This window comes from Suricata suricatta, chromosome 5 (genome assembly GCF_006229205.1).
Source record: "Suricata suricatta isolate VVHF042 chromosome 5, meerkat_22Aug2017_6uvM2_HiC, whole genome shotgun sequence".
Classification (NCBI taxonomy): domain Eukaryota; kingdom Metazoa; phylum Chordata; class Mammalia; order Carnivora; family Herpestidae; genus Suricata; species Suricata suricatta.
This window is the reverse complement of record NC_043704.1, coordinates 60,521,502-60,593,590: the sequence shown is the minus strand read 5'-3', so window position 1 is coordinate 60,593,590 and position 72,089 is coordinate 60,521,502. Positions and strand designations below refer to the sequence as shown.

The window sequence follows — 72,089 nt, the reverse complement described above, 5'->3', positions numbered from 1 at the left end:
AATTTCAGTATTCATTTGTAAGGAAGACCCCAAATTGATCTATGGAGTACATGTAATTCTAATCAGAATCCTTGCAGATATTTTTGGTAAAAAGCAAAAGTCGATTTTAAACTTTGTATGAAAACACAAAGTACTTAGACAAGCCAAACAACTCTGAAAAATAAAAACAGAGAGGTCTGATACTACCTGATCTCAAGCCATTACATGGCTACAGTAATCAAGACAGTGGGGTCCTGGTGTCAAGATAAACAAATAGATTAATGGAATGAAAGAGTATCCAGAAACACACCTACACGTATAATGACGCTCATTTTTGACAAAGGGGCAAGAACAATACAGTGCAGGGGGAGAAAACGCTTTTTCAACAACTGGTAGAAAAAAAATGGATAACCTTATGCAAAACTATGAACTCCAATCCATGTCTTGTAACATAAACAAAAATTAACTCTAAACATACATGGACTTAACTGTACATACTAATATCATAAAACTCATAGGAAAAAAATCCACAAAATCTTTGTATCTGGCTTGGGCAAAAATTTCTTACATAAGACACCAAAACACAAGCCACTGAAGAGAAAATATTGATAAACTGGACTCCATCAAAATTTTAAACTTTGGTCTTCAAAAGACACTACTTAAAAAAATGAAAGATAAACCAGACTGGAAAAATATATTATCAAAGCAAGAATCAGATAAAATACTTATATTCAGAATGTATAACAAACCTTAAAAACTCAATAATAAGAAAATAAATGCCCGATATGAAATGAAGAAAAGATCTGATAGACATTTCACTGACATGAAGATATATAGATAGTAAGTAAGTGAAAATATACTCAACATCATTATTTATTAGGGAAACACAAGTTAAAAACCACAATGAGTTATCACCTCACATTTATCAGTATGACTGAAATAAAAAGACTGGCCACACAAGTATCGGTAAGGATGTGGGGGAGCTAGAAGTTCCTACCCCGCCAATGGGGATGTAAAATAGTACCACTACTTTGGAAAACAGTGTGGTATTCTTTTACACCTATCACACGATCCAGCCATTCTATTCTTCCTAGGTATTTACCCATGAGAAATAGAGCACATATCCACACTAAGACAAATGAATAAACAATGAGATACTACTTGGTGTTAAAAAGAAATGACTTCTTGATATATACTCACCATATGAAAGAATACAAAATAGGGAGCACCTGGGTGGCTCAGTCAGTTAAGCATCCAACTTCAGCTCAGGTCATGATCTCCTGGTTCGTGGGTTTGAGGCTCCCCCCATGAGGTTCAGCTCTGACAGTGCAGACGGAGCCTATTTGGGATTCTCTCTCTCTCTCTCTCTCTCTCTCTCTCTCTCTCTCTCTCTCTCCGCCCCTCTTCTATGTGCCTGCACTCTCTCTCTCTCTCAAAATAAATAAATAAACTTTAAAAGATATGAAGAATATAAAATATACCAAGTGAAAGGTGAAAAAAAGTGCATGCTGCATGATTCTATTTAAAGAAAATTCTTAGCAATGTAAACAATTTGTAGTGACCGAAAGAAGTGGTTGCCTGGGAATAGGGGTTGGATACAGGAAGAGACAGTTGGGAGTGATTACAGATGGGCACGAGCAAACTCGTGTGGGTGATGAATTTGTTCACTATCAGGATCCTAGTGATGTTTCCAGGGGTGCCTCACTTATGTTAAAACTTATCGAGTTGCATACTTCAAATATGGGCAGTTTATCAATTATATTCCAATTGAAAAATTCTAGGGGTGATTATGAAGCACAGTGTGAGAGACACTGCATGAATCAATGCTTCCTCATGAAGACCATCTTCCTGCATCTCTCCACCAATAGGACCATCCTGCTCAAAATGTGCTCTGGCTGCCCAGCAACATCCCAATGGTTACCTGGGCAGTTTGGAGCACAAAGAGAACATTCTCTCCCTGGTTTTGTAAACTTCTGCTTCTACAGCCTAAGGTGGCATCCTTCTGAAGTTTTGTGGACATTTCCTTTAATCAGACTGTTAAATCCTTTTTTTTTTTAACTTTTAAATTTCATTTCAATCCAAGTTAGTTAACATTAGTGTAATAATGATTTCAGGAGTCGAATTTAGAGCTCCATCACTTACATCTAGCACCCAGTGCTCATCCTAACAAGTGCCCTCCTTAATGTCCATCACCCATTTAGCCCATTCCTCCCACCTAACATCCCTCCAGCAACCTTCTTAAAAGTCTCTTTTGGTTTGCCTCCCTGTTTTCAGACTGTTAAATCTTTTTAAATTTAAAATCTAATCAACCACTCCCCACAAAGTGTTAGTCCCCTAAGTATTGTCGTCAGATCCTCTACTTAGATAAATTGATATTTTATATGGAACTAAGATATTTTATTATTTTAAACTGTTTTATGGTATAAGTAGAAATGCTTTCTACTTTAGCTCTTTGAATCCTAACTGCAATAACCACATTGCATTATACTAGCTATCCCTCCCGACTTTGAATTAACTTCAAACTGGAAAGCAAAACTGTCGAGATGTCGATCACAAGGCCAACAACTTTTAAGAGTCACATTATGTCTTATTGTCTCTCTTTGCCAGTTTCTGCTACTAGGTGAGTAATAAAGACAGCTACGGAACTTACTTTGCTTAGCCAACTTGTGAATAATTGAAATCTGTCCATAATGTTATACATTTGTTGACTATGTGATTGCAAACATTTAACATTGCTTCATTTTGGTGTTCATGCTTTTGCTAGGGTGCATGATCATCCTTGGACATGTCAGCTTGGCATCCCTGAACTAAACTACAGCTGTACATACTTGGCCTTCGTTTTACAGAGATTTCTGAAACTATCTTCTAGTTACTGAAAATAAGACAAAAATAAAACAAAAGTAACTTACATGAAATAACAGTCTCCCTCTTAGAATACGGTTTTACTGGTATTTAGTAGCAGATTCATAAACCCTCTCATCTCCCCCCCCTTCTTCACCCACCCTCTTTGCCTTCCTGCATGCTCCCCAAAAGACCTAAAGCACTTGACAAGCCTCTGGCTCAGCCTCAAGTGGTTCCTTTTGAAGGAAAATCACTGATGAGTAGATTAGAGCTGATTGGAGATAGCTGCCTGGGGGAATTTCCTAAGAATTAAGAACAGACATGCTTTCCCAAGTCTTAAGAAAGTTGTTCCTCCTTCACTGTGGTTGATACAAGAAGCAGATTTTGCTCTGAACATTAGTCACAAATGACTTGAAAGCAAGAGAAGACTTTGTTTTACTTGAGTGATTTCAAAAGAAAAAAAAAATCTTTACAGTATGACCCAAGACTTATGTCAGTCTTTTCTGTGGGAGGAGACAAGGTACAAAGTGACTTTTGTGAAACAAGACAACACGCTTTCCTTCAAGGAAACACAGATAAGCAAGTGGTCACTCCAAGGTCATCCCAGGGAAAACTGATGACAACACACACCATCGTTTTGTAAGAACAGAAAGGCTGGCATTCCTGGCACATCTTTAGAGGTGGGGAGGACAGAAAATACAATGGATTTAGCACTCGGGGACCTGCCAGGGTATGCCTTCTGAAACACAACTAGACAGGAAAACCATCAGCTGGATGCAAATAGAATGAGGAAAGTGACTCTAAAACATTGACTTGGAGAAGGACAAAAATGACACTTTTCATTTGGGGATATCATGTAGGGCATGCTACTTTGGTCACGGAGGTGGACACAAATGGAATCTGTTTGACACCTTGACCATATTCTATAAATCAAAAATCAGAATACGTGATCCAACAGATAGGAATTTACTTATAGGATAGAATATTTTAAGTTAGAACTGAGAGAGACCCAAGAATGTATGGTGAAAGAGGAATAGGGCAACAAGACAACCTAAGTTGTATCTACTCAGTGAACTCAACAAAAACGCTAACTGAACTTGGTTCACCCACCCAAACTGTGCATGTGTGTTCATTTACCCAGAGAAAAACTGGACAAATGAAATTCAAGATCCTTATTTTAAGATTTTTCTCTAGACTTTGATATTGTATCCCTCGGTGTCTTTAATGTGTAAAGGACTCCAAGGATTAAATACATACATCCCCCAGGAAGAGGAGGTGGGGGGTGTTTGAGAGAGACTCCAATTAGGATACAAGGAACAAGTGAGTGTTCCTCCTCTCCCTGCTCCCTTACCCCACTTCTGCCCACCAAGCCAGAGCAGGCTTCCATACCCAGTAGGGATGTTCTGTGTTGGCAGTGCTTAAGAAACCGAAGACCAGTGTAGGCCTGGTTGGCTCAGGAGCCCTTCTGAGAGGTAGGGAGAGGGAGCCTTCCAGGCTGAAGAGGTAGCCCTTCCTCCTTCAGTTCAGCCACTGTCTCCAATTCATTCATCTTCTCCTTCCAGTTATTCAAGTATTGAGCCCTCAGAGGAATCTAGCACTGTGCTTCTCAAACTCATGTTATGAAAGTCTGAGTTTTTTTTTTTTAATGTCCAATCCATACACTGGATTGATGAAATGGGGGGAAAAAGGTTATAAGCCTAAAATTTAAATATTAAGTTCAACAGATACAAATTTATCTTGTCAAACTGTTACGAATGTTTCTGAAGGCTTATCTCAATTTCTGTATTAATACTGTTTCAGACCAGTAACAAAGTTTACTTACCAGCACTACTTGGAAAACCACTCTTTGAACCCTAGAGAATGTTCTTTTGATTATTAAAATAGGTGGACATAAAATATCATTGGACAACCCGGGGTCTTATATTGGAAGCTCAACTAATACTTGTTATAAAATAGCTATCTGGGAGAGGTGAGAGCTCTATGAGTCATTGAAGGAACGTCTCCTCTCCAGTGGAAAACTGAGGTTGGAGCAGAAATAGAAACATGGAACAAGAGAGAGGTAAAGGAAATATATTTGCAAAAGCTTGGAGGGAAAAAAGATATGGAGAAATTTATGACATGCTTTGAAAATGAAAGCAAGTATTTTCATGACAATGAGAGACAGACTATGGCCAGACCATATATAAAATAGAACTTGGCCCTACAACCCTTAGCAACCTGCTGGGGAAAACAACCCCTTATCTAGAATAAACAACCCAGGAAGCCATTTTTCTGTAAGTCAGACTTACAGGAAGCCAGATTTCTATCTCTAGTGACAACCCAGGAGCTAAATAATAATTTATTTAGCAATCAGCTAGAAATGATGAGGTTCTCATTAGTAACTGACAAGTTCCCAGATGATTTACCCTACTTCTAACCTAGGGCCAACCACAGAAAGCTAAGTATACACCTTTAACCAATCACATAGGACACCCTGCTCTTAGCCCCATGGAGCTCCTGCAAGGCCAACAGCCTCCAAGCCTCCAATCAAGGCACACCTAAAGCCTTCCTTTTATTATTTTTTTGTTTTTACTATAAAGCTGCCTGCGTTTGAGTCTCTGCCATAACACGAGTGACAGTGGCTGACTCTCTTACTACTAAGAGCTCTGAATAAATAACCCTTGGTTTTCTCATTTGGTTGGTCTTTGTTTATTTCCACAATACGCTAACTGTTGTTTGGAGAGCTCAATGCTGTGACAGAGCTTCCATAAGCATTTCAGAGAAATCAGCACATTCTTCATCAGTGAGTCCAATTCTGCCACTATCTTGGCAACTCCATTTTCCTCATGGCCACATTTTAAAAAAAATTTTTAATATTTATTTATTTTTGAGAGATACCAAGAGACACATCATGAGCAGGGGAGGGGCAGAGAGAGAGGGACACACAGAATTGGAAGCAGGCTCCAGGCTCTGGGCTGTCAGCACAGAGCCTGATGTGGGGCTCGAACACACGTACTGAGATCATGACCTGAGCTGAAGTCAAACACTCAACTGACTGACCCACCCAGGCACGCCACCTCATGGCCACATTCAACCTACTTTTAAGTCCTGTCAACTCTATATCCCAAATGTAACCCAAATGCAACTCACTTCTCCCCCATCTCCAGTTCCATCACTGGAGTCTAAGGAACCTCCAGTGCACTTCTGAATCACCACACTAGCTCCTTCCTGGCCACTGCTTCCTCTCTTCCTCGTATTGTGACCCATTTTCATATACAGCAGCAAGAGATTTCTGCATAGCAAATATATCATTCCTCTACTTACTCCTTCAAATGCCTTCCATCCCACTTAGAATAAAATCCAAACTCCTATACCATCTGGTACCCACCTTGTTCCACCCCTCCTGTCATCCCCTACACTCCAGTGACACTGGCCTCCTCAAATGTGCAAAACATGTTCCCGTCTCAGGGTCTCTACACCAGCTGTTCCCTCTGCCAGGAATGCTCTTCCCCCTGACCTTTGCACGGCTGGCTGCTTTCTGTCGTTCAGATCTTCACTAAGCCATCATCTCTCTAGAGCAGCAAAGAAAGCACCTATTCTGTTGTAGTCACCCAATCACTGTCACATCACCCAATTCTACCTCTCTGCATAATGCTAATCAGTACCTGAAACTTTCCTTTGTTTGCTGTTTTTATTCTCTGTCTCCCTTATCAGAGCAGGGGTTTGTCTGTCATGATTATTCACTGTATCCCTCATCCTAAAACAGGCCTGGCACTGCACTGATGCTCAATAAGTATTTGTGGAACAAATGAATGAATGCATACATGCATGAACGAGTGAGTGAAAAATTGAACTGCCTGAGACTTTGGACTCTGGTATGTGACACTGTTCTCCCTTGCCACACCCGAGCTCGAACCTAACTCCTATGCACTGGAACACGCAAATCAACTCCCATCTTCTCTGGAAAGTCTTTCTCCACTCAGATGATGTGCCTTTCCCTCTTCATACAGCCCTGTCTGTAGGATTCCTTTGGACTTAATCATATCCTGCCTTGATGCCTCTCTTTTATAGCCTGCTGCCTAGTCCTGTTAAACTTGTCCTCTGCTTCTTAGCTCAGCACTTGTGCATATATTCTTCCTGCCTAAACACACTTCTTTGTACCTTCCATAAAACAGTACAGTGAACACAGTGGAGACCCCACTAGTTTGTTGAATACATTTTTTAATGCATATCAGGTATAATTAGGATAACATACTGGTAAGCTGTGTAGGACAGAGCCAATAATAAATGAGGTTAAAACAGTGACCTCAGGGCACTGCCTCATGTCCACATATACTCCCTATTGATGTAAATAGCCCATGTTTCCCATTTCCCGTTCGTTGGTTTGCTCTGTGCAAAGTCAATTTCATCTCGCTCTCTCTCTCTCTCTTTTTTTTCTAAGATGCATTTTTGCTCCAAAGGCAATGCTGTGTGGTCTGGGATAACATTCACTGAGGACAGACTTGTCTGCCCTGTGGGCAGCTAGCCAGGAATTGCAGCTTGAATGACATTTTTGGGGGGCTTGGCAAAGAAAGAGTTGCCTCACCACCCCAGAGCTCAAACACCAGTTCACCTGGTTGTTGAAGGCTTCTTGCTATTTTATTGAAATTATGCTCCTGAAAACTCATAGAGTAGTCACTCCCCTAGCTCGTGATACTGGCTCTTTCTAAAGTATGCATAAGAACTAAAATAATGTTTTGAGGAGTGAATTTTCAAAAAGAATCAGCAATTCCACAGGTTACTCCGGCTTTTTTCCCCATCTGCTGTGACAGCAGGTGTGATTTCACAAGCCCACTCCCATCAATCATCCTCTCCAACCTGTCTCTGGTGCCTGACAAGGTGTTTATGTGCATAACATGGAAACCATCACTGGATCTTGCGAACAAATAAGGCTGCTTCTCAATAACACTCCAAAAGAAGACTTCCATGGAAAGCTAGGTGCTGAGTTCAGGTGGGTGAATCATTTAACCACAAGTCTCACCCTCTTCCAGGGGTTGCAAACTCCAAGCCCTTCAGGGACAAGACAAGTACTTTGAGAATACCAGGCATCCTTCTATAAAACAACAGCGGAGAAAACTTCAGTCTAAATGGATCGTGCATGCACTAACTAAAAAGTACTTGCATTCACTTTACATAAAAATGAGCTGGCTAAATCCAAGTTTTCTGAAGCTACAATGTGGCCACCAGTTTTCCTTCTTGATGCCTCTACTAAGTCAATATTCTAGCCTGAGGCTGAAGCACTTATGCTTTTCAAAGGATCTTAGAATTCATAAAATTATGGATGATGAGAGCTGGAAATGATCTCAGACCTTATTTATTCCAAATTCATTTTTTCCAAGAAAGGAAACTGAGGCACAAAATATTAATAAGCCAGTCAAAGGAAACACAGCAAACATATAGCAGGATTAAGACAAAATTCTTATCTCAGACTCCAAGTCTGATGATCTTTCAGCTACTTGCCCTTGCTTTTCTTGATGTGGTGGTAATAACCTCACGCTTCATATTTGCTTAATACAAATATCTCCTTCTAGGTTTTTTGCAATGGTATTGATGACAGTAAAAGGTTCAAATGATAGAGGCTGGATTAAAATCAACTTAATAATAGAGATTTTAGTCATCAAAGGTGAATATAATAATGTAAAATGTGTACAAATATTATCCACAATAATTTGCATGGTAAATATAGACTACAAAATCAAGGTTTTAACTATGTAAAAGTATACACACATGTGGACAAAGACTAGAATGAAATTTGCATAATGAAATTACAGTGGCATGATTGTTCTTTTTATAAACATTTTAATGCTGCTATGTTCCATTTTTGTTTTGTGTGTGTGTGTGTGTGTGATTTAAATAGACTCAACACTCAACATGGGACTTGAACTCACAACCCTCAGCTAAGAACAAGAGTCAAATGTTCAACCAAGTGAGCCACCCAGGCTCCATTTTAGGTGATTCTAAAAACATTGCTAGGGGATTATTTTAATTTCAAGAGTGGCCATTCACTGCTTCCTACCCTCTTCCTTGTTAGCAAAACTTCATATTTTGTTCAGGTATCCAAGTCTTTTCCCCTGTGACTCAGGAATGTCCTGATAAATCTGTCGATTGCAGTGTTCTCACTCTCTTTGTTAGTGGTTGGTTCAAGCATGGGCATATGATGTAAATGTGGCAAATGAAACAAAGAGAATTTGCTGAGGAACTTTTAGGAAAGGGCTTCTTCCATATAATAAGCAGATCTCTTTTGCCACCTCTGGATTATGTGTGAATAGGAAGACCTAGAGCTGATGCAACCATCTTATGACCATGAGGCAAGATAGCCTGAGGGCAAGACCTATATGCTAAGATAGGCAGAACAGAAAGAAATGATTCCTGATGAATGAGTGTGAAGTCACATACGTCTGATCTTCCTCTGTGAGATAACCAACTTCTTATCATTTAGTTCAGTTGAGAAAGGGGATTTTGTTGTTTGCCAGTGCCCCAGCCAAAATAATGCATTTCATTCTTCCCTTTGTATATTGGAAAACACACCTAGATACCTTTATGGAGAGGAGAATATACTCACATCTTTTCCTCTCCTTTTCTATTCCTAAGGCATAGGCATCATGATTACATTGAAATTCTCTAGTGTCTCATTTCAGAGGTGTGGTCAGGATGGATATAAGCACAATTCACTTCCCTGAGCTACCTACCAGTTATGGTCTACTAAGTATCCTACCGAGATCAAAGCCTGATGACCATCAGCACTTTTATAGGGCATATTTAAGACAAAAATAATTGAAACCAGTTTGAGAGAGAAATCCTCTCTTAAGATAAAATAAGATAGGAAAGAGGAAGAAATGTCATGTCTAGGAATAAGGACACCATCCCAATAAATATGAGTTGTTAACTCCTCAAAATCTCTAATGACACCAAATGCCCTTGTTTTGATGGTTGTATTTGTTCTTTTTCAAACCAGCCCATTTTTAATTGTCTGTCATTTCTCTTTACTCTGAAGTAACCATATTTCAATCATAGCAGTGCAGTAAGATATTTGGACATCAATGACAAGTTTGCCAAAGGGCTGTGGAGGGAACAAAAGCTACCACTGAATGCAAGATTATTGTCATTAACATACAAAGTTCAACAAGTCCTGTCCACTTGTATGAACTAAATTGTGAGGATTAGACAATGTAACCTGTAGAGAATGGACTATAGATATACTTTATACATGCTGAGTATCTTGAAAAATAAGATATGAAGATAAAGGAGCTCCTTTGTACTCGAGGGCAGGGATCAAGCCATTATAAAGTCACTTACCCAAGAGAGACATGGTGCGTGAACACTCAAACCACAACTTATGGCAACAATAATAATAGTCTATTTCCAATCTCAGAGAACATTTCCTCCTGGGAAATCCTAAAGGGCTTTAAAACTATTTTTACAAAATATATATTATTATTTTCAAGAAAAGCACAATCTATTCTATAATAGAATGTTGTCAATTATGAAAAAAGTAAAGTACTTCTACCATCCCTCCATCTTATTCCTCATAATGTCCCAAACCTCCAAGAGTAAAACAATTGAAACTTACTCCATGTAGTCTAGAGTCTCAAGGCCCCCTCTGGGCTCCTAGGTCCTCACTTTCCCAGCCATTTCTACTTCTGTTGTAACACCTGTTCTCTATTTCCTTCCTCCCCCACCTCCCACACATACAGCCTCCTCCTTTATAGGGTGGCAAGAAAAGCAAATGGAAAACAAATAATAAATTGCCTAATGTCTATATCTGCACCTGTTTTATGAGCTTATTCTTTATACCAGAGCTCCTCAAACTTTAATGAATATCCTGGGCATCTTGTTAAGATGCAGATTCTGGATTCAGTAAGTCTGGCATTAGGCCCAAGATTCTCCATTTCTAACAGCTTCCTAAGTGAAACTGAAGCTGCTAGACCTGGTCCGTGTCCCATACTTTGAGTAACAAGGTTTTTATAGAGTGTCTAAGCTAAACAGCATCTGAGATTCAAACAAAACACACTAAATAACAAAATGGCAATTGTTTCAAAATCTGATGGGCTTTGATAAAATTTGAGATGTGCTTTTCTGAATACTAAATACAACAAGTTCTGGAAAGACTGAGTCTCCATGTATCTATTATCTATTGGTACACAATAAAATTATTAGCTTAGAACAGTATCAGACATTTATTTTGCTCATGAATCTGAAATTTGGGCAGAGATTTGCCACAAAAGCTCTTCTCTGTGCCATATGCCATTAACTGGAACAGGTCAATTAGAGACTGGAAAAGGCACTTTCAAAATGAATCACTCTTATGGGTGGCAAGTTGGTGCAGGCTTTCAGCTGGAAGCTCAGCCAGGTCTGTGGGACAACCATGCTGGTTCCTCTCCATGTGGGCCTCTTTGTGGGCTGCTTAGGCTTTCTTATAGCATGGTGACAGAGTTCCAAAAGCAAATGTCTCAAAAGCAACAAATGGAAGTACACAGCATCTTCATGGCCTGGCCTCAGAAATAGCATAGCAACCTTTTTGTCATACTTTTTATTTAAGGCAGTTACAAAGGTCTGCCAGGTTTGAGAAGACTGACATATGAGACTCGACCTCTTGATGGTAACAGGACAAAATTCCAGAAGAGCACAAGGGATGGGAGACACAATTGTGGTCATCTTTGGGAAATAGAATATGCCATACTTATCAATTCCAAATCCTTTTTGAACATATGATAAGTTAATCATGATATAAATTTTCTAATTCTAGCCTAATTCCATTCCCATTTATATATTATTTGGGGGGAAAAGAAAAGGAATATAGAATACACTGGAGAAATTGAAGAAAAGGTACACAAATTGAAGATGATCTGATATAGAGTAGAAAAAAACAGGAAAAAAATACTTGGAAAGGTGAAGGAAGTAAGATGCAAGCACACAGAAAACAGCAGGTCTGAATATGAAGGCAAATATCATTTCCTTCCCTAATCTCACTCTGCTACCTGTAAAAGAGTGATTGGGCACCAATCTGACTGATTGGGAGGCCTAATATGTTATTTACTGCCATTCTCTGGTAGAAAGGAATCAAGATTGGAGTCTAGTACTGGCCAATAATAAACAAATTCAGCTATTTTTCTCTTTCAAAAAATTTATGACAGCAGCAGAGTGAATTCAAACATAAGACCTAAGGCTGTCTCAGACAGTTCTCATCTATGGTAAGACCAGAGTATCATTGGAGAGGAATAGGGCTGGGATAGGAAGAAGCAACCATACTGTCTGGACCACTTACTGCATTTGCCAGCTTATATTTGCACACTATAACATGAGGTCCAATTCCAGGGAAAAACACAGAGGGGCTAGAGAGGTACTCATGCAATCTAAGATCATCAAATCTTCCAGTTCACAGTAAGAAATGCTAGTTATGCTGAGACAGGGAAACAAAATGCTCCTCTGTTCATACAGGGCCCCGTAAATTGGCACCCCACACCTCCACATTTGGTCTCCACACGATCCTGCTGAGTGTGAGCTCTGTGGAAGTTTAAAGTGGCGGGAAAGAGCCATGTTGCACTCAGTCTTTGGTGGTGAAAAGCAAGGTTTCAGTGATGAAACCAAAGAATTGATGAGGAATATTTCTACCACACATTTCGCATTGAATCCCTTTGAAACAAAACACTGAGCATGCCTATGTATCAGAAACCCACTGCCTCGTAACTTTTGCTCTAAACCTCTCATTGCAGGTTCAAAAGATAAAGACTTCCCTCATGAAGCACTGTTAGCTGATACATGGGAATGTTCCAGTCATGCTACTGAGATGGGTTCCTGGAAGGAAGACGAGAAAAATGATCTGCATTTTTCTTGATTTCTGCCCAAGCATGTCTGTTCTGTAGGCGTCCTGGAGTTCTTCCCAGAAGACAGATCTCAAAATCTTCAATGCCAATCATGAATAAGAGTTCCACTTACTTAAAATAATGAAATTTGTTCAGTGTTGTGAGTATGAATGAAAAGTGCCAGATTAAAAGGAGCAATTGCTGATCCTCACCTACACTGATATTCTGAGAGAAAAGACCACCTCATTCACCACCCCCTTTCATTTCGTACACCAATCCCCTGCTATTCACCAAGTCAGGAAGTCTACCAGAGAGATGGCTGTTGGAGACTGAGGTAACATCTCATATCTGTTAACTCCTCTATTCATTGCTCCTATATAGAATTAGAATAAGAATCTTTATCCCTCATCATCTTCCTTTGAACTTTGCCCCCAAAAAGGCATTCCAAAAATGCTGAAGAAAATTTTGCTAACAACATTTATAGCTGTCCTGTGAGGATACACCATGGGATCGCAAGACAGAAAGTTGAGGAATGCGGCCTTCCCTGCTACATTTACGCGTTAGCAGAGCAGCATTATCATCAGACACAGTATCTTCCAACATTAAAGAAATAAACATAGGACACTCAAAGGTGGAACCATGATATTGAAAATGAGCAGTTAAGACCTGAATTTTAATACATCTCTGCTTCATCCCACTCACACATTCTCTCTGATTTTACATCAGACATACAAATCCTTGACAGTGCATATTCTCTTAATCCCCTAGCCCACAGGAGAAGAAACTAAGGGTTAATATTCAAGCTGGGAGTTCCAGCTTTAGGGCACATTTGATATAGTTATACCGCGAAACAATATATTTATGCCCTATACATCATAAGCAATCTTGGATATGGGACCTAACCTCTCTAGCCTCTGTATTAGTTTCCTACAGCTGACATAACAAAATACCACAGATTGGGGGCTTAACCAATGTTAACTAATTAATTAATTAATTATAAATTAATTTTTCCACAGCTCTGGAAGCTAGAAGTCCAAGTTCTAACGTCAGCAGGTTTGGTTTCTCCTAAGTCCTCTTTCCTTGACTCGCAGAAGGCTGCCTTTTCATTGTGTCCTCTCACATGGCCTTCTCTCTCTGTATGTCTCCCAGGTAACTCTTTGTCTTCTTATAAGGATACCAGTCATATTGGATTAAGGATACCATTTAAAAGTAGTCACCTCTTTAAAGATTTTTGTCTCTAAATATAGTCATGTTCTGAGGTTAAGGCTTTTAATATATGGATTTGGGGTGGGAGAAGGAGATAGAGGGATACAATTCAGTCCATAAAAGCCTCTATAAAAATGGGTATCATATGGATTTATGTAAGATGCAGACAAGAACATGAATTTAAAATTATAAGTCACCATACAAATATTGTATCATTGATATCATCATTTTTGTCATTATAATTATTATTCTCTATGACATATTGTCAGTCTTCAGGAAAATCTGAATTTTTCACCTTTGAAGAATTACAGCACAGTGGATAAGAGAACATGCTCCAGAATTAAGATGTCTAGATCCAAATCCTAACTCCATTATTTGTTAGTTGTGTGACCTTCAGAAATTATTTTAACCTCTCTAAGCCTCAGTTTTCCTATCTATAAATTAGGGATATAAAAATAGTACCTGCCTTTTAGGGCTGTTGAAAGGATTAAAAGAAAAAGTGCATTAAAATGACCAATGTATATGCTCCATAAACATGGTTGTTGTTAGTAATAGCAGTATTTAAATCTTGTTGCTGCTGCTGCTTTCCCAGCCAGCAGAGGTCTCCATCATAGTCAAACTGGGACCAGCTTCCTCATGACAATCTACATTGCAGCTGCCAAGCACATCCACTGTTGGCAGAGAAAGGAGTGAAAGAATTGCCACCTTGTCTGAAGGAAGAGTGAAGAGCTCAAAAATGAGAACCGGGAATAGTTAGGATTCCATGGTAAGATGTTATATGGACAGGTGACCATATTAAGATTAAGTTCTAGTGATGCTTCAGAAACTAACTTTTGCTGACATTGCCCTTAATTGTACCCTACTTTAGCCCGTTCTAAACTTAGAAAATTTACTCACATAGGAGCATCTGGGTGGCTCAGTCAGTTAAGCATCTGACTCTTGATTTTGGCACAGGTCACGACTTCATGGTTTGTGAATTTGAGCCCCATCATTATTTGGCTTGAGGGTGCAGAGCCTGTTTGGGATTCTCTCTCCCCCTCTCTCTCAGAATAAAGCAAACTTGAAGAAAAAAAACAAGAAAAGAAAAAGAAAACTTACATATACCTCAGAAGAACAGTGAGAATGAATTGGCAAATGCTTTTGTAAAGTTCTCTGAATGTGAAGAGTGCTGTTAAACAAATATTTAGCATTTCTCACAGTGTTAAGCTTATCACATCTTTATCACCAGTTATATTCCATGCCTTGGTTTTGCTTCCACTGTAATATATTTCCTTTAACTTTCTTTTCCCAGACAGGCTTACACCTCCAAGTTCAATTATTCTGTCAATTGTGTTTTAAATTATACTGATTTATATTAACCACTTGTGGTATCGATTTGTTGATCTGTTGCTTCTTCTGTACCAATCATCTTTACACCCACCAAAAGCAGCACTAGCGATTAGGCTGAGGAAGGTTAGAGATATTCAAGAGAAATTAAAGCATTGAAGAAAAGACAGTGGAATAACTGGGATAAAAAGAGCACTGAGGGGAAAACACACATGTACTAAAAAAGCATAGCACGCAGCAGATAGAGGCTCAGAGGGAAATGAGGAGAGCGAGATAGAAAAAGAATCCGGCTTCAGCCTGCCATACCTCGCTTTCAGCACCAAGGACAGAGCCTCTGAAGGGCTGACCCAAGCACCGATCAGTTTAGGGTCCCTCCCAAATCCTCTAGAGAAAACGTATGAATTTGAAAGCAGCTATGAAGCATGCTGTAAGGTCTAATAGGAAAGCTGTAAGAGCAGCCCACAAGTGATTTCACCTTAGAGGCAAAAATGGGTGATTTTCTTTCTGTTCATTTCCACAGTTTCTGTGTCCTAGGAAAGGCAAAGTTTGCTTTGCTTGGGCATGTGCGCTGTCAGTAAATGTCTGCAGGAGCTGAGGTTCTAAACTCCACAGTCTCCAGAAATCAGAAGAAATTTTCAGGGTAAGTAATTTTTCTTTTTGTTTCTAATTTAATGCACAGCATTTCCTGGAAGGTTATTTAACCAGCTTGGGGTTCTGTGGTTCTCTAAGAATATGCATTAAAACTCTGTACCCTCTTTTATTTAAAAACCTAAAACCCCGAGAAAACTGTTTTCATTTATTCCTCATTTCTTGAACAATAGAAACCTGTTCTCTTTCTCTTTTTCCCCCAAAATAGATCCTCATGGGCTCTAGAAACTATATCAAGACAGAATTAAAAGATGGAAAATAAAAAGCTGTTAATATCCCTGGGATTTGTATGGAAGTTGATTGTATTCCCCTTAAGGGTCTTACTTAATTGTAAGGGTCTGTTATTTTAAACTTCCCAGTTTAGCATCCTGGTAATCCAGGGCTGAGGGTTTAGAGAGGCATTGTTTTCAATGGTCTATTTAAAGTCAGGCTGTTTCCAAGTCAGAATTCAATTATTCCCAACAGAGATATGCAGTACTTGAGATGATGATTGTGTATGTTTTCTTTAATGATAGCATATGATTTTGAGGGCATTGTTGTTGTTTAATTGTTGGAATTTCATTACTTATTCTAGCTTATTGAGTCAATGGAAGTCATTGCAATTAGACATGCATGTAGTTTATGCATATCCAGTTCATGCATTTAGTTTAATCGAATACTATCAAAATGCACGCACAATAATAATGCAGCAATAGCAAAGTGGAACTTGGATTCTAAACTCATTCTGCATGCCTATTTGCACTTTATAGGTGAAGCCCTTTGCTTTCTGATACTAAAAGGTCAGTAAGATGTCTGTCCTGGGGTAAAAGTGAAGAATCACTGCTTGACACACCATTGGATCTCTTGTAGACAAAGAGAAGCAAACATGATATGAAAAAGATTTTTACTCAGACACTTGTTTACTTTCAATTGAACATTTTCAAAAGTCTGCATGGCTAGCAGGGATCAGGGGTCTCAAGCAAGTAAAATATTGATGGTATCCAAATGAATGCCTGATATTAAAGCATCTATACAGAAGGTTGCTTATTATATAATATGAATTAAAGCAAATACCAACTGGATCTTACTCAATATTAAATTCAATACCTAATGCACTGAAGTTTGCCATTGATTATTATTTGTGTACTGATTGATCCACCGAGTTCCCATTTTATCTCTGATTAGAATGATAAAATACTTGGTCATGTTAAGTTGTGATGGAAAGTGCGAATTCTCTGCTTTATGAGGCAGGTTTAATTAGAGGAAAAAAATGTATATTACCTTAGCTACTGGATCTCAGAGACTAGCAATGGTTTTGCCCTGTACATTTGCCAAAAGTATAAATATGCCCAAATGTACAAATATGCTATATATTTTAATGCACTTGTGAATCTTCATTAGGAAAATAAACTAGATAGCAATTTTCAAGAATAAAGTGCCATAGAAATGCTAAAGACTACCTCTAATAATAATGACAATGTAACTCCCACTGTTTCAAATGCAGTGTGTGCACCTGCATTGACTTCACTGTTCTTGGTCAGGTGCTATGAACAAGATACTCTGAAAAGGCAAGGTTTTAAAATGAGTCTCTATTTCAAGTTTGACTTCCTCACCTCAATAGTGGAGTAGTTAAGAACATAAGGTCTAGAAACAGACAGATCTTGGGCTGAATCAGTTCCATCTTTTATTATTGTATGACCCCAACAAGACACTTAACCTTTCTATTACTTACTTTCTTCATCAGCAAAATGGGGATAATAATAGCACCTGTCTCCTTTATCAGGTTGTTGTGGGATTTAAATATGAAAACGCTGATACATTTTAGCTATAATTATCAACTTTTTCAGACAATATAGCAAATTTGCATTGAAGCCCAGAACCAGAAAAGCTCTGGAGACTAGAGGTCAGGATATAACTGAATGAAAGGTTAGAAACGGTGAAAGACAGGGATCTATGATACAAATGAAGATTTGACCATGGGACCCTGCTATTAAGGTGGTTTGTTCTGGGTTTAGAAAAAAAAAATCTCTATTTGGAAATGACTCCATACATCAATGTCCACCCCCAGCATAGACACATTAAATAAGTTTGAGTTTGATATTTAAGGAGACTTAAGATCAAAGCTAGGCTCAATACAGCCTCCTATATATTTTATTACATATTATATAGTCCTGAAAAAGCTACTGAACTTTTCTTTGACTTGGTTTTTTAATCTATAAAAAAGGATATCAATATCCACCTTCAGGGGTGCTGTAAATATTAAACTAAGATTACACATGTAAAGTACCAGTGCCTGGCACATGACAGTAACCAGAAGAGATGATGACTACTGTCTTCAGGAGATTGAGAACTCAAGTGTTTTTATTTTATTGTGTTTGTTTTTTGCCTAATTTAATATCCTTAAGGAAAGGGAACAAATAATTAAAATCTTGTAAGGCTTAAGGAGTATCTTCCTAAAAAGCCTGGTATGCAACCAAGTGCCAAGGAGGCACCCCACAAATGCTCCAGGCATAATGTAGCTCAGCACTGAGGGACTGAATATCAGTGAAGCAGGATATACATCATAGTTGATGAGCACTCTCTGTCACTCTGCTTTTTAAAATAGATTCTGTACTCACTTTCAGAGATGCTAGAATAAACTATAAAGACCAAGATAAATCAATACTTTGTAAGAAGATCAAAGGCTCATTAAAATTTGTGAGTAGTGTTATATAGAATGAATCTTAAAAGAGTAAGACCAGCGATAATCTTCTAGTCCTTGTCTTCTCCACTTTTGCACCTCCCATCCATTCTTAACTACTAACACTCTTTATTGAGGTCACTAGTAATCTCCTAATCTCCAGGTCCATTAGCCACACTGCAATGGTAGTTTACTTGACCCCTTCACTTATTCCCACTTCTGTTTTAACAATAAAAGCCACAGTACTTCAAGTACTTGTTCCAGAAATTACACTAGAGTCACAATTATCAATTTGGGAGGATAATTTTGCCACCCAAAGGACATTTGACAATGTCTGGAGGAATTTTTGGTTGTCACAACCTGGGTAAAAAGAAGTACTACTGGTACTAGTATGTACATATCAGGGATGCTGCTAAAGATCCCAAAATGCACAGGACAACATCCTCCCCTAAACAAAGAATTATCCAGCCCAGATTGTCAGTAGTGCCGATACTTTACATATATAATTTTATTGATCTTCACAGCAACTCCATGAAGTGGGTATGATATCCTCATGTTGCTGATGAGGAAAACAGACTATAAATATGAATTACTTAGAGAGTGATTATTAAGTTAACACATTCTTCAGGCTCTCCTGAAACCAGTTTGCTATCTGGTAATATATTTATCAAAGAGAGAAGGAAATGAAGAAGCCCAGCCCAGCTATGCGTTATATAAGCAATGCTGGTGAAGAAGAAGAAGAAGAAGACGAAGACGAAGACGAAGAAGAAGAAGAAGAAGAAGCAGCAGCAGCAGGAGGGGAAGAGAAAGAAAGAAAGAAAAGAAAGAAAGAAAGATCGATCGATCTAAGGAGGGAGAAAGTTGATACGATTAGCTGAGAGGCAGGGAGTAATCCAGCATCTCAATCATATTCTGCTTCCATCCCCCACACCCACAACTCATCAGGAACTGTTTGGACAACCCAGGCTCACACCCACCTTCTACAACAAAGAATCTAAAGCCAGATATGGTACAATGCAAAAATAATAATAAATCATAAATCCATACAGTTGTGATTCCAACATCAGGCTCAGAATTAATTTTCAGATTTGATGGTTTCCTTTTGTATAATTAGTCATTGACACCCGGCTGTACTTTCTTTACGTAGCTATCAAACCTCAGCAGAGTAAGAAGTCCAAGATCGTAACATATATCCCAAGGTTTTGTGGTTTTATCTTACCTATCAGGCAAGATGAGGCTAAGACATCATTAGTCAGCTACAGACCCATAAAAGACTGATTTCTAGCCACTACTTTCCAAAGTGGTCCAGTCACAGAAGGAAAGGTATTCTGTGTCCAAGCCAGCCTCAAAGGTGGAAATATCCTTGAACAATCAAAAAGCATTATATTTTTCAAAAAGCTTTTGGTAGCAACATTAATATCTACAGGGTAGCAGCTGCCCTTCCTAAATAATGAGAAAACTATAATTATTATCAAAAACTATTATTATGTTTTAAAATATATTGAGTACAAATAGTGTACCAAGATAAAGAGCAATTAAAAATTTTAAAAATTTCTTAATGTTTTATTTTTATTTTTGAGAGAGAGAGAGACAGTGTGATCAGAGGAGGGCCAGAGTGAGAGGGAGACACAGAATCCGAAGACAGGCCCCAGGCTCTGAGCCAGCTGTCAGCACAGAGCCCAATGCAGGGCTTGAATCCATGAACCGGGAGATGATGACCTGAACTGAAGTCGAACGCTTAACTGACTGAGCCACTCAGGTGCCCCAAAGAACAATTTTAAAAAATTTTTTAATGTTTTTATTTATTTTTGAGAGAGAGAGAGATGCAGCGTTAGCAGGGGAGGGTCAGAGAGAGAGGGAGACACAAAATCTGAAGACAGCCTCCAGGCTCTGAGCTAGCTGTCAGCACAGAGCCTGATGCGGGGCTCGAACCCACAAACTGTGAGATCATGACCTGAGCCAAAGCCTGACGATCAAGGGACTGAGCCACCCAGGCGCCCCAAGAACAATTTTTTAAAAAACAATTCTCTGTATTCATTCTAAGTCAACCCCTTACAATCATTTGTTCATTTTAACACTTTTGCATTCCAGGACGAAACATTTCAAAGTGAGGCATAAAATGACAGACATGATTAGGCCAATCCCCCCATTGAAGGAGAGCTGCAGATATAGTATTGACAGCAAATTCTGGCCACCAAGCCAGTCTCTATCTCTGCCAGGGCCTGGAGCAAGTATTTCTGTATATTCCATGTCAAAGTATTTTAGTTATAACCAACAAACCAGTGAATGCGATATTTAATCCTCCTTCCTTGACAAATATACCTTCATAACCACCTGGACGGCTAAGTTTGAATTTAGGATTCCTGGGCCCTTAAAATTTCATTGCAAAATGTGAGAGGGCATTAGAAGCTGCCTTCCATCCCAACTCCTCCCCCAGGGACACCATCCTCATCTCTCCTTACCTCAGGCCACGCACAAGCTACTCATCTGAGCCCCTCCCCCCAAAGAGCTACTGCTTGAGCCCAGGGGCCCCAAATATACAGGGCACAGTCTACCCTCCGGGTGATAGATCCAGAATAGAGCCTGTGCCTTGGAAACAGGGTCCATGCATTTGGGACGGAGAATTCTGTGACTTTAGTGCCCAGAGTGTGGTCCAGAATGGCAGTGTGGACTCCTGGTGGACCTGCTCCTCGGTGCTGTTGGGGGTGGGGGCATAATCTCATCCCATGGAGAGGATACAATAGTGGGGTCCAGAGAGGGACCCTCTAAAGTGAAGACTGCAGGGCAGGAGTCCCTATTACAGCACACAGGCTTTAATGCATTGCTACCCTTGTCACAGAGGCATTTCCATATTTTTCTACAGGAGATGGTGACTTTGTTTCCTTCCCTCCCAACTCCCATCCCTACCTCAGACATGCACAAACCTGGTTCTAAGAGCCCAGAGTTTCTTCTTCAGGGCTGCCCCCAACAGGCTGGTGTCATGGTGTCATGGGGCTCTGAGCATTTCCCGCCCTAAGTCCAAAGTCCCCACAGTTTGAGAATCAGTTCATCCAAGTGGGATCACAACACAACACTTGTTACAGCTTTCAGATGCCAAAGGAGAGTGTTGGAAGAATCAAAAGGCCCGCATGCTAGTTCTGCTACTAATCAGCTTTCGACCTAAGACATGTTACTCATCTCTCCGGGTCTCAATTTCCCTGTTTGAAAAGTGAGGGCTTTGGACTCTGTCAGAATTGCAAACTGATGGTCATGGGTTATTAGCCCATGGATGTGGGATTTTGCAGGTACAGGGAACAGGGACTTCATGGGGCTTAAATACTTTTTTAATTGGTAATCAATCTTTTAAAATTAGGAAGTTTCAAATAAAATTCCACCCATGGATCTTCCCTAAATATAAAAACTACTATACTGCCTCTATACCCCATTACTGTTGAGTTTTTCTCCCACAAGCCAGCATCCCATTCCCACCATGCCCCATGTAAGATACAAGAGAGAGAACAGGAAACTAAAGGAAGAGATAGAGGGAGCAGAGGAAAAGCAAACGGGGGCAATGGAGGAGGGGAGAGAGGAAACACAAGGGGGACAGGAAGCTAAGACAGACAGACAGACCAGCAGGAGAAAAAGAACTCACACTTACACAGCTTGGTACATGTCATAGCTTCCGATGTCTTACATACTTAATAGTTCACTTGCTAGTCACAAAAAGCCTATGGGATTTCCTCCACTTTACAGAGGAGGAAAATGAAGCTCAGAGAGGTGCAGTAACATGCCCAGGGCCAGCGATAAGAAGTGGCAGAGCTGGGATTCTAATCCAGCCACAGCTCTTCGCCTCATTCAGAGCCCAAGCATAGCTCTTTCCGTGGCCCGTCACAACCTCTCGACCTCACCCCCTTCTGCTCTGTCCCTGCCTCACTTTGCTCCAGACACTGGTATCCCTGCTCCTTCCACACCTCAGCCTGCCCTGCCCTTGTTCCTGCTCTCGCTTCTGCTTGAGCCACTCTTCCTGCGAATATCTGCATGGCTAGCTTCTTCAAGTCCTCCAGGTCTTGACTTAATTGTCACCTTCTCCATGAGGGCTGCCTGATTATTTTGATTAAAAATTGCCTTCAGATACCCTATGTGCACATGCAAACATACACACACACACACACACACACACACACACACATACACAATCCTACCCATCTCCTTACCTCCTTCTCTGATTTATCATTCTCCAAAATGCATATCACAATCAAACATACTACATCCTTTATCTTATTTCTTCCTGTATTTTCCTCCAGAATGGGGGCTAGAATGAGGGCAAAAATATGTATCCCTTTTGTTCATTGCTGTATTTCCATTGCTTAAAACAGTACCAGGCATACAGAAAGTGCTCAATAATTATTTGTTGAAGCAATAAATAAAAAACTCCAAAGAAACCGATTTTACCAACATTGTTTCCTGTCTCCTTCCAGGAAACCCATTGGGATCACTCTTCTCCCTCTGGGCTATGGCGCCTCTGAGCCAGCTGAGTGGCCACATCAACTCCACCTGTGGGGCAGAGAACTCCACAGGGGCCAGCCGAGCCCGCCCACATGCCTACTACGCCCTCTCCTACTGCGCGCTCATCCTGGCCATCGTCTTCGGCAATGGTCTGGTGTGTGTGGCAGTGCTGAGGGAACGGACTTTGCAGACCACCACCAACTACCTGGTGGTTAGCCTGGCCGTGGCAGACCTGCTGGTGGCCACCTTGGTGATGCCGTGGGTGGTGTACCTGGAGGTGAGTAAGCCCCAAGTGTAGGCTGCCTGTGCGACTACACTTGTCTCTGTCTTCCCTGAGTTCTGGCCTTCTGGGCTCAAAATGCTCCCTGCCATGATCCAGGGACTCGGAAGGAAGGAGAGCTCCTCTCATTCTTCCTTTCATAAGGGAACTGAAGGCCCGAGAGCAGCCATTATCCAGCATTACTTGCCCACATCAGAACCAAGGAGCTGGGAATGATTGCGTTCCCGGGTCTCCAACAACCAGGTGACTGGACTTGAGTGATGAGACTCATCCTAAAATGCATCAGGTCTCAGGGACATGAGTTCAGTCCCCACATTGCATTCCACGCTGGGCTTGGAACCTACTTAAAAAAATTAATCAGGTTTATTCTCTGTGCCAGTCACATTGCAAAGATGGGGAGGCAGTCTGTGGGTATTTTCATCAGTGTTCCAAAGTGTAGAGGGCTGGGGATGTGCAGAAAAGATGTGAAACAATAATGAGGGTGAAGGGGGTCACAGAAGGAATCACTGAAAAACGAGAAAAAAAATTTTAATGAATGAGGGGAAAAAAAGAGAAAAAAAAAGCCCATCTGCAAATAGATCAGAACTTCTTTTGCTGGTTTAGTTACCCTCGGACTCAGCTCTTTCCTCCTGGGTACCCGCTCTCCACAGACTCTGCTACCAAACAGACCCAACCTTCACATTTATATTTTTGATGCCTCCATTAATAGGACAGAGCCCTTGCCAGTCAGATAATGCAGCAGACCCTGGAGAATTCTTCCTGGGAGAAACAGTTCTTACATTTGAAAGTATTTTCATTTGAAAGTGCAAAACAGAGTCAGGAGGTGATCAAGACAAAACATCCATTTGCTAACAAAGGAATCGGGATACCTACACCTGTTCAAGGAACAGATATTCTTACCAGGAAAACATGCAATTACTAGAGTTTTTTTAAAACACTTTAATGTACTATTAATATGTCTCTCCTGCACCGTGTATCATGTATCATTTTAAAGAGGTATCCGATGAAGGATCAAAATGATGCTATGATTAAGAGAAATTAAAATTCATCAAATTAATATCTCGGTTAATATTAATAGTGAAGGTGACAGTTAATTAAGCATGACATATCACAGGAGAGCAAAAACCTCAAACATAGACTGCCTAGGCTGGTACCCCTATTAAAGAATGACTGGGAACTAAAATTAGACTTATGATCTCAAAGGGGAAACATAAAAGAAGGAAATCAAGAAAATAGAAAAGTAAAGGAAAAACAAAAAAACATCTAGGCTGATTGGGAAGGCTAAGGGAAGACTTAAAGAAATAAAATAAGCATTAATTTTTCTCAGGATAATCCTGATGGCAAAAGATCTTATAATTATCTTGACTTTTCTGTTAATCCAAAGTGACTGAAACAACCTTGAAATCAGCAGCAATGTCTCTGTTCTTTTTTCTCCTGTAGTCCAAACATACTACCTGGCACATAATATGTGCTAAATAAATATTTGATATATGAATGATTAAATGAATCCTTTCTGTAATGTATGCATTAGATGGGCAATTCCTGCTTGTACCATCTGCAGCTATACCTATTGTTACAATGAATTGTTTATTTTTTTACATCCAACAATAATGAGACTGAAAAGAAGTTAGACACATGATATTTCTGTTCAAGAGTAAGGTAGACTTTAGGTGCTAAAAACCAGTATGGATTATTTAGTGATTCATAGTAAATAATATGGACACACCACCATCCCATACCTCAGAGTGTTTCTTTCCATCTCTGTACATCACAAGGATTCTTAAGTTGTTCAGAAGACTGAAGGTCAGACAGAAATACAGGATGAGGACCTCCACTACAATGAACATTTTAATAGCCTCTGAAATAAGACCAGTCTTCTGGTGTCTATAACAAAGCCATTCAGGGTCACTCTTCAACTGTCCATTTGTGGTTGCTTTCAACACTATGGATAGACCATATTGGAAAATCTATGTAGATACCAGTGTAGGAAATGGACATTGTGATTTTTCCACCCTAGACACCCATGGCATCCTCTGCTAGCCACACCTGCCAAAATGGATGAAGTCTCCTTTCTACTGTTAAGTGTAGAAGACTAATTGAGCCCACAGAGAGCCAGCATGAAATCTTGCCAGAGGTTTGCTGGACTCTCTGTAGGTTAGGTATATGAGGGTTTTATTTTTTTTAATGTTTATTTATTCTTGAGAGAGAGAGAGAGGGCATGAGCAGGGGAAAGGCAGAGAGAGAGGGAGACAGAGGGTCAGAAGCAGGCTCTGCACTGTCAGATGTGGGGCTCGAATTCATGAACAAACCATGAGACCATGACTTGAGCTGAAGTTAGACACTTAACCAACTGAGCCACCCAGGCGCCCTGGGAAATTATGAGTTTTCCCGCATGAGATGAGCTCTGGTGGAGCTCTTGGTTCCCTTTCATGAAAACCAATAGGCATTCTGTCCAATGGGTTCTTTGGTGCAAGTGTTCAGTAATCAAAAGCATGGTCAAATAAGTCTACAATCATATAAAGAAAATTTGGTAGCCATCCCTCCACTGGGAAATGGGCTTTAGGACCTCTTTCTGTCTTACCCACTTGCTTTAAAGCCCTAGTCAATGTGATAATATTTCTGTACCAATGTGGCCAACAGTCTCTCTCAATAAAAGATAGAATGTGACATAAAGCAGCCATAATTAACAGACAACCAGTTAAGATATTAGAAAGTTCTAATCCAAAGGACCATGTTTCCCTAACTGACCACAGTATATACTTTTCTTCATCTTAAATACCTGCCTGCTTTCTGTGGACCTCAGAAGCAGACAGGGAACCTTACTGAGAGAAAAGAGTACTTTGAGTCCTTAAAGGGACTGTAACTATATAAGTCCATGTGTCTCAGAGAAAAGCAAAGCATTATTCTCACTTACTTGTCTTAAGGGTGGTACAGTTTGAGCAGCTGGTCTAGTAATTACATGATTATACCTAAGAGCTCCCTTGGAAAGAGGAAAGGATGTAGTATTGACCATAGCACAGAGACTGCTGTAGGCATGAGGGCCCCCAAGAGGATAGCACAGAAATGAGAAGAACACCGTGTGGTAGTCAAATTAGCTGCCAAATTCACAGCGTCCTGTGCTTTGACTTGAATAAATCCATCTTCTTTAAAGGAAATATTGGCTCATACTAGCCAGATACCTTCCTTCAAAGGAAAATTGCCTAATTTTTCCAGATACCAATATGTACGGCTATAAATATTGGAAAATATGACTAACTGTGGCTTAAACAAATAAGAGTTACTTTTCTCATACAACCAGAATTCTGGAGGAAGGGGATTGTGTTGACTCCCCTGCCTCATGGTGTCAGCAAGGACCAATCTCTTCCAACCTTGGCAAACTGGTTTAGTGCCTCATGCTACTCACAGGATGGCTGCCATACCCTCAGCATCATGGTCATATTCAAAAATTGGATGGGTGGGTGTATGCTAATTAATTTGGATGTAAATTTAAAAGTAGACAGATAGATAGGATGAGAAAAGGGAAGAGAATGGAAGGGAAGAGAATGGAAGGGAAGGGGAGAAAGGAAGAGAGAAAGAAAGAGAGAGAGAGATAGAAAGAAGCCCTTTCCCTAGAGTGCCTCAAAGATCTCCTAAAGGACTTCACTTAATTAGCCAAAACTGGATCATAAGGGAAGGATAGAAGGGAGGATAGAAAATAAAGTGAAAATGTGAGTTTTATTTAAAAAGATGTGCTGTGAGGAATTGCTATGAGATAGGCAAATAAAATGTCACTTAACACCATGCTTCTGATGAAATTCACTGAGGTGAATGTCATTCCAGAGCAAGGTTATTCTACGGAAAGACTCAGAACTGGGAGTCAGAGGACATGGAATTACGTGGATCAGAGGGAGGTGACAAGTACACTCCCCCTATGTCATAGGCTTCATGATAGGCTCAGCTTTTGTCCACTGAGAAAGCACTTTGATAATTAGAAGTGTGAGCTATAAATATCTCAGTTAAGACACTTTTTCAAGAGACTAAAAACAGAAATACCCCATAACCCAACAACTGCACTACTAGGTATTTACCCAAAGGATACAAAAATACAGATTTGAAGGGGTACACGAACCCTAATGTTTATAGCAGCATTGTCAACAATAGCCAAACTATGGAGAGAGCCCAAATGTCCATCAACTGATGGATGGATAAAGAAGATGTGGTATATACTTACATGGAATATTACTCAGCCAACAAAAAGAATGAAGTCTTGCCATTACAATGATGTGAATGGAGTTAGAATGTATTGTGCTAAGTAAAATAAGTCAATCAGAGAAAGACAAATGCCATATGATTTCACATATATGTGGCATTTAAGAAACAAACCAAAGAACATATGGAAAGAGGACAGGGAAGAGAAGAGAGGAAAACAAACCAAGAAACCATTAATGACAGAGAAAAAACTGAGGATTGCTAGAGGGAAGATGGCTGAGGGATGGGCTAAATGAATGATGGGTATTAAGGAGAGCACTTGTGATGAGTAGTGGGAGTCGTATTAAGTGATGAATCACCGAATTCTACCCCTGAAACCAATATTGGACTGTCTGTTAACTAAAATTTAAATCTACAAAAAGAAAAAAAAAAAAGACTTCTGGTTGTAAGTAAAAGAAAACGTAATTCCAATGGACTTAAACAATAAACAGAACGCATTGGCTCTCACACCAGGAACTTTAAAAGTCCTGTGGTAGGGGGGGCTACAGGCACAGTTTGAACAGGGCTCCAGCTCCATTTCCCTACAATTCTCTCAGCTCTCTTCTATTACTGGCCTTATCCATAGGCACAGGATAAGCTATAGGCCTCACAAGTGTGCCCCACACCATTCACACCAAGAGAGGAAATCTGTGTCTCAGAATTCCTAGTAGAGCATCAAGGTGTACTCTGATTGAACTGCTTCCAGCACATGGTTTTCTCCGAACCAATCACTGGAGAGAAGAGTCAGTTTAGCATAGATGATGTGTTCTCTGGAGAGAACACATCAAAGACCATCTCAGAAATTTCATGGATTCCAGTGGAATCCAAGGACTATTGGAACGAAGGCAGAGAACCAGCTAGTATGCACTACACTTCTGTTGATAGCATCCTCATCACTGAGGCTCACAGAAGCCTAGGCTTGGGCAGAGGGGTAGCAGAGGCTGGTTACTGACCTTCTTCAGTTTTCTTTGCCCTCAGGCCTAGCAGAGAAGTTCAGGATAAAAATCATGAAGGTGATCTCAAAGTAGGTTATATGTTAGAGGGCCTTGGCCTGGCTGTCTCTTTAATTCAGTTTGCAGCATTTTCTCGAATACTCTTTTCTGCATCATAACAAATAGTTCTATCTCTGATTCCCTCTCAAGTTTTTAATTTCCTGCTTTAGAAGCTGCAGTCTGTGTGAAGCTCCCTCTCCAAGCACAAACATCCCATTTTGTTCCACTCGGTTAAGCACCTTTTGTGATGTTTAATGCACTTATATCAGGCCAGAAAGACAACGTAAACAGTGAGAGGAACATTTAGAATACTAAACTCTGGATACTTGGGTCCCAGGGTGGACAGGAGAAAAGATGTGAAACTTAAGTAATGTAGACCTGGCAAAAAAGAGCAGGATGGGTTTCAGGCAAGGAAACTCACCACAGAGAGTGATCAAGGTCAAACAGTGATGACAGAAAAGAGCAACACAGTTTTGGGAGAGAGGAGCTTCTGGCCCTTGTAATGACATTGACCATTAGACATAAACGAGAGTTTGTATTTTATTTATTTATTTAATGTATTTATGTATTCTTTTTTTAAATCTCTGCTTTTATTTATTTATTTTATTTATTGTGTGTGAGAGAGAGAGAGAGAGAGAGAGCATGCATGTGGGCGGGAGGGGGAAAGAGAATCCCAATCAAGCTCTACACTGTCAGCACAGAGCCCCCCCGCCGGGCTCCAACTCAGGAACCGTGAGACCATGGCCTGAGCTGAAGCGGACACTTAACCGACTGAGCCACCGAGGCGCCCCAAGGAGAGTCAGCATTTTGAATGGGTTCTCCATGACTCTTACACACCTAAACTTCACGCAGTTCTGAGCTAAGCCTTTATTATAGGAAGCTGCTTGTTCGAAATACAGACTGTTGGGTCTACCCCAGATCTACCCAACCAGAATATCCAGGGGTGGCCCTGGAAGTCTACAGTAACTGTACCAGCAGCCCCTGCCCCAGCCCTACTCCTAGCCTGAATCATTTGTGCAGGCAACTGACCATCTGCTACGATATGACATTTAGGAACCACTAATCTGAAAACCCTCCCACTTCACAGATGAGGAAGTTGGGATTCAGATCGTTGAGGCCCCGATCTTGCCCCACAGCAATCCCCCTACCCCCCAAAAAGATTTCAAATGTGGCAAACAAATATGGAATGAAGAGGCTAGAGAAGTAATTCCATATTTGCTTCTTAGACATCTCCTCAAACAACTAAAACTCCATCCCTTAAAATAGGCATTCTTAATCAGGGGAGGCCATCAACTCGGATGTAAATAAAATTACTGCTTTGTCTGAAATTTAGTAGTTTCTTCTATCATGAATGTAGGCATCAACCCACAGCAAAAAAAATCTCTAGTGTCACCAGTAGAAATCACAGATATTTACATTTTCAAATCACATTACAGTTGTTGCAGACACTTTGAAATACCATTTACACTCACCAGTACTTGGAAATTACAGGCATTTTGGACCTGCCACTAGGTCTTGTTATTTAATGCATTATTAAAGAAGCACATATATTAAAAGACTTTGGTAACTGTATTTCAATATAATTGATATTCTTTGTGATCCATTGTATTTTATTGTATGCACTTGAAAATATTCTGGAAAGGGAACCATGAGACCAAAGGGATCCATGGGACACAGAATGCTCAGGAAACTTTGCTTTCGGGATGACCATTTCTGAACAGTGTCTTGCCTCAACTCCCACCCCCACCTCCTGGCATTTCCCGAACCTCCTAGGCAGTAAGATTCACTGGAGGAACTTACTATTCTGAGTGAGGCCTGAGAATCATTTTGTTTAACAAGAGCCTCAGGTGATTTGGGAAACGTTGCCTTATAATCAGTAAATTTGGGAAATGCTGCCTTAGGCTGTGTCTGTTGGAAATCAATAGCCAATCTCAGTACCTGAAGACACTGCCTTGCTTACTCCCACCTTCTGTATCGCCAAAGGGAGTTACTTATATTCATTAGCAAGTGAGAGTCACACCACCTGGCTGCTGCACAATTCTGGAGTGAGTTATTCATTAGGATTTAGGAGAAAGGTAGAATCATGTCTCTAAAGAGCCTTAAGTCAATCAGATTTTGAGGGGTTTTTTTCTGCTTCAATTTCAAAACTCGCCTTACCTTTTATGTTCTTCCCATGCTTTGTCCTTACGTCACCATGAGCACTTTCACGTTGTCCCTAGTTATTTCCTGCATGTCTCTCTCATGGGCCCTCAGGGCACCCCTGCACCCGTTCACACGTGACTCCCCCGAACATACTCCACACTACAGTCTGAGGCCCGGGGGCACACACAGGCTCCGCTCGCTTCAGTATGCTCACCTGAGCAAAGTATCGGACACTCACTAGGTATCGGCTGTGTGGTGGATGGAGGGACCAGCGCCAGCTCTTCTCCCTCCCAGGATGGTGGGAAAAGGTGGACTGTACACTTCCCAGAAGCCGCGCGCCAAGGTGCTAACCTGTAAGAGGCAAGATAGAGCCATCGTTAATATTCAGGGTTTGAAACGCCAGCTGCTTTTACTAGCTGTGTGTCCTTGGGCAAACCACTCGGCCATTCTCAGCCTCACTTCTTTACCTGGAAATCGTATTTACCTCAGTGGGTTGCTATGAGATTCATGTGTGAGAGTTACTTTAGCATGGGCTTGGTCCTTCACAGCTCTAGTTATTGCTTACTAGTATCTACTTGGTGTGGAGGACTCCAGGAAAGAAAAAAGAGAGGAAAGAAAAGTATTTCCATTACACATCCCACCAGTTGGAGATTCCTTTTCAGGAGTAAGCTCCAGGAAAGGCGAAGTGATGGTAACTTAGCAGGAGTTACCTCAATCAGCTGATCAGATTTTTTCCTTTTGACACTTAGCTGAGATCAAGGAGGATGGGAATTTTGATTGCAGAATTGGGGACAGGAAGAGAGCACAACCAAAACAGGGTGGCACAGGAGAACCCAGGGGAGACCCTGGGGGCTTTGGCTCCCAGAGGCTAAAGAAGCAGGGTACCAAAAATCCTGCCAGGTATGTGCTTTCACTAGACCCCAAGGTCAGCAGCTACCCCATCTTTTGCTCTATTTTTAGAACCCTGTGATAGAGGCAATCAGAGAGGGTGACTCATTTCCTAGAAGTGAGGTGATGTAGTCTGTCAGTCTGTCACGCAAAACTCCTCCAGCATCTGCCCCTCTTGCCTTGACGCTCCCGGATAGCAGGGCAGGTAATGACCTCCATCCCAGTGCCCTGTCTGCCTCTGCTGGCTGTGCCCTTCCGGGGAAGGTGCTGACCCTTGCCCAGCTTTTGTCCCTTTCTCGGCAGTGAAAACAGTAGCCATCTCTCATAGGATTACAAGTGGCAATAGAGGCCATGTATATAAAGTGCTTTGCAGAATTAAGACTTAGTAAGTGTTCAAGAAATGTTAGCTATTTGTATTAACACAAGTTATGTCAGAGACACTGACTCTTTCAGAATATATTTGCCTGCTGGGCACTGCTCTAGGAGCAGGGAATCCAGCACAAACAAGTAAAAGTCCCTGCTCTTACATTTGTCCCCCAAAAGCTTTAAGGGCACCTACAGTAAAGAACAAATTCAGTTTTCAGAATCTAAAGCTTCAAAGCTATAGAAATTCCCAGAATGGGTCATGTTGGCCAGTGACCCATGCAGAGTAAGTTTTCAATAACCATTAGATTGTATTAACAATGTTAGGATCTCATGATGATCTCTAGTTATTTTATTTTAAAATGCCCTGCTCCTCATTTATCATATAAGTTCCTCAAGGACAGGCCCTGGAGTACATTTTTAAAACTTCTTAAAACACAAAGCAAATCCTCCTTCTACAAACTAAGGAGCCTCACAACTACTTGCTTCATGAATGAATGAATGAATGAATGAACACCCAGCAAGCACCGGAGTTTGCTGTTATTGTTCACTCAGCTACATCTTCACCCCCAACTCGCAGACATAGGCATTCACAATTTTGCAAAAACAAAAAGTAGGCTTTACCCACTTTAAGACATAAATTGCATAGTAGACTTAGGTTAAAATGAGATTTAGTATACAAAATTCAACTTCTGCAAGAAGCTTTTACAGCAGACAGCCATCGGATGTACTGAGAAAACCATCCTTTATTCTCCTGGCTCCCTTAAATCATTGTGTTATTATGACTATATAGCTCCCTTTTTATGAGTTTCTCATTCTCAGAATTCCTATAAATTCACATTAGGCCTTATTTATATAGCGCCAAATGGTTGAACTAAAAGAAAGTAAATCCACAATCTAATGAACAAAAATAACGATTTCATCACTAGTTTGAACTTTTCATTGTTGTTTTCAACAAAATATCTTTGGTGAGGGCTTCTCAAAATAAAGTATGGAGATGACCAAATATAGGGCTAAAATCAGGTACTGAAAAGAAAGAAATCTAAGAGGAGAGAAGTGATTAGGGGAGAGAGACTTTCAGAACCTTTCTTTAGAGCAATAAATCAGAAATGAACAGTAAAGTGACTTGGCCACGTAACAAGAATCTTGGATGAGGAAAACTAACCAGAGGAACAACCCCATCTTCACACACTCTTATTTGAACAATGCCTGTTTTTCCCTTGAGAAGCTACTTTAGAGGCTACTGTACCGATTTTTCACTCCCCTTTCTCTTAAAGAGCCATTGGGCCTTCTCAGAAGGGATATCATGAGCACCCAGCTACAGCCAGCAGCACAAAGATTCACAGGTTTCCCCTTGAGAAGCATGGTCCCCACAGGCAGAGGCACAAACTCCTCGGGGCCCAAGAGTGGAATTTATGGACACTCTGAAAGTGACAATTTCCCTGACACATGTCTCTGGGTTGATTAGGTTATATAAAAAGTTTACAATAAAATAGAAATGTGCTAGGATATCAATTAAATTACCTAAGTTCCTGACACACTGTAATCATGACCAGGAGGAAGTTTCGCAGCTTGGAACACACACTCACTGGCGCTCTGAGCGGTAGACGGGATCTGCACCCCTTTCCAATGCCCCGGACCCATTGTTCCCCCACCTCCTGGTGACTGAAACCAGGGCATCCAAGCCAGGCATGTTGGCACAGACTCACTTCACATAGGTTCTCACAGATATTTTTCTAGAATGCTTCCAAGCTTTAAAACCAGAAGCCAGACAGAGTTTTCATTTTAGAGGTAAGTTTCATGAAAACCGTGTTGCCATCCTATTTCCTGGGTATATGGCAAGGTTTCCACCGTGGGGAGGGCTTCAGAAAGACAGTCTTGGCCCAATGCACACATTTGGCTATCACCCAAGCTCTTCTCACTACCAGCTGGGCATCTATGGGCATATCAATTAACCATGAGGAGCTTCAGTTGCCTCCTGAGTTTGAACTTGATCAGTAACTCTCAAACCTTGGTGTATTTGGAGGGAGTGGGAGAGAGGGCCAGAGGGAGTCTTTAAAAATGAAAATTCATGGGCTCCAGATTCAGCGATTCTGACTCAGTAGGCCTAGGGAAGGGTTCAGAAATCTGTATCTTTAAGGAGCACCCCACTGTGGACCACACTTTCAAAAACACTGGACTAATTCCAGCACTGATGTTCTAACATTCTGTGAATCTGTCCTTTGTTGGGTGACTGACCATCTTGAGCAGCCTAGAGCTCCTCAGTGTCTGACTCCCCTTGGGAACAATGGTACCAACCATAGGGAGGGCACGTCAGCACGTGCAGGCTAGCCTAGGGAAGGCAACAGATTTGACTGGGCTGTCGGGGGAAACACTAACATCCTTGTCTCTGATGCGCAGGTGACAGGAGGAGTCTGGACCTTCAGCCGAGTTTGCTGTGATGTTTTCGTCACCCTGGATGTCATGATGTGTACAGCCAGCATCCTGAACCTCTGCGCCATCAGCATCGACAGGTAGGGCTGGGATTCCCCTTCCACCAGGTCTAGACTTCCAGGTGGTATGGGAAATCAGCCTGGGGAAGCTGCTTCTGCTCAATTTGAGGCCCAGGCTTTGCACTTGAGGACACTGGGGTCACTGTCAAGTAGAACTTACCACTTAGGACATCTCTCTCATTTTCTTTTACACTACTGTTTGCAGTAGAGAAGAAACTGTTGTGGCAGGAGAAAAATAATTATCCTATAAGCTTTCCTAGCCATTCCTTTCTTCTATACCCCTAAGGGGACTCTGGTTTTGCCTTCCCACCATCCTTTGGGTTTTTGTGATTCTTAATTGGTAGAAAAGGGGAAGCAAGACACAGACAACAGATGAGCTGACAAGACTTGGGAGGAGAATTCCTGTTATTATATTGTTTGTTTTTCATAAAGTGGGGAAGAGGGTGGGGAAGGAGGGAGAGAGAGAGGAAAGAGAAAACTTAGGAGTATATGCAAGGAAGGAGAAAGGAGAAAAGTGGATGGGCAGAAAAGCAATTTTAGGAAGTATGGCTGTGATCTGTTCATTTCCTTCATGGAGTATAAGGAAAACAAGGAAACAGTGACTTATTTTAGAATTGCTTTCTGGTTGGTGGCATGGATTTCTGTGACCGTGACTCACCTCTGTGCATGTCCCACCTGAGAAGACGTGCTTCCCCCTGGAAGAGGGCCCAGCCCTGGCCCTGGGAGCCTCTGTTCCTCACTTCTCCTCTCCTTCTGTTTCCTCTTCGCTTTCCCCCTTCCCCTGCCTGGGCCTTGGATATGCCCATGGCTCCCACGGAGGTCTCCAGGCCTACAGAGAGTGCTGGGGAAAGGCGTTTGCTCTTCAGCCCACAGCCTCTTGCCACACAAGAGCCTCCAACCTTCCCTTCTCGGGGTCCCCTCCCACGTCCCTCCCCTTCCACCCCTTCTCTCTCCTGTACTCTTTCTCCCAGCAATACCATCCACTCACTCCACAGCTTGAACACGGGAGCCCAAACAAACGCTGCCAATCACTGAGAATCTACCATACTGGACTAAGGCTTTGACGTGCACTAACTCACTTAATCTTCACAACTCAGCTATTATTCTCTTCATTTCCAGCTTCTGAATGAAATTTAAAAATTTGCCTAAAGTCACACCCCTAGTACAGAGCAGTGCCAGCATTTGATTTCATGTTTGACTCCAAGTTCATAATCTTAGCCTTTGTGCTAAGCCTCTTCAAATCTCCAGCCACACCCCTGAGACCTCCCCTGAGCTTCAAACCACATCACCACCTAGATTTCTCATTGGCTCCTACAAGGTAGCACAGTAAAAACCAAACCATCAAAGCACCAAACCATCTTCACTTGATCATCCCTTACTGAGAACATCATTGCTTTAGAATCTCAGTTTTGTTCGACTCCTCTCTCTTCCTCATCTCCCACATCTAAGCAGTCAAGGATTACAGATTCCATTTTTTGCCAATTTCCCCCAAATTTGCTCCTATCTTTCCTTTCTCACTATGCCTGCTTACTTTAGGATCCTATGACCTCTCCCCCAGACAGCCTCCTAACTGGTCCTGCACACCACTCTCACTCAGAATTACTCCCCCCAGAAGTAAAGTTCAGATGTCCATTACCCTATTCAATACCCTTCAGCGTCTCCTGGGCCTGTGGAAGAAATGTTAAAACTACTTTCACAGCCTAGGATTCAAAGTTTTCTATAATATGGCCTCCATTTTACTTTTCAACTTCATCACTTCCTGGGTTGCCCTGCCTATATTCCTCTTGCTTCAAGGTCTGCCACTCTTGTAAATTTCTACAAACTTGATTCAGTTTCCCCTGAACTCTCATAGAGCTTTCTCTGTAACTATCTCAAGCCTGCCTTTTGCTAGATGTTCTAGAGCAGGTTCTTCTCACTCCCCTGTGTTTGACATTTGCATGACCCAGGGTTGTGCCCTCTCTATCAACAGCCTACACTCCCTTTCATGTGCTGAAATGGGAATCTTGAACACTGACTAAAGAATGGGCATGAAAACCCCTCTCTGTAGTGACACTGTAGACCAGCCAGTCAACCGGATAGTCTTGTGACTTTATCACTTGACTGGCTATCCATCTGAGAAGGAAAATTAAAGAACACGTCCAATGGCTGGGACTCACACCATTAAAGAATGTGTTTCAAAATCAAGGGAGATCGTTGCATAATTCTATGAATATACCCCCAAACATTGAATGGGACACTTTGAATGAATTATGTGGCATGTGAATTATATCTTGATAAAGCTGTTTTAAAATAGTTGGGGTATTTTAATAACATTTTTAGGGCTCTGAGAACAGAACTCTTCTGTCTTTTGTGTGAATTCTGGCCATTTAGTAACCAAATATATAATTTACATAAGTAGCAAGCTGCATCTGGTTTGCTATACCATCACCTCCACTTCCCCAAACTCTTAGACAAGTCCTAGGTCCTTATCACCTGTGAGTCCCCTGCTGCGCCTATGACAGACCTTGAACAAAGAATATTACACCAGACTGAGTGGTCTTTGTCTGAGGGTAGCCAAGGTTTATAGCACAAACGTGCACCTTCAGAAAGACATAAGAAAGTGGGTGAAGAGCAGAGCAGGGAGCTTCTTAAGAGAGGCTCTGGGGCAGCCCCCCTCTTGCCTCTCGGCTCCCGGCCCCACTCTCCAGCCCCTCAGGAGTGTGCCTACACACTCCATCCACACACACTCACGTGCATGGGGCTGGCAGATGAGGTTATGCAGGCTGTGCCCTGCACAAGCCTTAGGGAACTGGATTCGACCCGTGTTTCTTTGCAGACCTTGAGGCGGCCAGGAGAGGGGCCTTTTCTAGCCTGCACAAGAGCACCATTTCACTGGCAGCAGCCACGCTTGACAGACACTTCTACTTTTCACCACGTACAAAACCGACAAGGATAAACCTTGAATTGGCTCTGTCCCAGAGGGGACAACTCCCAGAATGCATTGCCCTCACTACCTGAAATCTGGGGACAAGCCATGCCTTAGACTCCAATGGAGAAGGATGCCTTCTTCTTGGCTGGTACGTCTACATGAACCAATCCTCACCAGACCTCAAGATGGAGGCTCCTCTCTATTCCAGGAAGGAACACAGGCCTTGGAAAAGCTGTCTCCATCATCCCTGATGGCAGTGTGCAGTACACAGCATTAAATTCTGTTCATGTGATGCCAAATCACTGGTCAATTCATTAAAAATGCAGTCATTCATGCAGACCTTTGGTCTTCACACAATGCTAGTCACCAGTCTGACAAACTTGACCGAATGGATTCAGCATTTTTTGGCCATGAAGCCCTGCTACGTAATAACAGGGTAGTAAGAGATAGGAAAGAAAAGGAAATGATAAAAAGGGGTTTTGAAAGCAAGTAATACTATTATCATTAGATTCTCAGGCATAGCCCTGGATGCTTGGATTAATGCTGCCTTTTCTTTTTTAAAAAGCACAAACCCCTACTCCCCCCACCCCTTGGCGCCTTGCCTCCCCAGGGGGCCAGCCCCCTCCCACAGCATCCTGGGTCAGAACTGAGTCAGGGAGAGGGCTGAGAAAGTGTCAGAGGAGGAGGACACATTCTGAGTGGTGAGAATTAGAGTCCTCCGCTAGGGGCCCAGGAATAATGCAACCAAATTCATTCACCAGGGAGTTATTTAAGTGGCTCTCAAATGGCACCCATCACACAGGCAAGCCTCCGTGTCTTTGCAGCAAGCACAATAGGTACCAGATGAGTCACAGGCACCTTGGATTTTTAGTTTGCATCTAAATAAGCACTTTATATTTGCAAAGAGCTTTCCAGTCATTTGCAAAAAGCTTTCTCCTTCAACAATTTCACGAGGGGAGTCCACAGAACTAAAGATTTATTGAGCCCCCTGTCTGACCAAATAAAAGGTGGTGAAAAGCAGCCCTCACAGAGCTCTGGGGCTCATTAAACCCAGGCAGGGAGTTAGACTCAGGCCCTCCCACTCAGACCAGTCTCTTTCCTCCCCATCCCCCGCCTCTCCCCACCAGCTTCCCCAGGAGGCACCTTCATCAGTGCACCGCCTCCCCCACACCTACCGTCCTAGGACAGGACTTCAGGCGGAGGTCATGTTCTGCCAGAATCCCGGGAGCTTCAGTAGAGTGATGAGCCTACAAAGCCCAGCCACAGAGGTGGGAGTCAGAAGGGGCATCGTAGTTTACCTCATTTGTGCAGAAACGTTACATGCTCGCAGGGGCTCCCGTAGCCTCTTCGCTCCGGGCCTAGAACCGGGGTCTCCTGACTCCCCCACCAGTACTCTATTATATGGAACGACCCCTTCCTTCACTGGTAGAAGGAGGGATGGGACACCAAGAGAAGGCCTCTGGCCACGCCTGCAGCCCACCACTATGGGTGCTATTTCTTTGGAGTAAAAGAGGCATATTTCCTATGTCTTCAGTGCCCTGGCTCCATGCTAATCACTTATGCAGCATGTACCATATGCCAAGCTAAGAGCGTTTCCTTATGACTAACCATCACAACACCCCAGCGAGAGAGGTGTATTATCCCCATTTTAAAGTGAAAAGTCTGAGGCTAGACTGTGTAGTCTACCCACACACCACACTGCTGGTGCAGGAGTAAGGTTCCAGTCACCCTCTTTCTTCTGTAGCACACTGCCCTGCACAGAGGTGCCTAGCCACACTCTGGGCCCCTTCACTCCGGAGCTCCGCTGCCTCGCTACAAATCCTGGCCCTACCACCTAATAGCAGTGTGACCACCGGCAAGTCAGTTACCCTCTCTGGGCCTCTGTTCCCTTATCCGTTTGGTGGAGAACATAGTAACAGAGTTACTACAAGAATCAAACGACTTAACATTTGTAAAGCACTTCAAACAGTTGCCCGACACATAGAAGGTGTTACATATACTTGTTTGATAAACTTAACGTTCCCTTCAGTGTTCCCAGGAACAAAGCGTAGATAGCCATAAACTCATCAATCTGAATAATCACAGATCCCTTGGACTAGCACAATACTATGCCAATAATAATAATAATAATAATAATAATAATAATAATAATAATGGGGTTTTTAATGCTTAATAGGTACCAGGCATTGTGCTAAAAGACTTCACAGAGATCATCTAATTTAGTGTTCATAACAGCCCTATCGGGCTGAATCATTATCCCCAATGTACAGATAAGGAAATTGAATCTCAGAGAAGCCAAATTCTGGCCCGTGGCCACGCAGTTAAGTGGAAGAACTGGGATTTGTACGCTGATCACGGTTTCCAACCGCCACGGCTTTAACCACCTTGCACACTGCCAGTGTTCCGGCCACGCCAGAAAGAGCCCAATGAACTAGGAACTCAGCAGGAGGAGGCGAGGGAGCGAGAGGGCACGCAGAGTCGCCCTGGAACGGCTCAGTGCGCGCAGCAGCAGGGCTCAGAGACGGCCCGGGCCCGCCCCCAGCCCGCTCTACGTCCAGCCCTGCCCTTGCTGCCGGCGGTCACCTGCGACGGATTCGGGAGGAGACAAGCGGTAGAGCAGCCTTCCGGGGTGGGAATTCTGGGCCACCGCAGGCCTCCAAGAAACTGCAGAGCCGAGCTTTCCCCGCCCCCCTGCCTCTCCACGGGGACCGGAACGCCGGCAGGTGAGCCATGAACTTCTCACCCTGCGGCGCTGCAGTTCTCGCTGCATTATGGTGCCCTCTGATGGCTAGTTCCGGAACAGCACCTTGTCTCGGTCATCCGCAAAAGGCTTCAGGACGGAAAATCCTGCCGGCGAAATTGGGGTCTTGTTTATTCCAAAAGTTTAATCGTGTTTAAAAAATAATACCAAAAAAAAGTACCATAACAGTGGTAAATGTAGTTTCATCTTTCACTTCTCAACCATTAACAAGAATTTTTGACGGAAATTTTCCTCAACGTAGACTTTCTCAAACTTGTAGAATTGTAAAACGCACTTGCTTGTTCAAAATGTACATTTAGGGCGCCTGGGTGACCTAGTCGGTTAAGCCTTGGGCTCTTGATGATAGCTCACGTCTTGATTCAAGGGTCGTGAGTTAAAGCCCTGGATGGGCCCCATGATGGGTGTGAAGCCTACTTTTAGAAATGCCTATTTCTGGGTTCCACCCTGGAAGTACTTAATTAGCCAGTGGCCTGGGAATCTGTATTTTAACAGGAGCACCACCCCCACGTTATTAATAGAATCAACTAATTGGGGAAAGTTCTGGGAATCCAAGGTGCTCCCAAATAGAATGCCACCTTTCCAGAGGAAGCCCTTGTCACCACAAGCCTTCAAAGACTTGACAGTGCCCTTGGGTTCATCGTGTAACCTCTCTATGTCTCTGATTCCTCCTCTATAAAATGGAGCCAGTGTTCCCCAACAGTTATTGAATTAACAGGGGCTTTCAAGGAGTTGCTGAACACTGAAGCACACCTAGGAGAATGCTCAGTGGCATGGCTGGAGCCAGCTCCTGATAGCGGGCAAGAGCTGAAAGGGCAAAATTTTAAGAATTTTTTGAGCCAGTTAAACGTTTGGTGTAGCTTGAAATGGGTAATGGTGGGAGTACTTAGACCATAGAAATTGACAAATGGTACAAGTTAGGGCTGTTTTCAGCTGGAGAGCCAGTCATTAGCTACTTAGCAGCACACTACCCAATGTATGGGATGGTCAGGCTCTTTTTTATCAAAGGACAGTGTATAAATAGAAGGCGGGGGCCAACTGCAGCTCTGGAGAGAAGGAAGTTGGTCACACCTCTCCTCCCCAGCTCCCAACACCTGTTTTCAAGGCTCAGCCTTTCTTCCAAGGTGCCTCAGGGATCACTGCCAAGGGCCAGACATATTAGACTCAAAGCCCCAGCCCACTGCCCCAGTAGAGTCCAAGTCCTGAGGAGAATGACAAGGCTGGAGGAACGCAAAGTACTACATGCCTGTTCCTTGATCACCAAGTTAGGGATTCCAGGCAGGATTTATAATGTCTGTGCATCAGAAGAGGGGAACTGAGTTGCCACGGGCTTCCCTTGGGGCTAATGGTGGGATCTTAATTTGAACTTATTAAATAAGAACCTCTATTTCTCCTTCTTGAGAAAGGAGCCATTTCTGTCACACATTATGGGACCAAGGCCAAGTCCTGCAGAGTCTGTCTCCATCTCAGCCCTCAGAGCTGAGTCTCAGGCTGCTCTTGTGGGAATGCAAAGGTAACACATGAACCCCAAGGCCAGGTGCATGAGAGGCTGATGATTTAGGCAGGCTGGCACAGAGAGGAGGAGCTTTTGTGCCCCACCCTCTCCTGCCCAGGGGCTACTCTCCCCTTCCTTGAGAGACACAAGAGGAGCAAAGAAGGATCCTACCAAGATCTGGCCTCTAGGTTCCTTGGACACTTAGGACAAAAAACACTTAAGCCTATATAGACACAGAAACCTGGGCTAGAATTAGAATTGTCCTCTCATGTGGAAGGCCTTCAGGATCCACAAGGCAATCAACCAACAGCTTCTTCCTACTTACTTTGTGCAAGGACCTATGAGAAATACCAAGGCTATAAAATGCTTTGATTGTCAAGTAACAAATCATTTGGGAGCTATCTCTCTCTAGCTGTGAGACATGCAGTTGTCTGGTCTCATTAGTGAACTTGCCCAATCCCTTTTAAGGGCTTAGCTGATTAAGCCAGGCCCACCCCAGATAATCTCCCTTTTAAATAACTCAGTCTGTTGATTAGTAATCCAATCACAGAAGTGACATCAGTATCCTATTTTCAAATTCAGTCTACATTCAGTGTGGGGGATTGTACAGGGCAAAATCTTGTTCAGGGCAGAAATTCTGCCTTTCTCAGTTTCCAGCTGAGGGGGTCAGGGGTGGGGAGGACATGATGAGATTTACTTTTAACGCCTGGCAGCAGAGACCAGTCAGGAGGCTGTGGTAATCACAGAAGCAGCTGGTAGGAGAGCGATGCATGGATAAATGGGGAAGACATCATAATAAGCAAATGTCTAGGACCTGTTAATCTTTCTGCTAAGTAGCTGGAAATGGGGGAGAGGTGTTGCCGCAGAAAGGACAATGTCCAATAACACAAAGAACTGTGTATTAACCGTGCAAGAGCGTGTACTGCAAACTGAATGCCTGTGTCTCCCCCTAATTCATGTTGTAATCCTAACCCCCAAATTGATGGTATTAGGAAGTGAGACCTTTGGGTGATTAGGTCATGAGGGTAAAGCCCTCATAAATGAGATTAGTGCCCTTAGAAAAGAGACCCCGGATCGTTCCTTTGCCCTTTAGCCATGTGAGGACCCAGTGAGAAAATAGCCAGCAAAGAACAAGGAAGTGGGCTCTCACCAGACAGTGAATCTGCCTGTGCCTTGATCTTGGATTTACCAACCTTCTGAACTGTGAAAAATAGATGTTTGCTGTTTAAGCCACCCAGTCTGTGCTATTTTCCTTATGGCAACCTGAATGGACTAAGAGAGCATGAAAACTGGATTTTGAAATAAGCCTTCACTAGATATTACTCATCTAGTTTTTTTAAATTTTTGTCACTTGGAATAGTTGTCACTATGAGGGTCACAATTTATATTAGGATACAAGCGGGGTAAACACCCTCTTTGGGCACAGTTCTGGCCTTATCTGAAAAACTGTGGGAGAAGGTAAAGGCACGTAGACCAGGACCCAGAGTCTATGGTTAGGCTACGTGAACACAAGGCTCAGACGTGCTCTTCCTCAACCACCACTGACAAAGTTTTCCAGCCACGCAGTCGTTGCTTTACTAGCTTTTTTCTTCTTTCTCCCTTTCCCTGCCAGTGGGCTCATCTCTCTTATCAGAACCTTTCTACATTACTACTCAAATATCCTTTCTCTCTTTCTCCAACCAAACTGTTTCTCTCCTGCCACATGTATCACCCAAGTGCGTTCTCTAAGAGTCTCTATCAACTTGTCTTTTGCACAACGGCCCCATCATGTCTGTCCTCTCTTCCCTTCCATGCACAGGTACACTGCGGTGGTCATGCCGGTGCACTACCAACACGGCACAGGACAGAGCTCCTGTCGGCGCGTGGCCCTCATGATTACAGCTGTGTGGGCACTAGCCTTTGCCGTGTCTTGCCCTCTCCTCTTTGGCTTCAACACCACAGGTAACAGTGATGTCCCCTCTTACAACACCCATGTGATTCATAACACACCTGAGCGGCTGTGACTGGTACTTAGCCTGGAACTTCTGACCTTGATCCATGTACTTTGTAATAAAAAAAAAAAAAAGATACCATAGGCTGCAATGCTTTGGGTTACGATTAAAGCACAAAACAAAATCTTATCACTTATTGGCACATAAAGTTCTGTCCAAATTAGTGAAAACTCTAGCCGATCCTTATTTTGAAAGACATGACACTGTATTCATTTGAAATAACATGCCAGTTAAAAAAATTAAGCTCCTTAGTAACTTAGGTGAAGTTTGCTAATGAAAAAATGACAATTCATAATGGACTTGTAATGCAAAATAATGCTATAAAAGCCCTCAAAGAGGATGAGTATTTCTAATTTTTTACTGAATAAAAATCATTTGTGGCATTTGAGAACTAGTATAGATCCCTAAATTATTGGAGAGTATATTTCTTATATGTTAATATACAAAACTTCTGGTCATGATGGTTGGCACATGGTACATCTTCTACTGAATGGACAAAGGGATGGATGGATGGATAGATGGACAGACATGTGGATTAACAATGTGAATATCCGAGATGTTTGGTTTTTAGACATAAGACACTGATTCAAACTTACATCTCATATGGGTCAGTCTTCTTTTGCTGTTCCATGTCCATCTTTCAGCCTCAATAATTTCATGTGTTGAATGAAAATTACAGGTATTAACAATAAACACTATTTGCTAAGGAGGAACTAACTGAGTCATGTCTTAGTGTTCATCTGGAATTCGTATTTTGTCCATTTGGATTTTAGTGCTACTATCTGCCAAGTTCATTAATTTCTTGTATATGTGTACAAATCACATAGCTTGTATTTATATATATACATATATTATATGTAACACATTGCATATAAATACAGACAAATCCTAACTCATAGTCACCAAAAGAGTCATTTGCTGACCAGTGATTTAAAAGTCAAAACAGGGCACTTGGGTGGCTCAGTTGGTTAAGCATCTAAATCTTGATTTCAGCTCAGGTCATGCTCTCACAGTTCATAAGATCAAGCCCCATATTGGGCTCTATGCTGACAACATGGAGTCTGCTTGAGATTCCCTCTCTCCCTCTCTCTCTTCCCTTCTCTCTCTCTCAAAATTAATAAACATTTTTTAAAAATTAAAAAATATAAAAGTCAAAAAACATTTAGGAAAACAGAGGCTCTGGAATTAGAAAAACCTGCATTCAAACTTTAGTTCTGCTACTTCCCAACTGTGTCTCCTTGTATAAGCTAGTTAACTTTTCTAAGTTCTCCTATTGATAAATCTGGGATACACTGAAGCATAAATTTGAGCAAATTTAAGTCTACAAACTGAGTCTATATGTTTTGTCAGAAAGTTACCAGCATTTATTTGGAATTTATTTATTTTATATTTTTTATATTTTATAAATATAAAATGTAAAATTTTATATTTATATAATCTTTATATTAATATAAATTTATAATTATATAAATATTATAAATTTATTTATATTTATTTTGTTTATGTGGCCTCCTGAAAATAAACCTAGCAACTTCATTTCTAAAATTGCAGGCTGTGTATGAACTCTTTGTAATACATTTATGACATTAATGTATGTATCGTACATCTTTACTTACTGCTCTTCGGGGCTGTAATAAAAATATGTATATCTTTGCATGTGATTCAGGAGATTTTTCAAAGCAAATTTCAGCTCTATATAATATTCACGTTCATCACTGACCTTAGACTCTGTCACTACATATGATTTAATTCCACTCTCCTTCCTTCATAGAGCTTTTTTTTATGATTAAGTCAAGAATGAATTGGAATAACAAACGTAGACCTGCCTAATACACACCACATGCTCAAGGTCAGGCTTCTTTCTCTGCTTCATTAAAGGTTAAGTAGCTGAGTCATCCAACAAATATTTGCCTAGTTAACTGAAGGTGTTCCTAAAGTATGATGTTACTATCATGTTTGCATTTCTCTTTACCATTAGTTACTTTGTTGTTTTCACTGAATGATATTTTATACACACAAACATCGTGGTGGACACACACTTACTCCCCAAAGCAACATTCTCTAACCCAACTCTAAGAGGCTGCCTGGCATCAAAACACAATTTTTGAGCAGTGCGTGGGTAGCTCAGTTGGTTAACTGAGATTTCCGCTCAGGTCATGATCTCACGGTTCATGGGTTCAAGCCCTGCATCAGGCTCTGTGCTGACAGCTCAGAGCCTAGAGCCTGCTTCAGATTCTATATCTCCCTCTCTACCCCTGCCCTGTTCTGTGTCTCTCTGTCTCAAAAATAAATAAATGTTTAAAAAAATTAATAAATAAAATACTATTTTTGATGAGCATTAAATGTGCTTTTTGGGTTAGTCTGATAACTAAGCCACCTTCCATAACCTACTTTCTATACAAAAATACATTATTCTAAGTTGGAATTTATGGTATGGGAACTCATAGCACTGCTAGCCCAAGGCGCTGCTTGCCCCTGGCCGGCAGCAAATACCCCCCACCATCCACTCAGGTGAGTGGTTCCTCTTGCTCATTTTTGGAGGTTGGTGGGGACTGTTTTACTCACTCCCACAGACACACACACCCTAGTAACAGATAAGAGTCTCAAACTCTGATGTTAGACAGAGTTCCCAGTTAATGTCAACATATAAAGTGCAGAAGAATGATGAGTTAATTGGAGCATTGTTGCCACCAGTGAGATCATTATTATTCCAGAAACCCAGAAAAATCTTTCCAAAAGGATTTTCAAGTATAGAATTAAGAAGGCAGAAAATGGCCATGATTTAACACGTACACTCTTGCTTCTGTCTCATCTCTTTCAATCTCTCACTTTTTTAAAAAGTACATGATATATTCTATTGCAACTTTTTTTTAAGTTTCCTTTTTAATTCTTTTTTAATCTACACCCCACATGGGGCTTGAACTCAAGAACAAGATCAGGAGTCACATGCCCTTCTGACTGAGCCAGCCAGGCATCCCTCTCTCTCTTACTTTTAAGTTTATTAATAAGACTATAGTAAGCCCTCCACTTATTCATATATCACATCCAGGCTTCAGATCCATTGTAAGGGCTCAATGGATATGAGCTAACGCTACTGTTGTTATTATTGTATATTAGAAAAGGTTACTATACGTCAAAGTTTAACTATGCACCTGCTCCAAAGAAAATCTCAGCACTAGTAGTTCTGCTGATGGACACAGAGACCCAGTCACCTCATCCCAGAGCATAGTTCAGGGAATCAGGGAGCAGAACTCAGGGGGAGGAGGCCCAGCTGTCCTTCTCTGCCTCAGTGACCTTCACAGTACAGCTTCCTTATTGTGATGGATGTGGGCTCCTCTAGCACTTCTTCCATCTATAAGGAAGTTCCCAAGTTCATTCGAAAGCCCAATATAATGACTTCTCTTAGCCATTTTTTCTACTCACTCTGTGAAAAGTAGAGGAGAAAAGGGCAGGATACTGCCAAAGACACCTGATACTGGAAATGTCTGAATTTTCACTAAGAAGCACAATACAAAGGAACTTTCTGGCAGAGCTCTTTTTTATTTTTTAATGTTTATTTATTTTTGAAAGAGAGAGACAGAACATGAGTGGGAGAGGGGCAGAGAGAGAGGGAGACACAGAATCTGAAGCAGGCTCCAGGCTCCGAGCTGTCAGCACAGAGACCGACACTGGGCTCGAACCCATGAACTGTGAGATCGTGACCTGAGCCAAAGTCGGATGCTCAGTTGAGTCACCCAGGTGCCCTTAGCAGAGCTCTTTTTAATAAAATGGGCTGTGATACGGGATTGTGAACTGTCAGACAACATAAGGCAAAAAAAAAGTTGAATGTCAGTTTCTTTCATATTGGAATTGTCCTTATTGTCTGATAAAAGAGCAACATGCATTTCTGGATATACACATACATAAGGCAGGATCTTGGGTTGCAGAGAGTCCCAAGGTCGGGGGACCTGACTCACTAGTATTGACCCGGTTCCCCGCCAAGGTCCAGCAGTCTAGCTAAAAATCCTACCATTGACAGCGGTGGAGCACAGAGTGTTGGTACTAGAGGAAACTCTAAAGATCTCTAAATGGGCAGCAGAATCTCTTCACTTCACAGATAAAAATAATAGTCTTAAATTTCCTTTGAAAAAAGGAAATGGAGGAGTGCTATCTAGATTTGAGCAATAGAACACCGCACCTGGCTGGTGGGAGCTGGTGGGAGCCCAGCTGAGAAGCCCAAAGCTAAAGGAATTATAGGCTCATCCTAAATTCAGATGCATCAGGCTCTTCTGTCTTTAGAAACAAGTTGGAGATAAATCCTTCAATGTGCTTTAAGTTCATGAACCTGCCTAGTCAACCTGCTTCCAGCCTTGCCCTTCACACTGGGAGACTCAAGTTCCCAGGCTAGCCCACAAAAGTCTCTTTGACCACATAGTGGGACTATTTAGTGTTTTTATCACCCAGCATGGTGCATGGAACATAGTAGGTGCTCCATAAACTTTTGTTGAATTAGGAAGTTGGTGAGTTCTTATCATCCTTTCCTCCTTAAATGTTGAGATTATTTGGGGGTAAATATCATCACTCACATGGTGAGGTTTTTCTCATTATGCTCCAGCCAGTGATTGCTTCTGTACTTCTGCAAAATGCTCATTTGTCTGCTTTGCTCACGTATTCATCATTCTTGGATTCACCAAATAGCTATTGTACTAATAGCACGGTACTATTTCAATGAAATAATTGAGACAAAGCATCACATCTCCTGGGGCGGAGGGGGGCTCACTGTCTTCACTACCTCGTCTGGGACTCAGCAGAAAGAAGCTTCCAGAATTGCTGCCCCACTAACAAGACATACATCCAGGCCAGAGCCAATGGGAGCTGGGGAAGGGCCCCACTCACTGCTCACCAGACTCCAGTGTCACTATGCCCACAGGCCTCACAGAACTTCGAGCATGGAGAAATTGTGGGAGAGGCCACAAAATTCAATCTAGGGACAGGCAGCAGTTTACCCAGATAAGAGAGAAAGGTGACAGTGCAGGCTCAGTGATAGTAACTGAGGGTCTTCAGGAGTCAGTGATTCTGAAGTAGCTCTGTGTTTTCTCTTTGCTCTTTCTCATGCATATGCTTTCAATATTTTTGATGGGAAAATAAATTCTTGCCCATGGTAAAACATCAGGTGTAAGGGGATACATACACATACATATATGTAGGTCTCCCTTCTATCCTACATTGTTAGCTCCCTGTGACCCTCCCTAGAAGCAAACACTAATAATCTTAAATATAATGCTTGAAACAAGTAGGTAGACACACACGTGTGTGCACATGTGTGGGTGTATCCATTTTTTCACAAATAGAAGCATACTTACACCCACTTTTGCTCCTGGCTTTTAGGATCCTCCACATATGAGGCAGGATGTGAACCAAGACATGATGAGGGAGTGGGTGGGCTGGGAATCCCTGCTTCCCAAAGCTGTGTGTGGATTAGATAGTGGAGACGCTACACATGATATGGGCCCACATTGTGTACTCCCCCACTGACGTCTCCTCCTTGGCCAACGGCTTTGCTTTCTCCTTTTCTCTCACTCACAGGAGACCCCACTGTCTGCTCCATCTCCAACCCTGATTTTGTCATCTACTCTTCAGTGGTGTCCTTCTACCTGCCCTTTGGAGTGACTGTCCTTGTCTACGCCAGGATCTATGTGGTGTTGAGACAGAGGAGACGGAAACGGATCCTCACTCGACAGAACAGTCAGTGCATCAGTGTCAGACCTGGCTTCCCACAACAAGTAAGCACCCTGGAGGGACAGAGGAAACACAATCCCCAGCCTGGTGGCCTCCAGCCTGTGTCCAGCCAGACATGCTTTTGCCCATACTGCCACACTGGAGACATATATCTGACACCCGCCTTCTCGTCTGCTGGTATTGGCTATGCTTTATGCTTTAGAGTAGGAAATTAAGTTTTAAAAAAATGCACTGCTCATCTTTCTTGGAGCTCAAATTGCTTGGCAATATGATAAGATGGTTTCTGGACTTCTCCTTTCCATCCAAGTTTTTCATTGCCCCCAAATGGCCAGCAGTTCAAATGTCACACAGGACTCACAGTCTTGCTGTGGCACTTGTCCCATACACTGCTGGTAGGTCCCCAGGACTGACTTTTTTGCAGACCATTATTCTAGTAATCACAGGGGTCCATAGAAACCTCTTTTCCTTACTAGATTTGCCCCTGTGTCAAAATGCTGCCCAGCTTGTGAAATGGAAAACTGAGGATGTGTTTTATTGGGCTTTTCAAGGCTCTGAAAAGGAGAGCTGCCTCAGCACTGATATTCCACTTGCTTGGGCTGTAAAATCTACTTAACCCAGTGTCTGGCACATGCTTCAAGATGTACTTGAAGCATAAATGGATGGATACCAGTCACTTGCAATCTGCTAAGGAAGGGGTAGCAGGAATATTATACAACCTCTGCCTTCATGGAGTTTAGAATCCAGACAAAAAAGTAAAGCACACCTCCAAAATTAACTAACAGCCCCAAACTTGACAGGATGTTTGCAAAATGAGATGAAGACTGTCAAGCACCGAAATATAAGTGCTGTGGAGGTAATGAGGAAAGAGAGGTCAATAAGCTCAGGAAGGGCTTTATAAACAGTGTTAGAACTGAATTTGATCTTGAAGGCAGGTCCAGTTTGGATGTTTAGATTAACCTAAAATGACCTGAGTGAGAGTCAGTCTCTCACAGTTGAAATCCCAAGACTTCAGTAGAACAAGAATATTGGTCTCCAAGACTTCAGTAGAACAAGAATATTGGTCTCCATGAAATAAGAAGTAAGGACCTGAGGCTGGGGATGTGAACATACTACATTCAAAACATTGGCGTCTATATGGCTCAACCATGTAGAACTTAACCTACAACTTTTTCTCCTTCAACCTACCCTAGAATTCCTGTCTGAGGCTCCATTCCATTCGGCAGTTTTCAATAAGGGACAGATTTCCATCAGATGCCACAGGGCAAATGGTAAGTAAGCCATGACTTTGATTATAGGAAAAGGATAAGATACCTTTTTCTCAAGATGCTGACTTGACTTGCTTCCACTTCTACCCCAAAATGGAATGGCCTCAATCCCTTACTTGTTAATAAATATGAGATCCTGATTTGAGCTTCAGAATAGGAATCACCAAATGATATATTCAAAAAGCATATCACTATTGAGCTAGACCCCAGTGACTGGAACCAATGACTCTTGGCAAGGTGTGAGGATGCCATCTAGAGTCACCTGCCTCGAGGGAACAAGCTACCAATGAAACACGCATGGGCAGAGCCAAGAAAAGCAGAGAAGAGATGCTAATGTGAGACTTCTAAGGGTCCTGTTTCCCATTGTATGTGGGGGGAAAACCAAGACAATCTTGTGGTCACCCTTACCCTTGTCCTTTTACTTCAATCCAGCCCTGCCTTCCCAAGCAAGCTGAGCACAGAATGGCGCTGTTAAATAAAAAACAAATTCAAAAACTCATAATGATGAAGGTCTCAGCTTTGTCCAATCTCTGTACAGTTAATTAACCACTCTTTACACAGGCCTGGTATAGCAGATAGATATTCTTGCTGTAAATAATTTTTTTAAATAGGTAGGAGCTTTTAAGTTCCCTATAGCAGATAAGGTCTGAGGAGGCTCTAAGGGCAAAAGGAAGAAAAGCAGTAACTACTAAAGAAAGAATGGAGAACCAAGAGGCTGGAATTGCCAGGAGTAAGGAGCAACAGGTCCTATCAGACCATCTGGGAGTGAAGGGTTCTGTCAGCCGGACCCAGAGGAATCCAGAATTTCTCTGTGCCAGTCCTGGAGGTAGTGATGAGCATTTGCAGAGAGCTGAAAAATACACTCACCAATATATAATCTTGAAAGGATCACTTTGCTTCTTCAGGACTGAATTTCCGCATATGTAAAATAGAGACAAATTATACCAGATCAATGTTCTCAAACCTGAGATTTCATAAGGATGCTCAAGAATGTGTCCCCAGTCCCTTAGTTTCAGAAGCAATGCATTTAGTTAAATATTCTCACGTGTAGAAGATTACTAGATACCAGCACAATCATAACCTTGGTTATAAGTGGCCATTCAGATAAAAACATAACATGCCTGGGGCACCTGGGTGGCTCAGTCAGTCAGCTGGCTCTGACTTGCCAAGAGTCAGTCAAGAGCATCTGACTCTTGATTTCAGCTCAGGTCATGATCCCAGGATTGTGGGATTAAGTCCTGGGTTGGGCCCCATGCAGAGTGTAGTGTCTGCTTAAGATTCTCTCTCCCTCTACCCTTCTCCCCCACTTGAGCTCTCTCTCTCTCTCTTTTTCTCTCTAAAGTAAAAAAAAAAAATTTTAAACATAATATGTTTATATGAATTATTTTTAAACCCCATCAAATTTTTTTTAATTATATTATACTAGAATCCCTATAAATACCCCTGTGGAGCAGTTTTTAAAATACTGTATCATCTTAAAAGCCCATCACATTCATTCATTCAGCAATGCTTCTGAGTGTGTATAGTGCACTAGCACTGTGATTCCTTAAACTAAGGCAAAAGTGGTGAGCATTCTTGGTTGCTGACACTGACTAATATACAGAAAAAGGAATTTACTACAAGGATACCAAGTAGCTCAGACAATGAAGAATAACTTCAGATGATGCTGTTCATGCCTAAGGAAAAATCCGGTTGGAAGACCTAGGACACTGGACACTGACTGCCACCACTGCCAGACATATTCTGAAGTCTCCCTGCTTCACAAGCTCCAAATCAAGGGCTTGGGCACACTTCTTGAAATGGCCGGGCTTGGTTTATGTGCCAGAGTTCTGGATGACCAGTGTGGATGGGGAAAGAGTAAATATATGGGTTTTATGGCTTCAGTGATGGGAGCTGAGGTGTCCTGCCTACTACTCAAGATTGACATAGAGTCTGATTCTTCAAGCATGGAAGAAGTTCAGATGTTGAACACATACGTCCCCACCAAATATCATAAACATCCACAGAGCTCCAGTCTTCTACTCTCAGGGTCTATTCGTCCTAAACCTTTTTCCCAATTTCTTTTCTGTTTTACAAAAGAGGCTCAGAGGCATTTACTTAACTTGCCCAAGGATATCTGATAAGTAGGAAAGCTGAGATGAAAATCCTGGGTTTCCTTTCTTCCTTCCTTCCTTTCTTTCCTTCATTTTTTTTTTTTTGCTTTTTATTGTGGAAAACTTCAAAAATAAAAAGTAGAGAGACAAATATAACAAATCCTTTGGTAGCCATCAGCCAGTTTCAACAATTGTCAACTTATGGCCAGTTTTATTTCATCTACACTCCCACCTACACTCATCCATGCATACTGGATTCTGATGATGCAAATCCCAAATATCATAACATTTCAGCCAAAAATATTTCTGTAAGACTCTCTAAGGGATACAGACTATTTTATAAACATATAACCACAATACATTACACTAAGCAAATCAGTAACTCCCTAATATCATTAAATATCCAATCAGTGTTCACATTATCCCAATTGTTTTGTAAAATTTTCATAGTTGGTTTATTTGGTTCAAAATTCAAATAAGACCCATACTTTGCAACTGGTAAATGTTGTTGTTGTTGCTGCAATTTATTTGTTGGGGGGGAAAACTGAGTCATTTGTTTTAGAGACTTTCCCACATTCCAGATTTTATTATTTACATCTTAGTAGTGTCATTTTATATGTTCCTCTGTACATCCAGGTCATTCTAACTCAAAAAAGCCAGGCTATGATTCTATACTACCCTCCTCAAGAGAGTATTGTGTTTCTCAAATGTCCTATATCTGATAGGTGCTTTTTAGTTGTAAAGTCAGAAGCAGATTTCACATATCTTTACATTTCATGATCCCACTACTTTCAGATGTAAGTTTCACAAAATGATGGTTTCCTCTAACTTCTTTGCATTCTCTTTCCTTTTCAGGAACATTCAGAAGGTAAACAGTATCCCCAGAAATCTCAGGACCCTCTCTTGTCCCACCTGCAGCCACTCTCCCCTGGCCGGGCACACCTGGAGCTGAAGCGCTACTATAGCATCTGCCAGGATACTGCCTTGGGGAGACCAGGCTTCCAAGAAGCAGGAGGAGAGTTGAAAAGGGAGGGGAGGACTCGGAACTCCCTCAGTCCCACCATGGCCCCCAAGCTCAGCTTAGAGGTTCGAAAACTCAGTAACGGCAGGTTGTCAACATCTCTAAAGTTGGGGTCCTTGCAACCCCGTGGAGTGCCACTTCGGGAGAAGAAGGCAACCCAGATGCTGGCCATTGTGCTTGGTGAGTTTGGGTCATGTTGGGTTGAGTTGCGTTGGATTTGGCCAGGTCAGGTTGAGTTGGTGGAGCTGCAGGCGGTATTAACGAACTGCATTCGTCAGAAGTTGGAAATTCAATAACTGTAACATTTATAAATGTTTATGACACAATTGAAGGGTTTGTGTATAAATGTTAAGTCTGGAGAAAATTCAAAAACCTAGGCTGAAATTTATGAAACATGAAACTTAACAAGTGACCTAGTTGAGCTTCATTTATCCATTTGGTTTGTTGTCTATCACGTGGAATTATAATGGACAAATCAAATAATAAAGATAACAATTCAATAAAAATTTCTGGAACATATTGGATATTTAATAAATGCTTACTTACTCTAAAATATTAAGTGAAAGAAATAGGGATACAAAAAACTTCTGTCATATGGTGTGATAACATCTAGATTATTTTAAATACAGAGAAAAAAAACATGAAAATTAATTCACCAAGATGTCAGAAGTGATTGTTTTGAATGGTGGGTGGTTATTTTCCTTCTTTCACATTGCTGTATTTACCAAGTTTCCTACAATGAACAAAATCAGGGTTAGTTGTTATACTAAGAAAATAGGGAATGTATTTAAATTAAGAAAAAAAAGTCACAGGTACCATATAGAGTTAGTGAAGGCAATTTATCCTGTTCATTGTCTTGATAAACCCCACTTTCTCATAGCTTTGGGACTTTATGGGAACATCTAGATGTAATCTCAACAGCAGGAACTGTCAGACATGTCTTTAAGGTCTTCTTCCCTTTCAGTGCCTAGGATCAGGTCTTGCACAGCTAGACATTAAATAAATATTTGAATTGAACTGAGAAGTAGAAAAGACTGGTTAAGAGCTACCTAAATAGCAAACTAGAAAATTGACTTAGGAACAAAGGCCTGAGATGAATCAAATAGGTAAGCATGTAGTTTTCTCACCACCCCCTCTCCCCCCAAAAGTGGCTAATCACACCTACTTCATAGGGTTGGTATGTAAAATTCCAGCATAGTGGCTGGCACATAACAAACAACCATGAGTCATTTTCAGTGTTATAACAAAAGGAGTAAGCAAACCCCTTACCCCATTTTTCTCTTTCTTTGTAACCTAGGGACCTTCATTGTCTGCTGGCTGCCCTTCTTTTTGACCCACGTTCTCAATACCCACTGCCAAGCCTGCCATGTGTCCCCAGAGCTTTACAGTGCCACCACATGGCTGGGCTACGTGAACAGCGCCCTCAACCCTGTGATCTATACCACCTTCAATGTCGAGTTCCGTAAAGCTTTCCTCAAGATCCTGTCTTGCTAAAGGAGAGGACAGCATAGTGCCAGTGCCCACCTTTAGTTGCCAGGCTGTTGGGCAACTGGCCAGGGCCTGCTGGGAACGGCTGTGTTATGTTTTCTGGCATGGGGTAGGAAGAAGATTTCTGGAGCCAGGACATCCCTGAGAAGCAGGTGTAACCAACCGCTTCTTCCTAAACAGAATGTTCTACCTCCCCAGCTAAAAATCTGACTTGACCCTGGCAACTTTCGAATGGTTGGGAGGACCCCGAATGATAAGCAATAATTCAGAAAGAAGCTGATAAAACGTGACTCTGCTCTACATACACATACCGAATTGTCATCCGAGGCTTGATTCATCACAGTGAAGGAAAAATGAACAGATCTCCTAATTGTCAACTCGCCAGGGGTCCTTGAAATCTCAGCCAGTAAACCATCTTGCAAAACAGCCAGTTCTCTTCCTTCCAGCCTATAATTAAACTATCAGGCTGACCCTGTACTTTTGTGGGCCCACACCCTTTTGGTCATTCATTTGCTTCATTGTATCCTGACCTATAAGTGCAAGTCCAGTGCTTCTACCTGTCTGTAGAATCTGGCTGCATTTGGTGAGGAAAATTCCTCACCCTGAGGGAGACATTGTCCCACATTGGGAGCTGGGCTTCCTTTCAAACCTTGTTACCCCTGTATTGTAGCTCTAGCTAAGAAGGCCCTTTGACTCCATTCCCGTATTCCCAGACTCAACCACAGAGTAGTTCGGGATGAGGTTGTTAAGTGAAAAAGGAATGACGGTTCCCACCGTAGTATCACTTTAAACCATGCAGTTCATAACATGCCTTAGATATGCTTTTCATAATGCTATAGAGTTTTTCTGCCCAGGCGTCTTTATCTCCTGCTCAACAGAGACCTAATACTTTCAGACCCTAAACCCAGTAAGTATTAAATGACTACAAAGTGCCGGTCACCTCCCAGGCTCCTGATATATGACACTGAATAAGACAGCTCCTGCCCTCAAGAATCCCACCACCTGCTCCTATATTTGTTCATTTACTTGTGAGCAGGGAAGAGACTTTCCTAGACAGCCAGAGGATCTCAGAACTGAGAGCACCAGATATGTAGCTGTCTAAAGACAGCGCATGAACAGTCTTTGTAAAGGCCTAGTGCAGAACCTGAACATGACCACTCCAACAACTGAAATTAAAGGCATTATAAAAATAATGTGTCAATGTCACTCAAAATTGCATTTATAAGGGACCTGAATATTCTCATCACTACCTGTTCACCTACAGACGCTATTTCTTATTGACTACAGAATCAAAATATAATTTACAGATAATTTATGAAGTGTTATCATCGTGAACTTCAATAAATTTACTGTTAAGAGATGTTATAGTACACAGGCGTGACAGATGTCCACTGCAATGCTGGTAAACTTTTACTTTTTTTCTATTAAAAATTTATTTATTTATTTATTTATTTATTTATTTTGAAAGATAGAGACAGAGACAGAGAGAGAGAGAGAGAGAGAGCATGTGCACACATGAACAGGGGAGGGGCAGAAAGAAATAGAATCCCAAGCAGGCGCCCGAACGTCAGCACAGAGCCCAACACAGGGCTGGAACCCACGAACCATGAGATCATGATGTGAGCTGAAATCAAGAGTCGGATGCTTAACTGACTAACCCATCCAGGTGCCCCAATGCTGGTACAGTTTTAAAGTACCCAAGAACTTTACAAGGAATCCAAGGCTTCTTTATTCCTCTAATCCTTAAGTGCATAAGAAGGAAATATATATCCCCAGTGACTTAGTTACCTGTTACTCCTGAATGCTTTTAATGCCAGCATTTTTAACATGTTATTGTGTGTATCAGTATTTATATTTTAAGTCTGTGGAAAAATTTTATGCACCCACTAGTTTTTGTATCTCATGCCATCTAGCTCAGTAGGTTTATGGTGCAATCTCAGTAGGTTTATGGTGCAAGACAGTAACATATCTGAAGAAGTAAAAGTGCATGATTCCTAGATTTTCCCATGCACAGTAAATAGGAAACAAGTAGGACAGTGGGTTAAAATTAATGAAATTCCATGTCAAAATTAGAGTACTACAAATAAAAACACAGGCCACATTGGCACGAAAATATCTATGAGGAAGAATGATAGCAAATATTGTGTATCCTTCCTTTACATCAAAAAGCTTACATCATTAAATCCTTATGATAACCTTAAGAAGATAAACTCAGTTTTGTAGGTGAGGAAATTGAAGCTAAAGGAAGTCAAGAAATTTGCCTCAGGTTATACACAGTGGCAGAGGTGGGATTTCTTTTAAATGTATATTTTTGAGAGAAAGAGAGAGAGGGTGAGTGGGAGACAGGCAGAGAGGGAGACTGAGGATCCTAAGCAGTCTCTGTACTGACATCAGTGAGCCTGATATGGAGCTCAAACTCACAGACCATGAGATCATGACCTGAACTGAAGTCGGACACTCAACTGACCGAGCCACTCAGGTGCACCCAGAGCTGAGATTTGAATGTACTTCCACCTGATTTACAAGCCCATGCAACTACTATGACACACTGCTTCCACCAGAGAGGTAAACAGGTGGGAGAAAAAGATGAGAGAAAAGAATGGGGCACAGATCCCTGGGAGAGCTTCAGCCTACCTGACCCACTGACACCCCTAACTTCCTGAAGGACCCAGCCCAAGGCATTGCCCTCACTCTCCTGCACGTTCAATTTCTAAAACAGTCACCCAGGAAATTAATCATCTGTTTTTATAAAATCATGCAACAGAATTTAGAGAGTATTTGTTTCTGCCCTCTCCTTCATTTATATAAAAGGAAACTCCATCCAGAACTATTGTCCCACAGTCGGCTAATGACAAACAAGCAGTCACATATACTGAGCTCTTCTATGAAAATGATAAACTCCATATAGATACAAGGAGAAAGTCAGACTGTCCCCTTCCCCATTACGCTGAGAGGCATCTTTTCTCCAAGGCAGTGTCTCTTATCGCTAATCTGAGACAACATCCCCTTCCCAGAATTTTCTTCTGATCCAGGAAGAGTCTTCTAAGGGAATCCCAAACACTCACTTCAGCCTCTTCATTCTGGGATTCTTCATTCCACCGCCTCTACCTGTATAGTTCCCACTGTGAACCAGCACTGGACCTCAGAGCTTTGCACTTTCAGAGCCAGCATGGCCAAAAATTCCAGGAGAAATGTTGCCCTGAATGAAGCAGAGCAGAGTCTTGGGGGCAAACCTGTTCTGGGGCCCAAAGAATCCCCAGAACTTCCCATACTATTTGGGTGAAATGCAAATAGTATGGAAATCCAGATATATTGCGCCCAACATTCAACTCTAGATCATACGTAAATATTTCCTTCTTCCAGCACACCATCCTCCAAAACTCCTTTCATTGCTCATTTACTAAATCAATCCCTTATTCAATAAATATTGATTTATCACCTTCTGTGATCCAGGCATGGTGTTAGTGCTGGGAAACATCATCAAGGAAGACAAACTCCCTGCCTCCAGAAGCTTGTAGCACAGTGAGAAAGTCTAAGTTATGCATATACTGATGACCTGCTTATTGTCTATAGGAAAAAGGATTCATCTGGTGTTTGGAAGTTCAATATTCAGCCCTTATAAATCTTCCCAGACAAGTACTGTCAGAGTTAAGACACAATTAAAAAGTAGAGGGGGTGTACCAGGCAAAGAAAACCTTTGAAGGGCTAAAGATATGAACAAGGAATGAGCATGCAAGACATCTCAAATAATTCCATCCAACTGTAGAGAAGAGACCATCAGACAGGAAAGGAAAGGGCTTCCTCATCTTTGAAGACCTCCTCCATCTCTGCTCAGGTGGCAACTGAGCAGGTGCTGATACAACCTGCAGAAAACCTCCAGATCTTTCCTCCACTTCCCTTCATGTGGGCAACACACATCGCAGACAACTTACTTAACTGACTTATTTAATTACTTCCCTCTGTGCTACAGTGAATTTCAATAAATGCATAATTCAATTTAAATTCTTTGCTCTTTTCTCTACAAGAGGAGGAATGGCTGCTGAATGGATGTAGAGTCAGAGATGGTTAAAATTAAGGCAGTTCAGAGAGTTTGGGTCAGAAATTGAGGGGAGTCAGGCAAAGAGATTTGTCTTCCTGAAGGCTTGGGTCAGAACTAAACAGAGGAGCAGAAAGGTTAAGGGATCTGCTTGGAATTGGCTGTTTCCGGCAGGTCCTGAATCCCAGGCCTGTGTTCCCGTCCTTTGGTATCTGCTGATATCAGAAGGCTGAAAAAGCTTAATTTGAATCAACACACAAAGAGCAGAGAGGGGATGACAGGCAATTAACTTGATTCCTCCTTTCTACCTAATTCTTTCCTCATCAGCTTAGGAAGGAAGTGAGTTTCCATGACTACCTCCTGACACGGAGACTCAGTAGAGGGTGATGCCGATGTCAGCTCAGCTCTGTCACACACTGGCAGAGGCAGAACCTGGGAATCTGTGCCAAGCACAAGTCCCAGGACATCTTGCCCCACCCACACCAGTGGCCTTCCTCACTAGACAGAGATCATGAATTAGAGGTGCTTTGCCAACTATAACCTCTAACAAATGTGAGAGATTATTATCATTGGTATTATTACCATCATCATCATCATCCTCATCATCCCCCTAGGCAGCTATTTTTATCATTGCTATCTGGTTCACAGCCCATCTTTCTTTCTCTTTGCTGATTCTCTAATTGTCTCATGTTATCAGGCACAATCTGTTCAGCCTCCCACATGAAATCTGATTTTTCTCTTGTCTTTTATTCCCTAAATGTGCCCAGGATACTTGGCTGAATTTGTAGTGAAGTTGTTAGGCAAATGGCTAGTCCCTAACAGCACACCCTTTCCCTGCTCACGCAGCCATGTGCCCAAGTATAGCATAACCTGATGCCAGACTGATAGTAGATACGTGCTTGCTAAGGGTGACCTTGGGGCCTCTGTTCTCTCCTGGCCAGGGAATGAGGATCAGAACACAGGTACTCCTCAAGACTTTCCATCTTTGCTTCTCATGGTGTCTGAGCCTAACATCCTTTCTTCTTACTCCATCTCCTTTTTCCTGAGAGAAGCACACTAGATATAGCGTATTCGTTTCCTAGGGCTGCCGTATCAAATGACCACAAACCCTGTGGCTTAACACAATGATACTTATCACATAGTTCTGGAAGCTCCAAGTCCAAAATCAAGGTGTTGACAGGCCCATGCTCTCTGAAGGCTATAGGGGAAGATCATTCTTTGCCTTTTCCTAGCTCCTGCTGGTTACCAGGATGTCCCTAAGTGGGGTGCAGCATAACTCCAATCTCTCCTCCTTCTTCACATGGTTTTCCCTCACCATATCTCTATGTTCATGTTTCACTCTTCTTATAAGTCATCAATTAGGTCCTTCCCTAATCCAATCTTAATTTGATTACATCCGCAAAGACTCTATTTCAAAATAAGTTTGCATTTACAGGTTCTGCAGGTTAGAACTTCAAAATATCTTTTGGAGGGGCAAAAACCAATCCATAAAATGTGGTGAAACTTATCTGGAAGGCAAGAGGCCTTGGAATTTGGATGACTTGTGGAAACACACAAAAGCTCTGTCATTTAAAATGTGAAAGGTCAGATTCCAGCCTGGGCATATAGTCTCTTTAGTGGCCAGAGTCAATTCTGCAAACTTCCTGATGCTTAACTTTGTTATCAGTAAAAGTGGTAAGTCTGGATTCCTAAGCTATGATAATACAAGCTAAAAATAATTCTAGAAGGACATAAATTATCTTCTGAGGCCTAAAAACTTTCAAACATGCTTATTAATAAAAGTCAAAACTGTTCAAAGAACATCCTTAGTTGTTTCTCACTGTCTTAAAAAAAAAAAAAAGAATACAACAACAAATCCAGTGGGGCTGAGGAAAGCTGAGGGAATATCATGAATTTCCCCTACTCCATGTAGCACCATTGCAGATGGGCTAAGGTGAAGGACAGTGTATCCCCTCTAAGAAAAACTTGACTTAATAGAGTCCTGCGTTATGTTTTGAATAGATTCCATTAGATTCTATATTAAAGACCCTTGAAAAGCTTCCATTCATCACAACCTAAAATCACAGGATTTGAAAATTGGAAGGGACTTTAGCCTAGTCTCCAACTTATCGCAGAAATTCTCTCTAACACCTCTGACCCATATCATCCAGCCATATTAAGAAATTGGATCACTTCTTCCCAATACAAGTGACAGGTTATCCTTCAGAAAATTCCTCCCTCCTTTCAACCAAAATCTGCCTTCTTATAAAACCTACCTTTGTGCCCCTATTCTCTCCTCCAGCACAAAAACTTCTATTCCATCTTCCCAATGACAGCCTTTGTGGGATTAAGACAGTTCCCCAAAGTCTCAATTTCTCTTTCCCTACTCCAGATAACATTTTCTTACACTCTCCATTTTCATTGATTTCTTCTGCATGTAGGTATGTTGTTAGTGTTTTTCCTAAAATACAGGGCCCCAGACAGAATACAATCTTCTAAATGTCATTTATTTAACTAGATCAGAGTGCTATGGACTCATTTCTCCATGATTCGAGTATTCTATTTTTAATGACCCCAAAATTACACATACTTTTAGGGCTCCTATTGAAACCCTAAGAAGGAGATTTGTATGCTGAATGGATAACTTCAGTGGGATATGCCTTAGGGATCAACACCTATCTGTGAAGGAAGTAGGATTCAGCAGAAGGAGCTGAACTGTGATGCAGTCACACAAGGAACTTAGACAGTCTTACTGGGATTTCTCAGCGAGCAGGACCTCTTATGGCCCTAGCCAGTAGTTGGATGTGGACCATCCCTGGGAAGGAGGCTCTCTACAGTTGAAAGCTCTCACTGTCAACTCTCCTGGCAACTGGGGGAACAAATTCCTCAGTCCTGAAGAGGGGATGAAGAGGGACACCACTGCATGCACTATATGTCATTTGGCTCCACTTTCTTTATATAATAAATTCTAAAAATGGCTTCATCGGGAATCTAGTTGGTCTCTCTTCTTGTGGAAGTTGGGTGAAATGGACTATAATCTCTTGTCAAAGGAACTGGCCTCAATGCCAAAATGATTCTCATTGTTGTCTTCTTCCTTTGTCTATTCTAGATGCTCCTCACTACTGATTAGCACTCTACTGGTTTAGGGGCATATCTCATGGAGTGACCCTGAGGGATATGGTAAGTTTCTCAGACCATGGCTACTACACTTATCCATATACTGGCAAAATTAGACAAAGGAATACAAAGAGACACTTCAGTGGGTCATACAGGCACCCCATGTATTCTTCCACGTCCTCATTGTATAACAACATCCTTAACTTCTCCTTATCAGGATTCAATTATCCTTGCCAGGATGCTCCATCTCTTACTTGTTGGTCTCCTGGCACAAGGAGCTCCAAACGACTAGGTGAAAGACAACACATAAAGCTTAATGGGCCTTTCATCCCCTACTAGACATATTTCTCCTTTAAGAGCAAGGGTCTTTACCTCAAAAAATTAAACACAGCATTACTTCATGATCCAGCAATATCACCCCAGCAATATCTCAAAGAATTAAAAACAGGTCTTAAAAAAATGCATAGGAATGTAGCAGCACTACTCATAATAGCCAAAAATTGGGAAAGAATCCAAATGGCCATCAACACACAAATGCATAAATCAGTTGTGGTATATCCATACAATGAAATATTATTCAGCCATGAAAAGGAATGAAGTACTGATACATGCTACAATGTAGATGAACCTCAAAAGCATTATGCTAAGTGGAAAAAGCCAGACACAAAAGGCCACATGTTGTATGATATCTAGAATAGTTAAATCCATAGAGATAAAAATAGATTGGTAGTTTCCAAAGGTGGAAGAAGAGGGTATGGGAAGTAACTGCTTACTGGCTATATGATTTCTTCAGGAATGATGAAAATGTTTGGAACTAGACAAAAATAGTGGTCTCACAACAGATAGAGGAACTAAATGCCACTAAATTGCTCACTTTAAAATGGTAAATTTTATATTAAGTGAATTTGAACTTTTAATTAAAAAAATAAACAAGATCAGGACCTAGAGTCTCCATGTTCTTTGATCGAAAGACTCAACTTATTCGGATGATAATTCTCTCTACATTGATCTATATATGTAATGTAATCCTTCTCAAAAGTCCAACAGACCTTCTTTTTTTTCCTCCCAGAAACTTTAAGCAATCCAAAATAGCCAAAATAATTTTTGAAAAGAAGGACAAAGTTGGAGAATGTTTACTTTCCAATTTCAAAACCTACTAAAAAGCTACAGTTATCAAGAGTATGGTATTGGTATAGTATAATTATATAGATCAATGGAACAGAATCAAAAGTCTAGAAACAAATCCTTTTGATTTTCCATTGAGAAAAGGAGAGCCTTTTAAACAAATAGTGCAAGGACAATTAGATATTTACATGCAAAAACATAAATTTAGGCCCAACCTCATGCCATACCCAAAAATTAATTCAAAATGGATCATAAAATTAAATAGAAGAGCTAAACAATAAAACTTTAAAAAGGAAATGTTGGTGGAAATCTTTGAGACCTTAACATAGGCAAAGATTTCTGAGAAATGACACTACAAACACCATAAAAAAGAAAAAACGGTAAATTGGACTCATGAAAATTCAAAACTTTACATGTCAGAAGACATTTAGAAATAATAATACTGGCTTGCAAAATATTTGCAAGATACATATCTGATAAAGGACTGTGTCTAGAATATACAAAGGATGCCTGGCTGGCTCAGTTGGCTCAGCATGTGACTCTTGATCTCGGGGTTGTGAGTTCCACACTGGGGCATAGAGCTTACTTAAAAAAAAAAAAGAATATACAAAGAACATGTACAATTCAATAAGAAGAAGACAAACAACTCAATCACCTAATTCCCCCACCCCTACAAAGGCTTAATGTGTTAATGGACATTTTAGAATAAAAGATCTAAAATTTACTTATAGACACATAAAAAATGATCAACATCGTTAGTCATCAGAGGATGGCTACAAAATGAAAAAAAGACAGACAATAACAAACATTAGAGAGTGGGTAGAGAAATGGAAATCCTCATACATTGCTGATAAAAATGCAAAATGATGCAGTCACTTTGGAAAATGTTTTGGCAGTCTCTTAAAAGTTAAACATAGATTTACCACATCATCTGGTGATTCTGCTCCTAGGCATCTACCCAAAAGAAATGAAAACCAATATCCACACAGTGACTTGCACATTAATATTCTTTACAGCATTATTCATAATAGCCAAAAGTTGAAAATAGCCCAAATGCCCTTCAATTGGTGAATGGATGGACAAAATGCAGTGTATCCATGCAACAAAATACTATTCAACAGTGAAAAGTAACAAACTAATGATACGTACTATGACACAGATAAATGTCAGAAACTTTTACTAAGTGAAGGAAGCAAGTAGCAAGAGACTATATATTGTATGATTCCATTTATATAAAATGTCCAGAAAAGGCAAGTTTATACAAAGAGTAGATCAGTGGCTGCCTGGGGCAGAGGGTAGGGATGGGGATTAATAGTGAATGGGCATGAGAATATTATTAGGATAACACAAACATTTTAAAACAGATCTATTGTGATGGCTGTACAACTTGGTAAACTTACTAAAAATCACTGAATTATACACTTGAAGTAGGTGAATTATATGGTATGTAAAATATTCCTCAATAAAGTTATAAAAAAAAAAAAAAAGAACAAGGACCTCTAAATCTGCAGAGTCCAGAAGCACACAGACAAGAAAGAAGTACAAAATTCCTCAAGTGGATCAGGGAAAATAACCTTAAGCAGGGGCACTTCTACTTCCATTTTTTGTTTCCTAAATCCATACATTCCTCTGATGGGGTGTGCACCATTAGCAGTCTTTGATTTAGAGTGTGTCCTGTGTTTGAAGGCTGGTGCTCCATCATCAGAATATCAGCTCCAAGTGGATGCCTGAGTTACACAAGCAAAAGGCTATTGCACGTTCCCTTAGGCCAATAGCTTCTGGGGGGTGTAATATGTAAAAGAAGCACTGGATCTCATTGTCATGTGCATATGGCCAGACCCCCATTGATACAAGAAATTAGGTTGGTCTGATGCAATTCTATTCCAGTCAATCAAATGCTACATAAGCACTGTCTGGCTAAGGTTGTATGAGTAGTAAGGAGAAGTCCATATTCGAATAGTAGTAGATTCCCGTCAATTCCTGTCAAGATGAATCACACTATGGAGGCACCCATTGTATTTATTTTGCCATTAAGAAGCTGGTTGATTCTTTTCAAGAGTTGGAGATCTATTGAGAGATCAGTGCAGGTGTCTGTTGCTAGGAAGCTGGATATTCAATAGTGCAGTAATTAGTAAGCTTTGGCAAAGGAGAGCCCATGTTTTGGGGCCACACATAACCTCCACCCTTGTCACCATTTCTCAGGCCATGTTTGTTGTATTTGTCTTTTACCATTGAAATTGGGCAAGGGAGTATTCTTTAAGGTCTGTTTCTCTCTCTCTTTTTTTTTTATGTGTATTTATTTTGAGAGAGAGAGCAAGCAAGCAGGGGATGGGAAGAGAGAATCCCAAGCAGATTCCACACTGTTATTGCAGAGTTGGACAAGGCTTGATCTCAGGAGCCCTGGGATTATGACCTGAGGTGGTATCAAGACTCAGGTGCCTAACTAACTGGGCCACCCAGGTGCCCCGGGCAAGGGAGTATTCTTTTCTGTCTCTGTTTTGTAACAGCAGAACTACCTTCTCCTGATGATCAAGGTCAATTAGCCTTGCTAGGATGGAGAGTCCATTTTTACCTACCAGTCCCTTAAAGTGCCTACTGTGGCACCACTGATAGAAGTTGGCTGGCATCAACTAGCTAAGACATTCTGTTTCCTAAGTTGTGTAGAGGTAACTGGCCAAGTCATTCACTACGGCCCTTTACTGATATACATTACTACCTCAAAGTATTTCTCTTGACAGGCATACTACCTGAGGCTTTTCCCACTAGGAAGAATTCCTTTCATCCCTATCTTTCAGAGACATCCTTGAGTGAAGCTGCACCCATGAAGTACCACAATAGTCTACTTGGTTTTCAACCACATACTGATCTTACCTATTCATAAACCAAATTCAGCTTTTCCTCTCACCCCAAGGTAGCTGTAAATATGATCTAAGGGTGAGGTATCAGTGCAAGGGTGGTGAATGACATAGAAGTCTGGTCCACCGATCATGTAGCTTATTATTTATCTCTGACAATGTTCATACTTGATCTGAGATGTACAACTTTCTTCGCTTTTGATTGTTGTTGGGGGTCTGACAAAACTTACAGCGGGTAGTTCTGGCAGCATGAACACTTAATATCACATTGTCAGCTTCTCTGTTTCTAACAAGAACCAGTAGCACACCAAGAGCTATTTTTTAAAAGGTGTATAGTACCCTGCTACAGGTAGCTTGCCTCACTTCTGAATCTTAGGGGTCTATTTGGATTTTCCTGCTAAGACTTGCCATAAAATCTACAGGGTATTTTTTCCCTATCAATGATATTTTCTGTGCCATAGGCTTCACCAGGTCATATGACCCAAGTCACTCTAATTCAACTGTAACAAGGGCTTTAGAAGATCACATAGGGTTTTCTGGATCTGAGATGGCCCTTCAGACTTTTCCCACCCTTAGGTACATGGGCCCTTAGATACCCATATTGATCAAGTATGTAAAGCAGCTATCTCCAAGAAGGAGGCCCAACTTGGGAAGTGAGAGGCATGGCTCTCTTTGGGTGAGGACTATGCCTAAAGAGGGACTCCCCTGAAAGCCAGTGGCCATTAGCCACCAATACATCCCACAACTGGGGCAATTGTTGCCTTAGTTTGGGTTGTTGTTTTTTTCAAAAAATTTTTAATGTTTAATTTTGAAAGAGAGATAGAACACAAGCAGGGAGGGGCAGAGAGAGAGGGAGACACAGAAACCAAAGCAGGCTCCAGGCTCTGAGCTATCAGCACAGAGCCCAATTCAAGGCTCGAACTCACAAACTGCAAGATCATGACCTGAGCTAAAGTCAGACACTTAACCAACTAACCACCCAGGGACCCCTGTTACCTTAGTTTTGAAAGGGAAATCTAGGCAGCGGAGAATAGCATTGACTATCCATGCTCATCTAAAGTTCCCAGATATCTTCCGTTAAAGCTTTTGAACTTCTGTGTCCTAAGATGTGTCCGAGATTTTTATAGTCAGTACTAGACCTTGTATTTGTCCTTTATTCAACTTGTTGGCTTTATTCTAGTATGCCAGCATGTGAAGTCACTTTGAATTTTAATTCTATCTTCTGTCTTACACTGGCTTTGATGGTGTCAAAGAGGATGATGTCAAGTTATTGATAAAACAATGAGGCTTCAATCCTCAGAGTCAAACAATGTTTGTAGGACTTGCTCAGGTTATAATCATGCTTTCAGCAGTCTACAGATATATTTGCAGTTGTTGTTGTCCAGCCCAAAGTTATTTTTATATCAAGGACACTATGAAAATATCTGTAAAATGTTTTATTGAATCAGCATATGCGATTGTATCAGTTAGGATTTCTTTGCCCCAAATGGCAGAAAACCCGGTCTCGAATTGCCTTAATGAGAAAGGTTACTATTACCACTTAGGAACACTATAGGTAGTACGAACTTCAGGTTGGCAGATTCAGGGGCTTATCAATGTCATCATTGATTTAGGTTCTTTCTAGCTCACCTCTCTGCTAAACTCCGAGTACAGGAATTCTCTGCTTTTTGAAAGTTCGAGTTATGCTCCTTTGCTTTTACAAAGACCTACGTTAGTACCTATTTTTGCTAACAAAAGAAATCCAAAAAGTATTTTCTCTTTTATGAAAAAAGGTGAAAAGTAAAAATTGTATTCAGGATTTGTGTTGCAGCCAGCCATTACAAAGGCTGCACGCTATCAGAGTTGCCAGAGTGACCCCACCAAGTTCCTTCCCCCCAGGAACTATACGTAGCATCTCAGCATCAAGCTGTCAGAGCTTTGAACTGTGTCTGTGAGCATCTGTGCTTTATCTTGATTTATTTTGTGTATCTGCTAGCAAGGTGTGTCCTAAGATATCAGAAAGGGTCTGAGAGGATATTTCGGGGGTCTGGGAATGCTCAAATAATTTTCCACATAAATTAATGCTAATTGATTCTTTGCTTTACTCCATTTCAGCTTACAAAAGGTGTCATAGGAGCGCCCCACTTTCACATACAGGGGAAACCTGTACTGGCTTTGTGCTCAAGCTAGCTCCTCACCCCGACCTCCATGAACACAAGGTAATGGTGGGACAGTGCCAGGAGTCCTATCCAACACTACAACGTCCCCCAGCAGCAGAACTGTCCTTCTCTCAGTGTCATTTCTTCACCTGTTACCCAGAGCAGACTTCCCCTTCTGTCTTATTAACCAGGATTAAGTCACTGCTGCACTACAATCCATCCTGGCAAAGGGAACGGAAATCATGATTGGCTTCACCTTACACTAATCATTTACAGTAGAATGGATGTCAGGGCTCACTGATCCATAGTTGGCAGAATCTAATGCTTTCCCCTTTCTAAAAAGCCTTTAGCCTTCAGGCACTTCTTCCATTAGCTGTAATCGCCAATGGATTACTGATAGAGCCTCTGAGAACCTCTTTATTATTTCACATTATTTCAATTTCCTGGCACTTAATTCCTCTAGCTCTAGAAACATGAATCCACTTTAGAAAGTTTCCCCGTTTTCTTCCTTTCCCAACTACACGGGACTTCAATTTTCATTGCACCTTCCTTTAAAAATTGAATCTGGTATATCCTGCTGTCCCTTTTCTATGGCCCTTGCATCTGAAAATTGGTTTTCATTTTCCCCAGGTGCCCTTGGGAGCCTGGCTGAGTTTCATCTTCTATTTCCATAAGAAACCCACTCACACTAAGCAATTAATAAGTTTTAGTGGAATTTACTCAAGATCTGAGCAGATTGTGGAAGAGGGAAGGGACAGTTCACCGTCTTCCTGGATTTGTCCCTCTCCTGTGTCTTCTCCTGCCCACCTTTCTCCCAAATCTGGCCTGGGAGTCCCCACATCTTCTTCTGTCTTTGATGCTTAAACCCTGGGAATCTTCATTCCTTGCCCAGATGGGCTAATATCAATACGCTGTTCCACACTACCTAAGAAAAATCCAATGTCCTCTGTCTCTTTGCACCTTGGAAAAGACAGAAGCAAAACAAATAATTGAAAAACATAAGAACTGCCTACCTTCTGTTAACACTGCAGCATCTCACTTACTCAAGGAGCAAGTTGCCCCATGTTTGTTCTCTCAACTCCAAGCAAAGCTTTTACATCCTTACAGCAGCCTTTGGCACTTTTGTAAAGCTAGGTTTATTCCTGACTTTAGCCTCCTTTATTTCATTCTTGAAGGTGCACATAGTCTTTTGTGTTCAAGCTTATCTATAATCCCCTCTCTCTGTCTTTTGTTCATATACCTTTTTAAAAGCCTGAGCTCTGCAGAAGCTCCCTGTACACACCTCCTTCTTTAGATGTCTCCCCCTTTATCTGTGGATTATTTCCTATTATATTATATAATCAGGATTTTATTGTTTAAATCTTCTACCTCCCCCAAGTCATATTCCTTTCTAAATTCTCACATCATAGAATCACACCTGTGGAAAATACCCTTTTGAAGTGAAGAGTTAATTTGTAATGCAAATAATTACCTCTTTATTTATCTCATTTTCAAGTAGGAATTTTCATATATCAAATTTTCATAAAGACAAATTAGGGGCAAATTATTTCACACCTTTTTCCTTCTCTGTCACTTATTCTCCTTCCCCCTCCCATTTTCCTCCTGTCCTTTTCCCCTCTGGTTGCTTTCCTGCTCCCTTCCAGGATGCATGCAAACCTCTGGGGCTTTTCTCCCAGACTCTACTTTTGTTGAACTGAAATATTTTCTGTTTGTGTATTGCAGCAAGCCTTTGTCAGTACCAGGCAAACTCACCCACCACTACTTCCAGAGAAGTCTCTGAGTGGAGCCAAATGAAGAAAGCACTTGTAGAGAGAACTGGCTATCCCTGTCTGTAACCCCTGACTACTGGGGATTTCCATTTCTTAACTGACCTGCTTCCATAAACTTCCATCCAAGTCCATCTTCTCCTGACAAACTCTAAGGAGTAATTCTTTCTATGACTCAGCTGTGTGAGGAGTAAAGATGAGGGTGATGACCTCTATCCTGTCTATTCTAGAGAGTTCTTTGGGGTGGGAATCATGGGTAAGAAAATTTAACTTGGAAAGCATGATCTATCTATAAAAGAGTATCTACTAGTTGTGCTTAATCATTGGTACAATGTCTGAAAATATCAAGGATGAGTTTCTGAGTGTGAAACTGAGTAGAAATGAAGTGTCTTAAGGGAAGATTTTGAGCAAAGAACATGGAGTACTGAGTTTTTAAAGTTAAGAATTGCCCCTGGGCACCTGGGTGGCTCAGTTGGTTAAGCATCCCGCTATGGCTCAGGTCATGATCTCCTGGTTCATGGGTTTGAGCCCCGCGTCAGGCTCTGTGCTGACAGCTCAGAGCTTGGAGCCTGCCTCAAATTCTGTGTCTCCCTCCTCTCTCTGCCCCTCCCCCACTCATGCTGTCTCTCAAAAATAAACAAACATTAAAAAAAAAAAGAATTGCCCTGTCCCCACAAAGATAGGGATTGAGAAAAGGCTGAAGAAGTAGGAGTGCTTCATGAGATAACAATGTGCTGATCCTCTTAGATGATTTATTTCACTTTTGAAAATATTATAAAGACAAAGCTGTCTAGAAGACTGAGATAGAGAGAAGGGAGTGGAGGTAAGGCAGGGCTTGTTCAGGATTTGCAGAGGAAAAAGTGAGGGAGTAAAGTTCCTGTGAGATAAGGGAAGTTGTTCTAATAGAGTGGAAATAGAAAGAAAGTAGGAAAATGTCTTTATCAAGTGAAAGTAAATTAAATGATGACTTAGAAACAAGAAAGAGTGGCTTGTTAGAGAGATACATTAGCAAGAAAGAAAGAATTCAGTGACAACTCTAGAACAAAACTAGAAAATCAGGAGTGTATCCTTTCAATGAAGAAGAAGACAAAATCTTGCCTGGTAGCTCCATCCCACCTGCCTTTCACTCACCTTCAGACCTTTACCAGGTTTCACTCTGGGGCAATGTGAGAGAAATTTCAAAGTTCTTAAATTATTTGCTTAGTTTTGTCTATTGATGAGCAACATCATGGAGGTGGAAATCAGGATGTGTGTTTTAATTCCTGTCAAGGAGGAAAAAAAAATGAGAACAAATAAACAGTTGGTTCTTGTTGTGTTGCCCTAGTAGTTACACAAACAGAACCCCACTCACTGTTTTACCTTTGGGTTTCTGAAGTTCTAAACTAGGCCCGAAGTGGTGCCGTACCCCAGAGGTAGAATGATAAATGATACAGGTGTGCTCTCTGGCTTCATGGGGCTCATAGCTTGGTGGGAGAAAGAGACATTAAATGAAGATGTATACACATGAGGACATAATTACAAGTTGGGGTAAATATTATTAAAGAAGCCAGGACACTATATGAGCAAGAATAATAGGGAAAGCTAACCTCCTATAGATTGAGGGGCCAGGGAAGGCCAATCTGAAGAAGCAATGCATAGAGAAGCCTCTAGGATAGAAATGTTTTCCAGCGGGGGCGCCTGGGTGGCTTAGTTGATTGAGCATATGACTTTGGCTCAGGTCATGATCTTGCGTTGGCAGGTTCAAGCCCCGCATTGGGCTCTGTGCTGACAGCTCAGAGAGTAGAGCCTGCTTTGGATTCTGTGTCTCCCTCTCTTTCTGCCCCTCCCCGCTTGCACTCTCTGTCTCTCAAAAAATAAAATAAAATGTTAAAACAAAAAACAAAAAAAGAAAGAAAGAAAGAAAATTTTCTATGAAACAAGCCTGGGGCAGATTGTTCCATGCAAAGCAAAGAACATATGTGAAGGTTCCAGAAGGGAAAAAACCACA

General features: G+C 41.5%; 1 protein-coding gene across 2 annotated transcripts; it reads left to right on the top strand.

Annotated features, from left to right (window-relative positions):
- The first annotated feature begins 22,972 nt into the window (after nt 1–22,972).
- On the top strand, nt 22,973–55,092 carry DRD3 (dopamine receptor D3). Of its 2 annotated transcripts, XM_029939343.1 has the most exons (7): nt 22,973–23,242; nt 34,258–34,370; nt 43,309–43,451; nt 49,067–49,263; nt 53,496–53,631; nt 53,731–53,778; nt 54,896–55,092. In XM_029939343.1, exons 1-7 carry the CDS (start codon nt 22,973–22,975, stop codon nt 55,090–55,092), a joined length of 1,104 nt encoding a protein of 367 aa, XP_029795203.1. The 2 variants fall into 2 exon arrangements, with proteins under 2 accessions (XP_029795203.1, XP_029795202.1); XM_029939342.1 differs by having other exon boundaries at nt 53,496–53,778.
- The last annotated feature ends 16,997 nt before the right edge of the window (nt 55,093–72,089 follow it).

Excerpts from the sequence above, each read along its gene's own strand:
- DRD3 (XM_029939342.1), top strand. The coding sequence starts at position 22,973 with ATGGCGCCTCTGAGCCAGCTGAGTGGCCACATCAACTCCACCTGTGGG. Across the intron at positions 23,243-34,257 it reads CGTGGGTGGTGTACCTGGAG|GTGACAGGAGGAGTCTGGAC; the intron begins GTGAGTAAGCCC and ends TCTGATGCGCAG. Across the intron at positions 43,452-49,066 it reads CTTTGGCTTCAACACCACAG|GAGACCCCACTGTCTGCTCC; the intron begins GTAACAGTGATG and ends TCTCACTCACAG.